The 59,796-nt window shown below is 52.3% G+C and overlaps 2 protein-coding genes and 1 long non-coding RNA gene across 10 annotated transcripts; 2 read left to right on the top strand and 1 right to left on the bottom strand.

Moving 5' to 3' along the window:
- Positions 1–31,786: 31,786 nt before the first annotated feature.
- Hmga1 (high mobility group AT-hook 1) lies at positions 31,787–39,599 on the top strand. Of its 2 annotated transcripts, none has more exons than XM_078020184.1 (6): positions 31,787–31,946; positions 32,189–32,302; positions 35,138–35,280; positions 37,433–37,516; positions 38,205–38,255; positions 39,408–39,599. In XM_078020184.1, exons 3-6 carry the CDS (start codon positions 35,179–35,181, stop codon positions 39,459–39,461), a joined length of 291 nt encoding a protein of 96 aa, XP_077876310.1. In that variant the 5' UTR covers positions 31,787–31,946; positions 32,189–32,302; positions 35,138–35,178; the 3' UTR covers positions 39,462–39,599. The 2 variants fall into 2 exon arrangements, with proteins under 2 accessions (XP_077876310.1, XP_077876309.1); XM_078020183.1 differs by having other exon boundaries at positions 35,138–35,313.
- Positions 39,600–40,924: 1,325 nt separating this feature from the next.
- Smim29 (small integral membrane protein 29) lies at positions 40,925–42,221 on the bottom strand. Of its 4 annotated transcripts, none has more exons than XM_040282493.2 (4): positions 42,098–42,221; positions 41,828–41,853; positions 41,448–41,553; positions 40,925–41,316 (listed from the first exon to the last, which is right to left on the bottom strand). In XM_040282493.2, exons 1-4 carry the CDS (start codon positions 42,146–42,148, stop codon positions 41,236–41,238), a joined length of 264 nt encoding a protein of 87 aa, XP_040138427.1. In that variant the 5' UTR covers positions 42,149–42,221; the 3' UTR covers positions 40,925–41,235. The 4 variants fall into 4 exon arrangements, with proteins under 4 accessions (XP_040138427.1, XP_040138428.1, XP_040138426.1 ...); XM_040282494.2 differs by having other exon boundaries at positions 40,925–41,301; XM_040282492.2 differs by having other exon boundaries at positions 42,038–42,168.
- LOC120889011 (uncharacterized) lies at positions 42,221–59,417 on the top strand. 4 transcript variants are annotated; one of them, XR_013425249.1, is made up of 4 exons: positions 42,221–43,022; positions 45,099–45,268; positions 51,232–56,843; positions 57,364–59,417. It is a non-coding gene; the product is annotated as an uncharacterized LOC120889011 (long non-coding RNA). The 4 variants fall into 4 exon arrangements; XR_013425248.1 differs by having other exon boundaries at positions 45,099–56,483; positions 56,702–56,843; XR_013425247.1 differs by having other exon boundaries at positions 45,099–56,843.
- The last annotated feature ends 379 nt before the right edge of the window (positions 59,418–59,796 follow it).

Below are 59,796 nucleotides of genomic sequence, written 5' to 3'. Positions count from 1 at the left end.
AGGCCCTGCTAGCACCACCTGGGTCCCTGGAAGCCCCCTGCCCCTGGTTTCCTGCTGGAAAACACATCTCCTTGCCCACCCTACCACCTGTGCCCTTGCTAGACACCTTTCCCCAGTGCCTACCACGCACAGTGGTGCCCATAACATGAGAATCAGAGCCACAAGACCCATGTCCAACAGTGTGGTCCTGGGCAAGTTACTTACCTCATGTCAAAAAGATGGACAGCATGCCAGGCACGGTGGCTCACACCTGTAATCCCAGCAGCTCAGGAGGCTGAGGCAGGAGGACTGCAAGTTCAAAGCCAGCCTCAGCAAAGGTGAGGCACTAAACAACTCGGTGAGACGCTGTCTTAAAACAAAATTAAAGGAAGCCAGGTGCAGTGGCTCACACCTGTAATCCTAGTGGCTCAGGAGGCTGAGACAGGAGGATCACAAGTTCAAAGCCAGCCTCAGCAACAGCGAGGTGCTAAGCAACTCAGTGAGACCCTGTCTCTAAATAAAATACAAAATAGGGCTGGGGATGGGGCTCAGTGTTAGAGTGCCCTGAGTTCAGTCCCAGTAACCACCCCCCAAAAAATGGACAGTGCCTGTAATCCCAGAAATTTAGGAGGCTTAGGCAGGAGGATTACAAATCCAAGGCCAGCCTCAGCAACTTAAATGAGACATTGTCTCAAAATGAAAAGGGGTGGGATGTAGCTCAATGGTAAAGCACCCCTGGGTTCAAACCCCAGTAGCAAAAACCAAAGCAAACCAAATAAAATGATGGACACCAGGAGGGAAGGAACTGGGTCCTCATGGTCCTCATGTGGAACTGACCTCCTAGTCCTGGACAGGTCCCCTCTGATCTCATCGACATGTGAGCAAAAGAAATCCTACCTTGGTTAAGCCACTGTTATTTGAAGGATTCGTTGAGATCGTATCTGCTCTTCCCAGAATGCCCTGCTCCTCCCCAACATCATCTTGAGCCTGGCTTCTCAGAGCAGCCTCGGCCTTGCCTGGGGACTGGGCAAAGCTGTGGGATCTCAGGCAGGATCCCCAGTGGCTTGTGTGCAGTTGGGGTGAAGCCTGCTCATGGCTGAGGAGATCCTGGGGCTTTTCCTGTTGCCCTGGGCCTGCTAAAGCTGCAAAACCAGGACGGCCAGGTACTAAGCACCCTTCATTCTAAAGTGGCTCCCCGGGCAACCAGGCCGGCCACCGTGACCTGCCAGCGCCCAGGAGCCCTGGGAGCGGGAGATGGAGTTACCTCAAGACCTCAAGGGCAAAGGAGAATGCTGTGGCTGCTCCCTTGGGCACCACCTGCCTTGTCACCCTGCCCCCAGGCCAAGGGCGGAGTCCCAGGGTGATCCTGGAGGGATGCCTGCAAGAAGGGGAACTTACTGGTGTCTCATTTTCCAGAGGCGCAGTCAGCAAGTGACCACCTCTAAACCACTGGAACAGCCTGTTCCTCCAAGAGGGGGACAGGAAATGCGGGAGAAGAACAAGGCTTTCCAGGGGCTGGGTATGGTTAGGGTACATCAAGGCCATCATGACCCGGGGACAGTCCTCTGTCCTCGCACACATATGAGCTTCCTTCCGGGGTGCTTCTGGGGATTCCCCCAATCCTAGAGTCTGACAAAGAGGTGCCCTTCTGTGTGACCCCTTCCAGCCCCTCAGTCCCTCGTGCTGCAGGGTCCCTTTGCCTTTGGAGGGGTCTTCAAGGCTGCTGTGTCCACCCATGGTAACACACACCTGGGTCAAAGGCAGAGGATAGGCCCCCCTCTCTGACTGCTGTCCCTTCCAATTTCTTTAACCTGTTCAAATTGAGAACCACGTAGGAAAACCAGCATCCAAACTGTAGGAATTACAAAGGAGAGAGGGTAGAGACAGAAGAGAAGATTTGATGTCGTCCATGCCATTAGAATAGCCCCAAAATGGAAATATCCCCTGTCCATCCACTGATGAGTAGATCAACAACATGGGGTCCATCTAGGGCTGGGGACGGGGCTCAGGGGTAGGGCACTCACCAAACATGTCGTGAGGCCTGGGTTCGATCCCCAGCACCGCAAAAAAAAAAAAAAAGAAAGAAAAAGAAAGAAATTGGTCCATCCACACAACAGAACATCCCCAGGTCATGAAGAAGAAGGAGGTGCTGACCCATAGCAGAGCTGAGGCTGGAGAACACAGTCACTGTGAGAGAGGCCAACCTTCTGCAGCATCCCACCTAAATGAAACATCTAGAACAGGCGCATTCATAGAAGCAGAAGGTAGATTAGCGGTTGCCCAGGACTGAGGGACGGGGGGGTACCAGCTAGGTGGTGTGGGGGTCTCTTCCCCAAGGTAATGGGAATTGTGTAATGAATGTGTAATGAATGTACAACTCCATGAATACACTAAAAGTCATCGGTTTGTACACTTTAAATGTGGCAACTGTGTGGTATGTGAATAACATCTCATTAAAGTTTAAAAAAAAAAAAACACACACACAATAACAATATTCAAGCTGAGCCAGTGTGCACACCTGAAATTTTAGCTATTTGGGAGGCTGATGCAGGAAGGTTGCAAGTTCAAGGCCAGCCTGGGCAATTTAGCAAGATCCTGTCTCAAAATAAAATAAAAAGGGCTAGGGATGTGGCTCTATGGCAAAGTGCTTGCCTACCATGAGTAAGGCCCTTGGTTCGTTCAATCTCCAGCTTTGCTGGAGTGTGGTGGCACATGCCTGTAATCCAAGGGGCTCTGGAGGCTGAGGCAAGAAGATAGCAAGTTCAAAGCCAGCCTCAGCAACTTAGCAAGATCCTGTCTCAAAAACAAAAAATATAAAAAAAAAGGTCTGGGAATCTGGCTAAGTTGGAAAGCACCCCTGGGGTTCAATCCCTGGTATCAAAAAAAAAAAAAAAAATCCACAGTATTTGAGGGTAAAAGCAATCATTTTCTAAACTAAGGAATGTAAGTTTCCAGATTTAAATGACCTTTTGGGTGCCAATACAATGAATACAAATAGAACCTCGACAAAGCCCAGAATCATGAAATTTCAGACATAGATATTCCACAGGCTTCTAAGGAGGAAAAACTAGGTCACATACAAAGGGTCAGGACCTAGGATGGCTTCCAGTTGGTCACAGGCACCCCTGAGAGCAAGTGCCACTGCTTCAACCTTCAAGAGAAAAGTGACCTTCCAGGGGCTGGGATTATGGCTCCGTGGCAGAGAGCTTGCCTGCCTGGCATGTGTGAGGCACTGGGTTCGATCCTCAGCACCACATACAAATAAATAAAAAATAAAGGTCCATCGATAACTAAAAAATATTAAAAAAAAAAAAAAAAAGAAAGAAAGAAAGAAAAGTGACCCTCTACCCAGAGTTTTATAGCCAGCCCAAGTGTCTATCAACTGCCCTGTTTTTGAAGGTTTCCCTCTCACCAGCCGTTCTCAGGAAGTCACATGGGACTGTCCATCCATAAGAAGGAGTACACAGGAAGAAAGTCACTGTGGGTGCAGGTAAAGGGACGGCCCAGGAGGATGAGGAAGGGTGAGCTCAGGGTGACAGCCAGGCATAGGGCAGAGAGGGCAGCCAGCCACACCAAGAAGACACTGGTGTCACTTAAAATAAATAAAAGAGAGTCCAAGCTGGGTGCAGAGGCACACGCCTATAATCCCAGCAACTCCGGAGGCTGAGGCAGGAGGATCACAAGTTCAAAGTCGGCCTCAGCAATTTAGCAAGGCCCTCTCCTGGGCTGGGGTTGTGGCTCAGTGGTAGAGTGCTTGTCGTGTGAAGACTGGGTTCCATCCTCAGCACCACATAAAATAAATAAATACATAAAGATATTGTGTTCAACTACAACTAAAAAAGAAATTTTTTAAAAAATTCACTTAAAAAAAAAAGACTGGGGCTGGAGATGTGGCTCAAGTGGTAGCGCGCTTGCCTAGCAGGTGCTGGGTTCGATCCTCAGCACCACATAAAAATGAAATAAAGATGTTGTGTCCACTGAAAACTGAAAAATAAATATTTTATATATATCCTCCCTCTCTAAAGAAAGAAAGAAAGAAAGACCTTATCTCTAAATAAAAAATTAAAAAGGGCTAGGGAGGTGGCTCAGTGGTTAAGCATCTCTGGGTTCAATCCCCCAACCCACCCCTTGAAAGAGTTTACATCCCCCTAAAAAAACAATATGTAATATACTCATTATGTAAAATATAACAATATACCAAAAAAAAGGGGCAGCCTGGCCCAATTCCGCCTACTCTTAACCATCTACTGATGGTGAGGTGCCCCTCACCGTGCAGTCCTGGTCACAAGGCACAGTGGAGGACCCGGAGGCCTTGAGCTTCTGCCCACAGGGCTGGTCTCCAAGAACCGAAGGAGAAATCCAGAGAGCCTGCTTCCATGCTGAGCCCCACAGGACCAGAAGTTTCAGGGAGTCCCAAGTTTTCAGGGTTCATTCCCAAACTTGCCCACTGCCTTCTAGGAAGGGGCTGTGCTCCCCTCTCAGGAACCTGAAGGCGGACTGAGCCCAGAGGTTTTGTCCAGTGGAACTTCTCTGGGGGCCTTCATCGGACACTGAGTGACAAGACAACGTGGCCCTTCTTATTCCCAGCTGGGCGCATGCGTCTACCACTTGGGGTATTTTTTAGTTTGTTTGTTGTGTTTTGTTGCAGGGCTGGGGTGGAAGCCAGGTCTTGCTTAGGCGGGTGGCGCTGTACCCCTGAGCTAAGCCTCAGCCCCCCAGTTTTTACATCCACCACTTCTTTATTCATTTATGTGAAAATCCTTCCCAACAGAAATTTTTAAGTTTTCTTTTAGTGAAGGAGAAAATAAAGAGTGGGGAGAAGCTCATGCCCCAAGGGGATGAAGCAACAGAGGTGGAGAGCGGAGGAGGAATGCGAGCTGGGCTCCTGGCTGTGAGGCAAGCTGTGGGAGGTCAAGCCCCAGCAAGGAGAGCCCCGGGGCCTTGGGGGCTGCTGTGCAGGCTGAGGGCTGGGACACTAAGCTGCAGATAAGAGATGCCCACGCCTCCTCCGGAGGGTCATCCCAGAGCGGCCCTCTCCCTACAGTGGGGACCAGAGCAGCCCTGGGCACTGCTGGGAAGGGTTCTGCCGGACCATGCGGGCCACCTGGATCACAGTGGAGGCCTCACCTGTGCGGAGGACTGACCCGGGAAGCTTATCTCAGGCCCAGGGTCGCGCTCAGGGCTCCTGGCAGGAGCTATGGCCGGAATGTGGCCGAGATCTGGCCATCTGCCCTCAGCGATCAGGAATAGGTGGAGGGAGGCTGCCTCCAGCTCATCCTGTCCCCCACCAGGGCCTCCACCTGAGCCACAGGGGCAAGTCTAGAAAGGTCGCGGGATTCCGTGGGTTGGGGTCGAGCCACAGTGTGGGTGCCGGGTGTCGTCCTGCTCCAGAGCCTGGGGGCATCCTCACTCCCGGGCCACCTGGGCCTCACCTGCCCTGGACCCGCCCAGTCCTTCCTTCCCAGCTTCCGGTGCGTCCCGGGCCACAGGAAGCGCGCGGAGAGCTGGTTTTCTCTCCAAAGCCTGGAACAGGGGTTGAAGGGCCGTTCCCTTCCCGGAGCCCCAGAGGCCCAGTTGACCCCTCCAGCCTCTGCCCTTCCGCCACAAGCAGCAGCCCCACGACTTTCCGAGGGGGCGCGACAACGCCGACCACGACCACAAGGTGGCGCCACGGCCCTGCGCTGAGAATCCCGACCCAGGCCCATCCGGGCCTCTCTCCAGGCGCGAACCCCACGGCCCCAGGGCTTGCACGTGGCCCTGTGGGTCCAAGCCTGCCCACGCTGCGGCCCCAGGGAGACCCCAGCGGGGCCGCAGGGACATCCTCGTGTTCCGGTCCAGGGCGCCAGCACTATCCTCGCATCCTGGTGATGCCAGCCCGCCATCGAATGTGGCATGCACTCTCCCTGCGGGGTCCCTCGGGGTGCACCCAGCTCCCCGTTTGTAAAAAGAGGAGGGGAGAGAATGGGACATGAAGCCTTGGGGTGTAGGTCAGTGGTGGATCGCTTGCCTAGTGACATGGAAGACATCGCCATTGACAGATCCTCGATGCCAGCGCTGGCCCAGTGCCTCCGCCAATATTCCTGGGAGGGGTGGGGGGGTGCTCCTGTTGTCTCTCTACATATGGAGACAAAGTCTGGAGGTTACCCAGCTCGGCCATATCAGCGGTGGAGCTGGCATGGATGTCCTGGACCCTAGGCTACCCATGCACACCTGGATGCTCATCCCCATGGAAGGGCAGAGGTGCGGGCCCCTTGTGCTTGGAAGGAGTCGACCCAGGCACACGACTGACCTAAAGTTCAAGCTCCTGAGCAAGCTGGGTCCTGAGGAGAGACTCCCCAGTCTGACCTCTGAACTGAGTCTCCCCTAACTACACACACAGTGCTGGGCAGCAACATGGGGTCAGGCAGGGACAGGGCTTTGGGGCTCTGGGCCACCGCTGGCTCTGCAGTGACTAGCTGCATGATCTTGAGCAAGTCCTTCAACTTTCCTCATTCCCTGGAGGGCTGTCCTAACTTAGAAACCTGGTGTGAGCAGGGTGCTTGATAAACTACCACTAAACAAGTGATCATTGTCTCCTTCTTTGTGTCAAACCATTTGGACCCCTGAGAAGATTGAAATGTGAATGACTGCTGCCCTCCAGGAATAACTGTTGGGCAAGATATGATTCAAGTTCTTCCCCAGAGACCCAGGGGAAGGAGGGAGCTGTGGTTTAACTGAACGGAACCACAAAGTCTGCAAGAGGTAGCTGTTGTTGACCTTGACTGTGGGGGCATGTTTTCTTTCCCCCTTGGTACTGGGGATTGAACCAGAGACGCTCTACCACTGAGCTACACTCCCAGCCCTTTTTATTTTTCATTTTGGGACGGGGGTCTTGCTGCCCCAGGCTGGCCTCAAAACTTGTGATCCTCCAGCCTCAGCCTTCAGAGTCACTGGGGTTACAGGAGTGCCACACCTCACCAGGCTGGTGGCAGGCTTCTTACATTTCATATTATAAATATGCCTCAGATCATAGCCATTGTCACTGACTTTATTGAGTCCATACCCTGTGGCAGCTTCTTCACATACATTCATTCAACAAACATGTTCTGAAGACCTTCTGGGTACCAAGTACTCTGCCAAGAACTGAGCACAGCCGTGAACCACAATGATTGCCCCACACAGAAAAGACAGTCTGGTGAGAAACAGGACCCAGGGATCATGATACAAGCACAATATGAACTCATAGTTGAGGTCAGAGCCTCAGAGGGAATTGTCAGGAGGCAGACCCAGGAGTATGCACCAAGGGCAGGCATGCAGCAGCCACCCCGCGCGTGCAGGCAGCGGGCGGAGATGCTGTCAGGAACAAATTTTAAAACAATAAGAACCAACTAAAAGCCAGTCTGCTCTTTATTATCACTGCACACCAGCAATCCTAAACAATGGACTCCCCCCAGATTCTTTTGATGGTTTAAGACCTCAACAATTGCTTCAGTTACTGTTGACTTTTAATAATATCTATGTAAGTTTCAAATTAACACATTTTTATTACTTACCCTTTAATAAACACTACATGCTACTTGGAAGTTAATTGGGAGAGTTCCCAGTTATGCAGCCGCTCCCAAGGAGGGGGACCCAGCTGCTGGGCTTCTCATGGACTCAGAACTCTTCTCTCTGGCCTGGGGTCCCTGTCGTCCTGCGTCATCCTGCGCTGAAGCGGTGGGGTTGGTAGAAACACTGGTAGCGTGGTTTTAGGTGACCACTTGAGTTTTATTGGCTTAAAATGCGAAGATATTTGAAAGCTGCTGCGCGATGAATCCCTAAGAAACAGACTTTGACGATACTGTGATTTCTGGAATTTATTGTGAAATGGATCTTTTTCTGATTTTCTGCCAAACTTATCCTTATGTTAAAGGCTTTCCCTAGCATTTGTGCATTTATTGCTTCATGTGAGAAAAGAGGTTTCCAAATAAAAATAAAAAATGCTGCTCAATCAATCCTGAGTGAGATAGATTAACAAATCTGCCTGTGCTCTTTCCAGATCGTGAATATGCAAAGATCGATTCTGATGAAGTCATGGTTGGATCTGCAGAAGTTCAGAGACTGTGACGTTGATGCATGATCACAAACAGGTACATCACAAACAGGTACGGATAGACATTTTTCCCTTTTGCCAATAAAATTAAACACTACAATATTAATCCATTATTTCTTTTTTATTTTTTGCACTATCATGATTGTTCTATTTTATTTTTACTATGATAATCATATACACGAAATTCAATAAAAGAAAAATTTTACTGTATTTTTGTTGGCCATTTTATTCATGAGTAATAATCATAATAAGGAAATTAATATAGAGAGGAGGGATATTTTTAAAAAAATTATCTGCTCTAAGGGGCTGGGGATAGAGCTCAGTTGGTAGAGTGCTTGCCAACCTCATGCAGAAGGCCCTGAGTTCAATCCCCAGCACCACAAAAAAAAAAAAAAAAAAAATTATCTGCTCTGGGTACTGATACTCTAGGTAGGACACTGCATGCCAGAAGTCTCCCCTGAGCAAGCAGCACCCTGGCTAAATCTTGAAGGGTGCATTGAGATGGCCAGAAAAAGCCGGTGGGGATGAGACTCCAGGCAGAGGGAAGAGCAGGTACAAAGGCCTGAGACAGGACCAGCTGGGTGTGCAGAAGAAACTGAGACCCACAGCCACACCTCACTAGCTGCTGCAGAGTGCGCAGAGCAGGACCAGCAGGGGCTTGTGATTTGGGTGGGATCTGGCTGAGCTAAGAGAACATCCAAAATAAATGACTTGAACTAGGAGTCCTTGACTGTTTCCCGTCACTAACGGTAGGTAGGGCCAGGGCCAGGGCCAGCCTGGTAGATGCTGCCGTATTACTGCACTAGCTTCTTCCTGTGGTCCAAGATGGTGGAGTGTCAATCACCAGGCTTGCATTTATCGGTAGGAGAAATAAAGGGGCAAAAGAAGCCTCACCCCACAGCCATGTAAGGACAGGATTTAGTCATGTGGCACCACCTACCTAAAAGGAAGGCTGGGAATGGAGTCTTTATTTAAATGGGCTTGTGCTCAGCTGGGTGTGGCACCTGTAATCCCAGCCACTTGAAGGGCTGAGCTAGAAGGGTCCAGAGTTTGAAGCCTGCCTGGGCGACTTAGCGAGACCCTGTCTTTTTTTTTTTTGTACTGTTGATTAAACCCCACTGAGCCATGTCCCCAGCCCTTTTTATTTATTTTTATTTTTTATTTTGAGACAAGGTCTCACTGAGTTGTGTAGGGCCTCACTAGTTGCTGAGGCTGACCTTGAATTTGTGATCCTCCTACCTCAGCCTCCTGAGTTGTTGGAATTACAGGTGTGCAGCACTGGGCCTGGTGAACTCCTGTCTTAAAAAGAGCTGGGAATGTGGCTCAGGGACAGCACTTGCCAAGCACGTGTGAGGCCCTGGGTTCATTCTTTAGTACCCCAAACAACCAAAGATTAATAAAAGAAAAATGACTTTTAAAAAATAAAAGCATGGGCCAGACACAGCGGTGCACGTCTGTAATCCCAGAGGCTCGGGAGGCGGAGGCAGGAGGATTGTGAGTTCAGAGCCAGCCTCAGCAATTATCGAGGCACTGAGCAACTCAGTGAGCCCCCGTCTCTAATAAAATACAAAATAGGGCTAAGGATGTGGCTCAGTGGTCGAGTGCCCCTGAGTTCAACCCCCGGAACCCCAAAAAAGAAAAGAATGGATAATGGGGAGGAGAGACTGTTCTGTTGTACCAAGAAGAGAATTTTGGTCTTTATACTGAAAACAATGGTGAGCCATGGAAGATTTTAAAACAAGAACACGAAGAAAATAGAAAGAAAAATACCATTTTAGGGAGGTATTTTTCGGCCAGGGCTGGGGTGTGCCTGGGGGCAGAGCACTTGCCCAGCACATCGGAGGCCCTGGATTCCAGTGCCCAGCACTAAAAAAACAGGGAAGCTGAGTGCTTCAGGCTTCAGGGAGGCAGGTGAGGCAGGACAGTGATGGCCCCGAAGCAGGGGACCACAGGGAGGGAGAGGAAGAGGAGTCTCAGATGCCCAGTCGGCCTGGCCGAGCATGGAGCCTGGCAAGAGCGGCCACAAGCACGTTTGTGGGGGGTGTGGGTGTCAGGCCTGAAAGAAGGCAGTGGACAAGGACCTGAAGCAGAGACCACCCGCTGAGCAGCCGCAGGACAGAGGAGGCTCCTGGGAGGAAGCAGAGGCAGCCTTCACTGGAGGCTGCAGGAGGCTTCCCCACCTGGATGCCCCCAACCTGTGCTGGAGCAGAGACTGGGAAAGCCGGGGAACCCCGAGACCGGGTGAGCGAACCTGGAGTGTGGAGTGTTCGCCTGTCACAAAGGAGCATAGTTCCCTCCTGGTTGAAACGCCCACCCTGCCTCTCGGGACCCCATTCTTCCTCTGTAACATGGGCACGTGGCACTAGGCATTGTCGCCTGGCCAAGGCATTTCTCCTGAATTCTTAGTAGAACCCTAGTCTATGGGGGTAACTGGCAGACATTGCAAACGCCACCCCCACCCATCCTTTCTCCCTTCTTTCTTAGAAACTAGAGTTTTAGCTTGACACACAGTGTCCCACGCCTGTAATTCCAGGAGCTGAGGAGGCTGAGGCAGGAGGATCACTAGTTCAAGGCCAACTTCAGCAAAAAGCAAGGCACTAAACAAATCGGTGAGACCCTGTCTCTAAATAAAATACAAAAAATAGGGCTGGGGATGTGGCTCAGTGGTTAAGCACCCCTGGTTTCAATCCCTGGCACAATAGAAAAGAAAGAAAAAGAAAAAAGAATTTGGAGTTTTAGCTGAGCACCCCAGTATCCAGATAAAGGCTACATTTCCCAGCCTCCACTGCGGTGAGGTGGTCTTGTGACTGCAGTGGGTTGTACCCCAGGAGAGGAACCCAGAGCTTAGGAAACCTGTACCAAGCAAACCTGCCTTTTAGCCTAAAAGAAACACCATCTTCTGAGACTGTTGGCTCTACAAACCCCCTTGAAAAGAGTCTGGAACAAAGGGCACACGGCACCCCTGCTCACACGGTGCACAGAAACACAAGAGACTCAGAGGATTCATTTGTAAAAGAGCAAATGGAGAATAAATATGGCCAGTGAGACACAAGAACAGCTGGAACTGCAGCTGAGTGGTAGGGTGCTTGCTGGAAAGTGCAAGGGCCTGGGTTTGACCTCAGGAGAGAGAGAGAGAGAGAGAGAGAGAGAGAGAGAGAGAAGGTTCTGGGAAAGTTCACTCACTGTACATTGTCATGTCTAGACATAATGATGCTTGGTAACAAGCAACCATCTTGTGACTATGAGGAAAAATTTGATATTTCAGCAGTGGTAGAGATGAAAGTTGAAAACGTCCTTGGTCCTTTCTGTTTTGTTTTGTTTTGTTTTCTACCAGGGATTGAACTCCAGGATGCTGAACCACTGAGCCACATCCCCAACCCTTTTTATTTTGATACAGGGTTTCACTAAATTGCTTAGGGCCTCACTAAATTGCTGAGGCTGGCAGTCCTCCTGCCTCAGCCTCTATTTTTTATTTTATTTTATTTTATTTTAGTTGTAGATGAACACAATATCTTTATCTTTATTTATCTCTATGTGGTGCTGAGGATCGAGCCCCCTGCCTCACACATGCAAAGCCAGCACTCTACCACTGAGCTACAAACCCAGCCCCTGCTTCAGGCTCTTGAGCTCTAGGGTTACCATGTGTGCCACCACACCTGGCACAACCTTGGTCCTTGATGGTACTGTTGAGCCACTCAGTGAGCCGGCCTCTCTGTTCACTTGTCACAAAAGAGCATAGTTGTCGTCCTGGTTGAAGCCTCCTGAGACAGGGCGTTCGCACAGGGGCACTGGGAATCTTGCTGACCAGGACACCATCCCTCCTCCCTCCTGAGGGCTACGAGGTCAGGCACACAAAGGCCCAGGTGGGAAGATTTCCCCAGAGCTGGCTTCACCCACAGGTGGCAGAAATCACCCATTCAGAGCCACAGATGAGGGCACCTGGACAGCCTCACGGCAGGCACCAGGCACCCATCTTCTTGGCGTTCCTTCAGCTCCCAGCTCTGCGGCTGTGGGACCCTCCTGTCCACCCAGCCAGCTGCTCCTACGTTCCATGGAGACTCTCCAGGGCGGCCCCTGTGCTCCTGGGAGGTACGGGGGGCGGATGGGCTGGGGGCATGTCCCCACTGCTTTGAAGGGGCACGTTCTGCTCACCTTCTCCACCGTGGGAAGTCCCCTCAGGGTGGAGGACAACCCGCCCTGGGTCCTCCTCATTCAGGAGTCTCCAAGGAGGAGCAGGCCACGGGGTCACTCCCGGGACTCTGGACTGACCATGAGGGGGTGGCTCAGGGATCTGGGTGAGAACCGTGAGGCGGACTCCAGCCTGGTGACACACCAGGCCGTTTCGCAGTGTGGCTCAGGGCTGTGGTGACAGATGGTTTGTCAGATCAGTTAATCAGGACGCAGGGCCTTTGTTACCCTCCCACGGAGCCGCTGGTGAGGCTGAGCCGGAGCTTCCACCACGCGGCTCCAGAGCTGAGCGCCACCCACCAGGGACTGCAGGTGCCCTGAGCAACCCAGGGGACACAGACAGGGATTCTGTCACCCCTTGAGCCCTCAGATTACCCTCCTCCGGATCAATTAAAGTTCTGTTGAACCACTGAACGTCCAAGTTGCAGATGGAAAGGGCCCAGCTTGCAGTCCCTGCCGGTGGCCCGTCCTGGAGCCCTGTGGCCCACTTTCCGCTCACCCCGTTCCTGCGTGACCCTCTTGCTGCAGTGCAGTGGAAGTGGCTGCCACCCCAAGCCCGGTTGTTCCCAGCTCAGCTGGCTGCCCTCCGCCCCTCTGCAGCTGTGTGGATCCCACCACCCCAGCTGCGCTCCAGCCTGTGGCCAGGCGGAAGGTACCAGAAGGAGGCCTGAGGGGCACAGTGCCCTGGGTTGGCAGGAGCGCCCCACCTGGGAGAGCCCGTGAGCAAAGGGACAGAGGAGGGGGCTGGGGGGTGGCAGTCAGGTGGAGGGACAGTGGCAAGGCAGGTGGGGCAGGGCTGGAGCGCAGGGCTGGCGACCAGGAGGCCACCAGAGAACGGAGCAGGGACAGTAACCCAGGGAGCTCTGTGTGAGCAGCTACGATGGGCAGCACCAGTCCAGCGCCGTCCATGGGCCTCCCTCCTGCTCCTCTCCACAGCCCTGGAGGATGGAGGTGGTGTCCCCGTACAGGACTGAGGCGTGACAGCCCAGTGGTCACACAGGGCTTCCCCTGGCCTGCCCGGCATGTCCTCCCCAGTGCCCACAGTGACTGGGCACTTCTGGCCAACACAGCGGCCTCAGCAGGGGCCCAGCAGGGATCACATGGGCGTGAAGGCCCGGCCTGCACCCTGACCACTGCACCACACTGCCTGTCCCTGCCTCACACGGCGCAGCTGCAGCACGGGGGGCGCAGGGGGCCCAGGCCCAGGTCAGCTCGGTCTCTTGCCCTTGCTGAGCTACGATGCCAAGGACACACCCCTCCTGGCACTGAGCCCCGCTGTCCCTCCCACATGGCGGGGGTGACACTACTGCACAACTGGCCAGGCCTGGCTCCCGTGGAGGAGCTGAAAGGCATCGGGGCATCTGCCCAGCGCTCAGTCTGGGGTCACACACTCTGGGGGACGCCGGCCACCAAGTCACCAGGATGCTCCATCAGCCTGTGGAGAGAAGCTGGGACCGAGACGGCCAGCCGACAGCCCCGGGGAGCCCCTGGCAAGGGGCCCGACAGCCCTGGTGGAGCCCCCGGCCACTGCAGGCCTGGCCAGCCTGGCTGCCCTCCCAGGAGGACCCACACGAACCCCCCAGCAGGGCCTGGACCCCAGGCCTGCTCTGCAGTGACATCACTGGCTCTGAGACAGCCTCCCTGCCACGTGACCCAGCCTCTACCACCATGTGACTGAGGGCCTTCTTACCTGAGTGCACCCTCTGCCTCAGATCCATGCAGTAGGTGGCCCCGGGAAAGTCCTCACCCTGGAACTGCCTGTCCCAGGTCGATGCCTCTGGCCACTTCCCGCCACAGCTCAGGCCCTCCTCAGCTCTTCCAGCTGCGAAACAGCCCCTCACTGACCCTCCCGCCTAGTGCAGAGCTGCAGGCGACCAACCGGTCACCCTAGGCAGAAGTGTGTTTCTGGGGCTGGGGATACAGCTCGGTTGGTGGAAGGCTCCCCTCACCTGCACAAGGCCCTGGGTTCAATCCCAGCACCAAAAAAAAAAGAAAGGAAGAAAGAAAGAAGTGCTGCTGGCATTTTTAAAATTTAATTTTACTTTTTTCTAAATTGATAAAAATTTTATATAAAATCTGAGGTTCTTTGTTGTTGTTTTTTTGTTTTTTCTGGTGCTGGGAATTGAACCCAGGACCTCATACTTGCTAGGCAAGTGCTCCTCTACCACTGAGCCACAGCCCCAGTCCTGGCTTTTTTATTCTTTTTATTGTGGGGGTACCAGGGGTTAAACTCAGGCACTCAACTACTGAACCATGTCCCCAACCCTATTTTGTATTTTATTTAGAGACAGGGTCTCACTGGGTTAATGAGTGTCTGGCTGTTGCTGAGGTTGGCTTTGAACTTATGGTCCTTCTGCCTCAGCCTCTGAGACTCTGGGATTACAGGTGTGCACCACTGCACCTGGCTAGGTTTTTTTTTAATCAGATGGTAGTCTTGACCTCCTTTGGTGTGCAGTTCTATGACTTTGACGTGTACAATGGCATATAACTGTGACCATTAAGATTCTGAACAGTTTCATCAACCAGAAAAGCTCCCCCGTGAGGTCCCCTCTAGTCGTCCCTCCCCCAACCCTAGCAACCTCTGCACTGTCCTCATGACCCTGTTTGGTATCTTCTGCTGTCACTGTGCCACTCAGTGTGCAGCCTTCCCAAGACTGGCCTCTTTCATCTTTGCTGTTCAATGTACCAATAGTTTGTTCCTTTTTATTACTGAGTAGTATTCCATGGCATGGGCGTACCACAGTTCATTTGTTCATTCACCATGTTCCAACTGCCTCCAGTTCTTAGTGATTATGAATAAAGCTGCTATAAACATTCTTGTTAAGTGTTTTGTTGGTTTTTGTTTTTTTGTACCAGGGATTGAACCCAGGGGTGCTTAACCACTGAGCCACATCTCCAGCCCTGTTTTAGTTAAAGACAGGGTCTTGCTGAGTCATTCAGAGCCTTGCTAAGTTGCTGAGGCTGGCTTTGAACTCACAATCCTCCTGCCTCAGCCTCCTTAATTCGCTGGGTTTACAGGCATGTCCCACCGCACCTAGCTCTTGTACAGATTTTTGTGTGAACATAAGTTTTTATTTCTCTGGGGTAAATATCTAGAAGTGGGAATGCTGGGACATCGTGATTTTATTCTGTATTTATACGATGCTTGAGGATCTTGAGCATTTTTCATGAACTGGTCATCTGCATTTCCTCTTTGATGAGGTGTCTCTTCAACTCGCCCACTTTTTTTTTTTCACCATAAAGAAAAAGATTTTATTTTTATAATTTTGGTTATTGTGGTTATAAAGGAAGAAAATGTGGCAAACAAAAAACTCGCCCACTTTTAATTTGCTGGCTGACTTTCTCACTATGTTGCTGGGGCTGGCTTCAAACACACCCCCCTCCTGCCTAGCCTTGAAGGTCTCTGGGTTCGAGGTCACGTGCCATCACCACCAGCCTGGAGACAGGTCTTTAGTAAAACATGTGATTTGTGAATATAGTCTCTCAGCCTATAACTTGCAATCGCATCCTTTTTACCTTGTCTTTCGCAGAGCAAAGGGTTTATAATTTTGATAAAATCCAACTTACTGTTTTTTTCTTTCACTATCAGGCTTTTAGTTTCAATGTTGAGGACTCTTGGACGACCCTGGGTGATGAAGGGAGCTTCTCCTGTCTTTCCCCAGAAGTTCTATGAATCTCGGACTCCTTTGTCTTAGCTGCGGTGCCTGAGTGAAAGGTTCTCTCTGAGTTGCTGAGGCTGGCCTTAAACTTGCCATTCTCCTGCCTCAGCCTCCTGAGCTGATGGGATTACAAGCATGTGCTACTACGCCCAGCCATTCCTGCATCTTTATTGTCTTTTTCAAAATTGTTTTAGCTATTCTAATTTCTTTGCCTTTCCCAATACATTTTATTTTTATTTATTTATTTTAAAGTTAGACAATTTAAGGATTGGTTAACTTTTTTTTTTAAAGAGAGAGTGAGAGAATTTTTTTCTTTTTTTTTTTTGAGAGAATTTTTTTTTTTTTTTTTTTTTAAGAGAGAGAATTTTTTTTTTAATATTTATTTTTTAGTTCTCGGCGGACACAACATCTTTGTTGGTATGTGGTGCTGAGGATCGAACCCAGGCCGCACGCATGCCAGGCGAGCGCGCTACCGCTTGAGCCACATCCCCAGCCCCTTGAGAGAATTTTTTAATATTTATTTTTTTTTTAGTTTTCAGCAGACACAACATCTTTGTTTGTATGTGGTGTTGAGGATCGAACCCGGGCCACACGCATGCTAGGCAAATGTGCTACCACTTGAGCCACATCCCCAGCCCCTTCCCAATATATTTTAGAACGAGGTTGCCTACATCTAAAAAAAAAATATTGCTGGCTTTTGATTACAATTGTGAATAGGTCACTGTTATGGGTTGAACTGTGTCCCCCAAAAGAAATGTTAAAGTCCTAACCCCCAATTCCTCAAGACACAACCTTAGTTAGAAATAGGGCCATTTAAGCCTAGTTCAGTGACACATACCTCTATCCCCAGAGATTTAGGAGGTCGAGACAGGAGGATCAGAAGTTTGAGGCCAGTCTCAGCATCTGAGTGACGTCCTCAGTAACTTAGCAAGACTTTCTCAAAATAAAAGGAGCGGGTGCTGGGGATGTAGCTAATGATAAAGCACCCCTGTGTTCAATCCTCAATACAAAAAGGAAGGAAGGAAGGAAGGAAGGAAGGAAGGAAGGAAGGAAGGAAGGAAGGAAGGAAGGAAGGAAGGAAGGAAGGAAGGAAGGAAGGAAGGAAGGAAGGAAGGAAGGAAGGAAGGAAGGAAGGAAGGAAGGAAGGAAGGAAGGAAGGAAGGAAGGAAGGAAGGAAGGAAGGAAGGAAGGAAGGAAGGAAGGAAGGAAGGAAGGAAGGAAGGAAGGAAGGAAGGAAGGAAGGAAGGAAGGAAGGAGGAAGGAAGGAAGGAAATATAGGGCCATCTTAGCCAGGTATGCACACCTATAATTCCAGCTACCCAGGAGGATGAGGTAGGAGGATGTCAGGTTCAAGGCCAGCTTGAGCAACTTAAGCACTGTATCAAAATGAAAAAATTAAAAGGGTTGGGGACAGCTCCGTGGTCCAGTGTTTGCCTATACCACCAGGAAGCCCTGCATGAAAAAAAAGAAAGGAAGTGAGACAGAGAGTCCCAGACTCACAGAGAGAACACCCGGTGACATTGGGGGCAGGAGCTGGAGTGCTTCAGCTGCAGCCACAGAGCATGGAGGGCTGCAGGGAAGTCCCAGAAGCTGCGTGGAAGAGGTGGCAGAGGCTCCCTGGGGCCCCAGAGCGTGCCTGCTCACAGCTGTCAGGACCTCCACCTGCAGAGCTGCGAGCCCAGTGGTTCTCATCTGGCTGTGAGGGTAGCCCTGGAAATGGATTCCCTTAGGGGAGAAGGACATCTCTACTAGGGTGAATCTTCCAGTACCCAGCAGTGATGGCCTCTCCATTTATGAAGGTCCCATTCCCCTCGTGAGCATCCTGGAGTGCACAGCCCAGCCTTCTTGTGCATACTGTTAGAACATCCTGGGTGTGGTGTGCAGGCTTGTCATGCCCACGTATTTCCTTTTTTCTTTCTTTCTTTTGCAACTATTATAAGCGGTAGAAGTTTTGCATTTCAGTTTCCACTTGTTTACTGCTAACGTGCAGAGACATGGGTGGTTTTTGTTTGTGATCTTGCATCCTGGGCTCTGCTGAATGCTCTCCTTAGCTGCAGGAGTTCTAGGAGTCTTTCTGTGGTGTTTACTCTCTCAGAAGAAGTTAGGTTAAGCTAGGTGCCATGGCCCACACCTGTAGTCCCAGCAGCTTGGAAAGCTGAAGCAGGAGGATCGCAAGTTCAAAGCTAGCCTCGGTGACTTAGCAAGTCCCTGAGCAATTTAGCAGGAACCTGTCTTAGATTTTTAAAATGACAAGGGCTGAGGATGTGGCTCAGTGGTTAAGCACCCCAGGGCTCAATCCCTGGTACCAAAAGAAAAAGTTAGGTTAATTCTTTTTTTTTATTTTAGTTGTTGATGAACCTTTATTTTATTTATTTATTTATATGTGGTGCTGAGGATGGAACACAGAGCCTCACACATGTGAAGCAAGCACGCTACCACTGAGTCACAACCCCAGCCCGAAAAGTCAGGTTAATTCTATAAAACATGTTATCATGGTTCATTATTTTTCTATTTTATTTATTTAATTTTTTGTAGTTGTGTATGGATAGAATGCTTTTATTTTATTTGTTTATTTTTCTCTGGTGCTAAGGATCAAACCCAGTACCTCACACATGCTAGGCAAGCCCTCTGCCATTGAGCGACAGCCCCAGTCCCTATCAAAGTCATTTTTTTTTGTGTGTGTGTGTGTGTGCTGGGGATTGAACCCAGGGCCCTGTGCATGTGAGGCAATCACGCTACCAACTGAGCTATATCCCCAGTCCCTTGTTCTTAATTTATTTCAACAATTCCCTCTCTTTCTGGACATTAATGTTGTTTTCTTTTATTATTATAAAATGATGGAATTAAAGCCGGGCGCAGCAATGCACACCTGTTATCCCAGCAGCTCGGGAGGCTGAGACAGGAGGATCCAGAGTTCAAAGCCAGCCTCAGCAATGGAGAGGAGCTAAGCTACTCAGTGAGACCCTGTCTCTAAATAAAATACAAAACAGGGCTGGGGATGTGGCTCAGTGGCCTAGTGCTGTTAGAACCCCGTATGTGGTGTGTAGGTCCAAAAAAAAAAAAAAAGAAAGAAATTAATTTTAGATTAATTAATTAATTGGGAAATAAATCTCTAACCCTTTTACTAAATATGTCAGAGGAGAGATTCCTAGAAATGGGATTAGGAGGTCAACACATGGCTCAGTGGCTTTCCAGAAAGGTCACCAAGCCACTGCCATCAGTGATGTGGGTGAGGACTCATGGGGCTTTAGCAGAGCCAGCACTGAGCGTGACCACTTAAAGCTCTTTGCACTCAACAGGAAAATACAGTATTTCCTGTGAATTTCAGAGTAGTCCTTTCTAAAATACCAACAGGCCCCACCCCTGCTAAAAAAAAAACCTCCCCCGGCTACCCAGTATTTTTTTTTTTTTTTATTGGCACCAGGGATTGAACCCAGGGGTGTTTAACCACTGAGTCATATCCCCAGTCCTTTTTGTATTTTATTTAGAGACGGGCTCACTGAGTTGCTTAGGGTCTCAATAAATTGCTGAGGCTGGCTTTGATCTCCCTATCCTCCTGCCTCAGCCTCCTGAGCAGCTGGGATTACAGGCATGCGCCCCTAAACCCAGCCTTTAATTTTCTATTTTGAGATAGGGTCTTGCTTAAGTTGCTTAGGGCCTCACTAAGATGCTGAGGCTGCCCCAAACTTGTGATCCTCCTGCTTCAGCCTCCTGAATCTCTGGGATTACAGGCTGCCTCACAGGTGGCTCCTTGGCTATTTCTGAAACCCACTAGGTGAGCTCTTTCCCCTCCAAGCCTTTGCCCAGGCTTCCCACTGGGCTTAGATGCAGGTGTTTACCTGGCTGACCCCTCCCCGCCCAGCCTGATTCACACCCCACAGGGGACCTTAGGAGAGAGAGAGAGAGAGTTTTTTTTAATATTTTTTAGTTATCGGCGGACACAACATCTTTGTTTGTATGTGGTGCTGAGGATGGAACCCAGGCCGCACGCATGACAGGCGAGTGCTCTACTGGGTGGCCTTGGAAAAGTTATTTAACCTCTCTGTGCCTGTTACCTCAACTGCAAAGTGGCGGTAAGAACAGTCACCCACTGAGTTATAAGGGTATGTCAGAACTCTCTGGCCCTTGAGAAGTGTGGCTATATGTTAGCTATTATTCTTGTCACTCATAGCTGTCTCCTCCCAGATCTGGCCCATTACCCATGGGAAACAGCCAGATTGCTGTCGCTGCTCTTATTCCCTCATTGCTTGTTAAATGTCTCAGCCTGTTTTTCTCATCTGAGGGAAGCTAATTCCCCATCCCTGCTTCACAGACTCATGTGAGGATTGGAAGAGTGACAGGTGTCCTTGCTGAGGCTGACCACTTCCATAATGATCATCTCTGCCCACCCCCATGCTTGGGCCAGGAGCAGGATAGGAAAGCTATGAGCTCCGATGTGTTGAGCACTTTCAAAACTCCAAGCCCTGGGCTGCCTCATTTCAGGCCCCCTGCTGTGTGGCTGTCAAGGCCTGGGCAGGAAATGCAATCCAACCCAGAGGGTTCAAGAGCTTCAGCAGAAGTTCTGGCAGGTGAAGAGGCCCAGCCATGCTGGGGAGGCACTGGGACCTCCAAGGCTGAAATGAAAACGGGAAAATCCCCTAGACACCATCAGAGGGACAAGCTGCACCCAGGCCAGGAACCAGAACCACCAGGGCCACAGAGGCACTCTGCTCCACCTGTCTCCATCTCTCCCCACTCCCACCCATCTCCTGGGTGGGCTGCTGGACAGGAATCCAGCCGCAAGGGAACCTGGGGACCAGGCCCAGAAGTCAGCAGCCCTGGTTGGAAGGCAGGGACAGAGGAACAACAGGTGGGCAAGGGAGGATAATAGGCCCCAGGGGGCAGGATAATCCTCCCATCCCTCTCTTTGTGGCTGCGTTCCTGTTTTTCTGGTTCTGGGGAGTGAACCCAGGGCCCCCTGCGTGCAGACCGGCGCTCCACCACCCAGCTACGTCCCCAGTCTTTCAAATCTCATTTTGAGACCGGGCCTCCCTCCCCAGGCCACCTTTGAACCGCCATCCTCCTGCCTCCCCCAAACAAGTGGCTGTGGCTGGGGTTCCAGGGCAGTGCCGCCATCCCAGGCCCCAATCCATTTTGCAGATGGGCTGAGACCTGCGGGGACTTGCCTGCCGTCAGGGAACTGGGAGGTGGGGCTGGAGGGGAGGCTCGCAGGCCTCCGCGGCCAGGCTTCTCGCACAGCCCACCCCTGTCCCTGAGTGGCAGGTCGGGCATGGCCCGGAGTCCTGTCCCCAAGGCCGCCCTCACCCCTGGCAGGGCTGAAGGCCTCGCTCCTTTTTCCCAGTCCCCCCTTTGGACCTCTCTTCCCGGCCTTCCGTCTGCAGTGCCCTCCCGGCCTCTCCCCGCGGCGGCTCCCTCCCGCTCGCCATCCTCCCGCTCCGCTCTGCAGCTCCGCAGCCTCGACCCGGCGCCCCTCGGCCCCACCCCTGGCCCCGCGGACCGCCCACGCCCGGCCACCCCGGGCCACCCCCGGCCCAGGCTCCCGTCCCCCCCGCGGCGCCCCCCGCGGCCCGGGCCCTCGCGTCCCCGCGGCGGCGGGCTGGGTGGCGGGCGCGGGGCGGGAGCAGGGCTGGCGCGGCGCCGGCCTGAGTCACACGCATGAGGCAGCGTGAGTCAGGCGCGGAGGGAAGTCCCTGCGGAAGGGGCTTTCGGAGCCGCAGTGGAGTCGCAGGAAAGAGAAAGTGTCCGAAATGCTCCTTTGACACAGTGACCTTGGGTGAGCCCGAGCCCGACACACCCCTCGCCCACGGCCTCCCCGCAAACCACCGCACGCACGCCCCGCGCCGCCGAGGCCGAGGCCGCCCGCCGCTCCCAGGTACGCGTTCCGCGTCCCGCAGGGCCAGGCGGGGCCCGTGCTGCCTCCGGGATGGCCGGAGAGGAACCCTGGAGGGTCCCAGCCGCCCTGTGTCCCGCAGCCCCAAAGCTCGGTCTTGCTCCCTCCCAGCTTCTCAAAGGTGCAGTGAGTGCCCCCCAGCCGGCATGGTCCCCTGCGACCAGACCGCAAGCCCGTGATGAGTGTCAAAGACCCCTTGGGGTCTTCCCTGACACCCAATGGGGCCTTGTGGGGTGTGCCAGGAAGCTGACAACTTGCGGTCCCACAGAGTCCGGAGGACCAAGTTTGAAGCTCTGCCACTTCGGACTCTTCCAGCCCTCTTAGGTTGTCCTGGAACCCATCAGTTTGATTCAATTACAGAAATATTTACCTACTAAGTGCCAGGCTCTTAAAAACCTGCGGTATAGCTGGGTGCAGTGGCCCTGTAAATCCCAGTGACTGGAGGCTGAGGCAGGAGAATTGCAAGTTGGAGGCCAGCCTCAGAATGTAGCCAGGCCCCATCTCAAAAAAGAAAAACAACAAGGGATGTAGCTAAGTGGTAAAGCACCCCTGGGTTCAATTCCAGTATCAAAGCAAAAAAAAAAAAAAAAAACTGAACAAAAATGAAAACGAGAAAGTGAATAAAATATGTTATAATACCTGCCTTCCAAAGAGTAGGCCTTCTATCTGGGTGGGTGAGGGAGACAATGATCAATAATAAATAAGCAAATTAGGTTTGGGGGTGTAGCTCAGTGGTGGAGCACTTTAGCATGCAGAGGCCCTGGGTTTCATCACCAGTACTTAATAAATAATAAGCAAATTATCTAGACCAGGGCTCTCCAAAATATAGAATGGGAGCCATGATGTAATGTTAAGTGTTCTAGTAGGCACTTTAAAATGTAGAAGAAACACATGAAATAAATTTTAATAACAGATTTTATTTAATCCAATATATCCAAATATTACCATTTTGTTCTTATTATTTATTTATTCATATTCTTTGTTACTGGGAATTAAATTAAATCCTGGGGTGTTGTATCCCCAGTCCTTTTCATTTTGGGGGGAAGGTACCTGGGATTGAACTCAGGGGCACTTGGCCACTAAGCCACATCTCCAGCACTATTTTTTTGTATTTTATTTACAGACAGGGTCTCACTGAATTGCTTAGTACCTCACTTTTGCTGAGGCTGACTTTGAACTCATGATCCTCCTGTCTCAGCCTCCCGAGCTGCTGGGATTACAGGCCTGTACCACTACTTCCGGCTTCCAAGGCTCCCAATCCTTTTGAACCAGGGTCTCACTAAATTGCCAGGGCTGGCCTTGAACTTGGGCTCCTTCTGCCTCAGCTTCCAGAGTTGCTGGCATTGCAGGTGTGCAGCACAGAGCCTAGCTTTCCCTTTTTTTTTTTTTTTTTTTTTTTTGGTACTAAGCCTTCGAAATCCAGTGAGTACTTACACTTCCAGCAAATTGCAGTTCAGACTCACGATTTCAAGTGCTTAGGCAGTGGTGACTCTGGGAAAGGGCTGTGGAATATAAAGAAGGAATAGCAGGTAAGCGAGTAGGAGAGTTCTGTGGGGTGGTGGGACCTGGCATACTGATTGGGGTAGGCAGGACAGTAGTCAGTGAAGGAATGGGAGCTGCAGATACCTGGAGCCAGGCTCCACCACTGGCTACAGCAAGCCCTTGACCTTGCTGAGCCCCTGAGGACTGAGGAGGGGCAGATGCAATGTCATTACATCCCACCTACCTACCTACCCAGCTGGTTAAAGTTGCAGGCAGGACACAGACTCCTAATCTCAGAGTCATGTCCCACCTCAAGTCTTGATGGTCACCAAAGGCAGCCCTTGCCCAGGCCCTTCATTTTTATCCATTTCTAGTCAGGGCTACGGTGATAGATTGATAGATAGATAATTTTTTTCTTTTTTTATGCCAGAGATTGAACCCAAGGCCACTTAACCACTGAGCCACATCCTCAGCCCTTTTTTAATTTTCTGTTTTGAGATAGGGTCTTGCTGAGTTTTGTTCAGGGTCTCAATATGTTGCTGAGACTGATCTCAAACTTGCAATCCTCCTGCCTTAGCCTCCCTGGTTGCTGGGATTATGGGCATGCGCCACCACACCCGGTTTCCAATGAGATGTTTAACTAGTATTTTGAACTTTTTTTTCCAGTACTGGGAATTGAACCCAGGGCCTTGCACATGCCATCCTCAGCTCATATTTTGATCTTAAAAACATTGTAGATTTCCAGGGGACCAAGCCATCCACTTAAGATGGACCCAGGACAATGCCAAAGTGGGTGGGAACATCAGATACCAACCTTACCACATCTCTTTGGGAACTGGGAGAAAGATTAGCCCTGGTTTTCTGCCCAGATATCATCCTGCTCCCAAAGCCCCGCCCCACCCCCCCCACACACACTAAGGCAAACTGCTGGAAAGGGTCACCTCTGAACTGTGGACAGATCCCAGGAAGCGGTGGTGGAAGAGAGGGCCCCAAGCCAAGAAGTTATTGTGGAGGGGCTTTGGATCTCTTTTATGCTCCCCATCTCTGCAAACCTAAGGGATTTATGGTATCAATAACCAGCCTCTTCCTGGGGGACAGGTGCTTAGGACTAAGGCTGCTGAGAGGCTGGAGATGAGGGCAGGAGCACTCCAGAAAATCCAAGAGGCAGCAAGGCCTGGCCCTGGAATGTAGACCTGCCCTTGTTCCTCACCCAAGACTTGGGAACTGGCAGGGTACCGTGGATGGTGACCCAGAAACCTGGCTGTCAGCCGCTCCTGCCTGGCACTGCTCACAGCAACGGGAGTCCCTGGCAGCTGTCAGTGGAGCAGGCCCCTGGACTCTCTCACCCTAGCCCCGTCTCTCCAGGGCACCCAGATCCAGACCTGAGATGTCAGGCAGGGTTAGAGGATCTCCCAGCAAGGCTTAGCTCCCAGATTCACATGCCCAGCCCAGGCACTCAGGTCCCAGAGGGCCGTAGACTGCTCATCCTAGAAAATAAGAAAACAAAGAGGCTGCCCACCTAATTTGCAGTGAAGACTGGGTTTTGGAGGACTTACTGCACCCCAGGATTTATGGAGTGAGGGTAGGGACTGGGTGCGCAGGGAGCAGACAAGGAAATTGAAGCCAGATTGGTGGGGAAGGGAATGCTGGTGGGCCCACCCTGCCGGCCCCACTGCCATCTCCAAGACAGATTCCAGACCAGTGGGGCCTGCCCAGCCCCCTCCTCCGCTCTCCCGCCAGTGGCTTCCTCTCCTCCCCTCCCCCACTCCCCTCTCCCCCTCCACCCAGCTACCCACTTCCTCCGCCCCTTCTCCAGCCCCTTTTGCTCCCATTCATCCATCCATTCACCAAACTTTTGCTGAGTGCCAAGGCCCCCTTGGGCCCTAAGGAGCAAGGCTTGCGGGTGTGGAAAGGAACCAAACAAAGCCCCAGAGAATTCTCACAAATCTCTGGCATGGAGTTGACCCCTTCCATACCTCTCTCCCCAGCTGCCAGGGGCCTGCACCTCCATCCACCCAGCTCTCAGTTCCATCGTCAGGCTTCAGCTTAGAGGAAGTGTGCAGGGCCCCAGGTGATCCGTGGACTTCTGGGACGTCCTCCCAGGTTGGAGACCTCAGAAGCACACTCTCAGACCTAAGAAAGTCATGAGGTGAGAATCCAGGGTGGCCTGGACTCCTGGACCCAGGTCACATCTCAGTCTGATCGATCGGCAGCTCAGTAGGGGCTTTCAGCTTCCAGAGGTAGAAGGGACCAGGCCAGGACCTGGGCTTGCCGGGCTGAGGGGCCATCCCATTACTGGTGATGGAGAACCGGCAGGCCTGAGGCACAGAGCAGCCAGCCTTTCCTGTGGGCATCACAGGACCCACTCCCACTGGGCTTGGAGAGCAGGCAAGAAACTCAGACGAGAAGATCAGAGGCCATAGAGAACCCCGTTTAAGTTGTGGAGAATTGAGCACATAGATAGATGGCTTTGAGGAATCCCCTGCTCCCAGATGTTCCACGGGTGGGAGTAGGTAGCTAAGTTTCACACTCTAAAGCTGGCTCAGGAGCTGCCATGGACTTCTGGCCCTGGGTCAGGACCTAGGAAGGCCAACCCAGCCCAGGGCCTCTCTCGGGACTCCAGAAAACGACCCCGCACCCACTAGACCACAGAGTCACCGCATGCTGTCCCGCAGTCCCGTTCTAACATACTGTGTGTTGGTCGGTGTAACCGATGTCAGACTCTCGCTTTCACGGGCTCCAAGGCTTTCAAGCTTGACTATTCCCAGTCACCCCCTCCCCATAGGAGGGAGCAATGTTTTGGGGGCATTTGACCTGCAGGGCCTGGCACACCAAGTGGGTTCCTGGACACTGTCAATCAGTTAGGCTCCCTAGTGAGCTGCCACCAGTACTCAGCACCACAGCGAACTGCCAATCCCTTAAGCCTAAGGGACAAGGTATTTGACAAGCGGCTACCAGCTCCTCAGGATAAACCCGGGACAAAGGGGAAAAACAATAACAGTTTTCTACAACTGGTGACAAACTAGAACACCTACAAGCAGAAGAGCACATGAAGACCATGCTGAACCTCAGGATGCAAAAACTAAGGTCTCCACAGGGGACACGATAATGATTAAATAATTATATAGTATGTTAGAAATTGATATGTTCTGGGAAAAGAAATAAAACATGTAAAGCCGATGTGATCCTGTAGAGAGAGACATTCAATTTTAAATAGTGAAGACAAATAATATTGAACAGAGACCTGATGGCCGTGAGACAGCAAGCCCTGGAGATGACTGGGAGAGCATACCAGGCATAGGCAGCATAGGCAGAGGGAACCACAGGTGCAAAGGCCCTGAGGTAATCTCAAGCCTGGTAGGTCTGGGGAAGCCCAAGGCCAAAGCAGACAGAGCATGGGCAGGAGAAAGATGGCAGAGCCTTGTTGGCCTTTGTTTTGGGTCTCTAAGATGGGAGCCCCTGGAGGGTTTTGAGCACAGCAGGAAACTACTTTACATTTCAGGTAGGGAGATTTAGTATTGGGAATTAGACGCTTACAAAACTGTTGGAAGAACTGGAGGAGCCGGCTCCAAGCCTGACCTCCTGGAACAACAGGACTGAGCTCCGGCCTCTGCCCCAGTGATGGGGTAGGGTGTCAGGAAGCCCCACAGTAGGGCTGAGTTGTGATCTAGGAACAGGAGGCCTTTCTTTCAGCCCTGACCAAAGACCAAAACTAGTGACTGGATGATGCTGAATGTGCTGTTGAATCTCCACAGCCCACATGACAATATTTCCAAACTACCACGACAGTCACACCTCCATGCCCAAACCCGGCCAGACACTGCTGTTCCTACCTGCCTGCTTCTTGGGCCTCCTGCAATATGCCCTGGGTCCCTGCCCTATGCTTCCCCAGACCCCCTTACAGTTACATTGCACTAGTGAAATTGTCCATGTTCTTGTCTACCCCCACCCCAGAGGAAACCCCTTGAGGACAGGAATGTAGCTACTCCATTCAAAGCCACACACCAGATCAATCTGGTCAGGCTGGGAGAAGGCAACAAACCACCCAGCCTGGGAGTAGAGGGACAGGAAGAGGCAGAATCATAAGCTACTTAACTACCCAAGACTCAGCTGTCCCTTTTGTTTGCATCCTGGCTCTGCTACCCAGGGTCTTGCACATGCCAGACAAGCACTCTACCACTGAGCCACATTCTCAACCTTGAGATTGTTTTCTTTTTATACCAGGGAGTGAGCTCAGGAGCACTCTGCTGAGCCACATCCCTAGCCCGACTTTGTATTTTATTTAGGGACAAGGTCTCATTGAGTTGCTCAGCACCTTGCTGTTGCTGAGGCTGGCTTTGAATTCATCCTCCTGAGCCGCTGGGATTACATGTGTGTGCCACCGTGCCCAGCTAGCCCTTGAGTTTTAACACCCGTAAAACAGGCACTAGCATTCCTGATGGTAAGGGTGTTGAGGGATCTGGGAGAATGTTATGCTTTTGCAAACTCCACCTTCAGTTTTTTTTTTCCCCCCTGAGGTTGGATAAAAACTGTGTTTCCCTGGAGATCCAGCCCTGAAGAGGAAAAGTGATAAAACCCACGGTGACCTGGGCAGTGCAGGGTGGGTGGCCAGCTCACATCAGGGAAGCAGAAAGGTGCCTGCTTCGGGCCCTCCTTTACTTGAGAGTTTTTCCCTCGAAAGTTGGAACCCGAAGAGGCCCTCCTCCCACTCCAGGCCTGCCAGGCTTCCTGGCAGCAGAGCTTGTGGTCAGCAGGGCCTGGAGGCCTGATCCTGCCAGATGACCAGATGCACTAGTAGCTGGGTGGCTCTCCAGAAGAGTGGTCAAACACTGTGTGCCAGGGTGACCCTACCTCTTGGCTTGCTTGGGTCAGTCCCAGTTGCTATGGGCCAGATCAAGTTTATGCCCGTTGTCTGCTCCTAACTATTAATAGTGCTCCTTTCACTCTGAAGTGTCTTGCTTGTCTACTAAAGCTGAGCATGCATATCCTGTGATCCAGTAACTCCTCTCCTAGGCATGTACCCAACAGAAATTTGCACATCTACTCACCAGGAATATTCTAGAACACTCATTGCAGCACTATTTCCAATAGCCTCAAACTAGAAATTATCCAAATGCCCTTCAACAGAATACATACATAAGTTGTGGAACATTCACACTATGTAACTATGCAGTCATGAGGATGTGCATTATGAAGCCACATGCGATGGATTGGATGAATTTCACAGATGCAATGCTGAACAAAGGAAACTGAGGAAAGTACACAGTGCCTGGCTCCATCCCCATGGGGACATACACACGGCTGTGAGAATGGTAACATGCAGGGGCCACAGACCTATTTCTTGATCTGGGTGCTAGTGACACAAAAGGGTTCACTTTGTAAAACTACATCAAGTTCAACACTTATGACTGTTTTCTGCTTGTATAGATTTTACCAGTAAAAGTTTTACTTTTTACTTTACTGATTTGGACAACAGGTTAGATGGATACCTAACTCTCCCCTCCCCCACCCTTCCCATCTACTTCCCGTTGGCCTGGACCCCTAGAACACCAACACACCTTACCACCTAGCCACACTATTAAACAGAACCTCTACACCTGCCCTCCCATGTAGTCTAAAAAAATGAGCTGCCTCAGCTATCCTGAAATAAAGCTGACCTGAACTCCCTTCCCATTCCCCACACATTCTTGTTGGTTCGCCAGGCTGTCCTTGAGGGTAATGTGTAAGTCAACTCCGATCACTGGAAAATGTTTCCTGGGAGAAGAATGGTTCTGATGGCAACTCCTCTGGGACCCCTCAGGCCTTGGCCAACCAGCTGATGTCCCAGGCCTGGAACAGCTCCCTCTCCCCGTGTGTCCTTCCCACCCGAGCCATCCAAATACTAGGAAGGCCTGCTCAAGCCCATCTTTTTCTACCTTTTGGAGCTCCAACCCTCTTTCTTTAAGCATCTGCCTCCCCCACTTTTCAAGTTTCAAAAATAGAGAGGACTTTGCTTTATTCATTGGCTGTACCCCAAGAGTTGGGACTAGCTCCTGGTTACACAGTAGTCACTCAATGTTTTCAGCCTCATGGCAGTTCCTGGGTTGTTATGCAGCTTTCTCTTGGTGTATTCCTGGTCCTGATTCCTCTACTCAGAAATTCGGGAAATCTGCTGGGACTCATTCATCTTTTTACCCCCACCACTCACCCTTCTGTTCAAGAGGAAAGCAAGGAAACGAAGTGAATCCGGGGCATTTGCATCCAGAAAGCCTGAAGGTGGGGGTCAGTGGGTAGAGTTATTTGGATTTCAAGGGTGTGGGTAATCCTGGAGAGGAACAAGCTACTATATTTATTTGCCTACGAATTTATTTATACCTGCGCCTCCTTCCAGAGAGGGTTTGAGGTAGCTTACAAAAATACACACAATGCAAGGTAGAAAACAAGTCGATGAGCAAAATCAGGACGAGGGGAAAACAAGACTGGGAAAAACAGGACCACGTCGGCTGGCTAGAAGCGGGCCCAGAAGTTGGCCAAGCTTTCCCACATCCCACTCGGGGCGGAGGATCCTTCCTCCTGCCCAAGCTCCTCCTGGGGAGGGCCACACGTCTCGCCGGGATAGGAGGCTGCCCCGCGGTCAGCAGCATCTGCAGAAAGGGGCTGAGGAAACCCAGGCGGCCGCCAGCCCCAGAGCCCCGGCCTAGGAGCCTGCGCGGCCTCAGGGAGGGCTCTGTCGAAGGGCGCCTGGCGCTGGGGCACATGCTCAGGGCTGCACCTGGGCGCCGGGGTTGCTGCCTAGGGCCTGCGACCTGGGACAGGGTGTGGCAGGGGCGGAAGGTTCGCTTTTCCACTCAATCCTGCAAAGGTGCCGCGGCTCGCAACTTGAGAGCCCTCCAGCTAACTCCGCTCGCGGCCTACTAAGCGCGCGCTCGGCGCGCGGGGCACAAAGATGGAAGGAGCAGCACGCTTCCACCCCGCCCCACCCCCAGCGCTCCAGACAAAGGGGCAGCCGCCCCTCCCCCACCGCCCTCCTCTCCCCTCCTCGCAGGCCGCCCTTCGGTGACTTCCTCTCCCTCCAGGGCCGGCCCCAGGTCTCCTCAGGAACTGCCTTTCACCTGGGCGTGGGGCGGGAGCAGCGCGCGGAGGCCGGCCGCCCCAGGCCCGCGCCCTCCCCTTTGAACCCACTCTGGGCCTCCAGCGCCTTCCCGCCCGGGCGCCCGCGCCCCGCCCCCACCGGCCGAGCACGTGCTGCCCCGAGCCCAGAGCGCCATCCCGCCGGCCCGGTGGGGGCTGGGCCCGGCTGCCCGCCCCGCTCCCCACCCCCACCGGAAACATTCCTGAGGCATTCCTGAAACTTGGAGGCCCGGCCCCTCGAGTTCCCCACCCCGCCTCCACGCCGGGCGCTGGGTTTGCCTGGCGTCCCCCCTCCACCGGCTCGCCCCTGAGGAGGGGGCTGGACCAGGGCCTCGGCTGACCGGGGAGGAAGAAGGGGAGCCCTGAAAAACATGAGTCACAGCCCTGTGTCACTGGGCCGCATTGCTATTCCCTGCATCACAGGAGGTGTGGAAGGCCGCCTCGGGGACCAGGCGCAGGGAGGTGCACCGGGAGGGCCCGGGCCGGCCTGCAGGGCGCGCCTCTCCGGCTGCGCCTTCTTCCCCCACCGCCCTCCCCGCCATCTTCCCACTTTGGCTTCCTCCTCGCTCCGTGCAACAAGTCTTTGTTGAACCAGGCGCCAAGCGGGCCAGGCCCGGCGGATATGGTGTGCGTCAACTCAGCCCCTGCCCTCAAAGCGCTTCCAGGCGGCCTCTGACCCGCCCTTCACTTTTTAAAGAAGTCGCCGTGGAGGAGATCCGGGTCCGAAGTGGGACCGCGTGTCTCCAGAACCCCATCCAGGTCACCTAGAAGGGTAACTCCTCCCTCTGGGCTACCTGCTCAAGGGCCAATCGTTTGTTTCGCTTGAAGGCTGCACCTTGATTACGGCTCACTTGCGGCCGTTAATAAATTTAAACACTTAGCATTTCCCAAGTTTCACGTCGGAATTTCACAAGACTTGTATTTCACCCGCCAACCACACGCCGGTTGACGCCGAAACGCACATGCTGACACCTGTCCGCCCAAGGGAAATCTACGAGCCGTCGATCTGGGCGAAAGGGGCGGCGAGTAGGCCGCGGAATTCTCCAACTGGCGCGCTTATCTCCACCCGCTCCGCCCGCGTGGACCCCCGCAGGCGCGAGTGCCCGCCCACCCCCACGCGCCCTGCGGGGGTCGGGCCCACACGCCCGGAAGGACCCCAGAGGTGACTGACCCGGGACCCCATTCCAGGCAGGAAGCACGCCCCCGTGAACCCCCACCCACGAGAAAAGCTTCTTCGAGACTCCTCGGCGCCCGCTCCCGTATTTCCTCGCCCGGGACTGTGGGAGTGGGCCGTGGACTCGGGCTGCCGTGACAGGCCTCCCGCACAGGCCGGCCCACGGACTTCACCCACCCGTGCGCGGCGGCGGCTGGCGGGCGGCCGCCCTTTTAAATCCCCGGGCTCATTTGCATGGCCCCGCCCACCCCAGTGACACGGCTGGCGCGGGCGGGCCCGTCCCCCCTGCCCCTGGGTCGCTCTTTTTTAAGCTCCCCTGAGCCGGGGCTGCGCTCCTCTAATTGGGACTCCGAGCCGGGGCTATTTCTGGCGCTGGCGCGGCTCCAAGAAGGCGTGAGTTCGCGGCCGCTCCGGTGGCTTCTTTTTTTTATATCTATAATTTAATTAAATTATTTATTTATTGAGGCCGCGCACGGGCCGTGCCCAGCTTCCTGCCCCTCGCCATCCTCTGGGGGAGGGGGGATATTTTTGTCCCCCCGCCTGGATGTGACATATAAATACCCCGCGGGGGCCTTGGCGGCGAGCACGCGGCGGCGGCGGTCTCTGAGCGCCTCTGCCCTCTCTCCCGGTTTCAGATCCGCATTTGCTAGCAGCGGCGGCGGCGGCGGAGCCAGGCCGGTCCTCAGCGCCCAGCACCGTCGCTCCCGGCAGCCCGGAGCGCGCACCGCAGGCCGGCAGCCGAGCTCGCGGTGAGTCGTCCCCGGGGCCCGCGGCGGCGGCGGCCGAGGGGGGCGCCCGCGCCCCCGCCCGCACGCCGCCCCTCCTGCGAGCCGCCCGGGGCTGCAGCGCGCGCCGCCGGCTTTATTCCCAGGCCCGGGCGGCGCGATCCGCCGGCGGGGAGGGCCGCGCGGCGCGGGGGCGGGCGGTGGGGCCCGGCGGCGCGGGGAGAACGCCCGCACCGGGTCCCCAGCGCCTCGGGCGCCCTGCGGGGGGCGGGGACCCGGGAAAGGCGCGCGGTGGGGGAGGGGGGCGCGCGGCTGCAGCGGGCGCGAGTTGTGCACCCAGCGGAGCCCGGTGCACCTCGCGCGGCCGCCGCTCCCGCCCGAGCCCGGGCCGGGTGGGGGGCGGGGAGAGGCACGGGCTGCGGCGCAGTGGGCGAGCGGGGGGTCGAGCGCCCCCCGCAGCCTGGGGAAGTTCTCGAAGTGAGGGGGAGGGGCGGGAGCCCCGAGATTCGGCTCTGCCCTCTCTCGGCCTTTCTCCCCCGGGCCGCTCCGCAGATGAGGCCGGATCGCGGGCCTGGGCTTGGGGCTTCACCCCGACCCCACCTCTGGCCCGGCCCGCGCCTCTTCAGCCCCCAGGGCCCTCCGCCCCCACAAACTGGTTTCTCTGCTTTGCTGGGCTCTGTTGGAACTAGTCCCTTTGACTCCCCGTTTCTGTTTTTTTTTTCTGGGGTTTTATTTTTCGGGAAAGGTAGGGAGGGAGGGGGTTTTCTTCCTCTAGCGCGCGCCAGGTTTCCTGCCCCAAGGCGGGCTTGGGTGCCCCCTCTGGCAGGAAGTGGGGCCGGGTGCACCCGCGTGGCGGTGCATGCGGTCGGGGTGCGCCGGTTTCCCGCGCCTGCAGGAACGGCCTGCGCCCCTCCCCCCGCGCGCCCTAGCTCCTGGTCCGGCTGGCCGGCGGTTGTAGGCCGGCTGCAGACACTAGCAGAGTCACCCAGGGTCGGTCTGGAGCTGGGGGCGATCGAGTTTTAACTAGCTCCTAGGCCTTATGCAAAGTGGCGGACTGGAAGAGCCACTGAGAACCTACTCCATCCTTCTCACCAACTTGCTGTGTGACCTTGGGCCACTCATCGGGCTTCTCTGGGCCCCTTTTTTTTTCCTGGAAAATAATGGGGCTTCCAGAATTTTTCTGAATTATTTTTGCAGAATTCTAAAGCATTTAAGGGCCACACACACTGCACGGTGTATGGAGGAGATAGGTTTAAGGCTCAGAAGGGCTTACCACAAACAGGGATTGGTATTGGGCCCGAAATGTGGCTTCTCCAAGCCAGGCCTCCCTGATGTTCAGAGACAGGTGGAAAAGACGAGCCTTCCTTGGCCTCATTAGACAGAGCCTGCCTCCTTCATTCAGTGGGGACCTAACTGAAAAGTGGGAGTGGGTGAATTAAGGGGTCCCTTATAGTCAGAGGTGGGTGGAGAAACCAGACAGCATGAGAGCTTCCAGAGAGACTGGTTCCCCACCTGAACCCCCTCTGAGAGGGCCTGAGGCAGACCTCATGTGAGGTCAGCACTCATTTAGCTGATTAATTTTGATGTTTAGTTTCAGGGGGGACCTGTGGTGTAATGTGAGATCCTAATCACTGCCTGTAATTACAGAGCAGAGCAAGCCACTAATGATGGAGCAGGATAAATCAAACCACCCTGTTTAAAAGGGTCTCCAAGTCTGAAATATTATAAAATAAAACGATTACCAAAGTCCTGCTATCTGGAGGGTCTCTTGAGAATGGGGGTTGGAGCCCTTCAAAAATCAAGTTTCCAAAAATGTTTTCTTGTCATTGGGTTAAAATTGGAAATTGCCTCAAAATCTGAAAAGAGGAAAGAAACATCTTCAAATAGTTTAGTTCTCACTGTGATGAGTGAAGATGTCTTTTCATCCAAGTCTCTTTAAATACTGCCTGGTTCAACCTCAATAGTCTGGAAAGATCTGGGGGGTAGGGTGTTGAGGCGGTGCTGCCTTGTCCCCATCTTACAGATGGGCAGACTTTCATTAGTGGGGCCATTTGTGCCCACCCCTAATAGGTTGGTAGAGCCATAGGTCTCCCAGGAAGGGTCCGTTCTGGAGTCCCACCCTTCCTGTAAGTGAGCCCCATCTGTCTCCAGGTGGGCCAGGTTGGGGGGAGAGGACATCCCCAGCTCCTTTCCCTCACCCTCTGAACATTCAGCCATTTCCTCTCTCCCTCAGTTGTATCCATCTCTGAATCCTTTAGAGTTTGCCCTGGGAGAGAGCAGAGAGAACTGGCTGGTGGACATCCCCACACTCTGATTGGCCCTTCTTAGCATCTGGTCCTCAGGCTTGGGACCTTGCCAGATAGGCAGTGTCAGTGCAGGGGCAGGGGGATGACATTCATGGCTGCAGATACCAGGGTTTCTTTTTTTCCACTTGACTTTGACTCCCCTCAGAACTGCCTAGGCATGGTTTTCACAAGAGAGTAGCAGCTGCTGACAAGAGGGAGGGGTCCTTGGCAGTTTGTGGGATCCCATTTTCCCCTCACCTTTGTCCTTGGGCTGCCTTACCAGGTCTGGGCTGGCAGAACCTCATGGCACCACCTCTGTGGCTGCAGGACAACAAAGAACCCTTCTAAAAAGAGATAAGGAGCTGATTAGAACCAACGGCACTGCTCCACCCCTCCACTCCTTGGTAGCATGTATGGGGTGGGCAGCACCTTCTGTCTAGGATAGGGTCGGAGTCCTGGGGTCCTCTGGAAGCAGGCAGTTCCTGCAGTGTGCCCCAGGGTGGTGGGGGTGGTGAGAGGTAGAAGATGCCTGAAGCGTGATGTTTTGTTTAAGATTTACTTTTTCTGTCTCCAGCATCCCAGCCTTGCTCTTCACCTGCTCCATAGAGAGGGAAGATGAGTGAGTCAAGCTCAAAGTCCAGCCAGCCCTTGGCCTCCAAGCAGGAAAAGGATGGTACTGAGAAGCGAGGCCGGGGCAGGCCGCGCAAGCAGCCTCCGGTGAGTCCCGGGACAGCGCTGGTAGGGAGCCAGGTGGGTGTCCAAAACTTTGCCTCGATTTACCCTTTGGGGCTAGGGAGATGCTTGGTGGCTCTGTAAGTGTGGACATGGCATGGAAGGGTCCAGAATCATGCCTGCATGTCTCTGTGTCATCCCCACACCCACGTGTGCTCATAACTTGTATGACAACTGTATAATCAGATCCTTCAGACATCCTAGGAGAGTGTCCTGGGGCCTGAGGAACTCAAGGTAAGGTGGGTTTTAAAGCCAGTGCCAGAAACAACCCAGTGGTCTACACAGAGGTCAGTGATTTATCTCCCAGGGTTTTAATCCTAAGATTCAGTGCATGTAAGATTACTCCTTGTCAATTTGCTGTACAAGTTTCTATACACTGTCAATTTTTAACTATCTCAGGCCCATAATGAATTCCTGGGCCAGCACCTATTTGCAGGCCACACTTTAAGTAGTCCTCAGGTGGGCTTTGTCCCTGGCTCTGTAAACATTAATGAGGCCCAAGAAGTTGAAGGTGTTGGGTAATTAGTGGCAGTAACCCTATAATGTCCCATAGTGGGGTGGGGTGATTGCTAGGCAGTGTTAGGCACCCTAGGGAATGTGGCCACCTGTTAATGTGGCAGAGATCTTGTCACAGGAAGGAAGCTGTCTCCCAAGCAAGGGATGGTTGTTGAAGCCTAGTTACTTCCTGTTCCTGAGGATCAGAAGAATTGAAGTTGGCCTTGTCTCTTCAGCACGAGGCAGGTTGTTACACCTGCAGGTCTTCCCAGCTATAGCCAGGGAGTCTCAGGAGACTATGAATTAAGAAAGAGTCTGCTGGGTGCAGTGGCATACCTATAGTCCCAGTGGGTCGGGAGGCTGAGACGGGAGGATCGAGAGTTCAAAACCAGCCTTAGCAACAAGGAGGTACTGAGCAACTCAGTGAGACCCTGTCTCTAAGTAAAATACAAAATAGGGCTGGGGATGTGGCTCAGTGGCAGAGTGCCCCTGAGTTCAATCCCTGGTACCCAAAGAGACAAAGAGTCTTGATTGTGTGGTGGAATTCAGCACCTTCAGGACGGGGTGCTGGACTCATCCTCTTAGCCCAGCCCCCTTTGCCTCTCTTATTCCACCTTTTGGCAGAGGTCAGGGTTACAGGGCCATGCTTATAAAGGGCCCCTGGAGCTGCCCCTAACAGTGTCCTTCCATTTTTTTTTAAGAGAGAGAGAGAGAATTTCAATATTTATTTTTTAGTCTTTGGCGGACACAACATCTTTGTCTGTATGTGGTGCTGAGGATCAAACCTGGGCCGCACACATACCAGGCAAGCACGCTACCGCTTGAGCCACATCCCCAGCCCAAGAGTGTCCTATTTTTTTTTTTTTTTAAGATAGAGAGGGGAGAGAGATAGATAGGTAGAGAGAGAATTTCAATCTTTATTTTTCAGAGAGAATTTCAATCTTTATTTTTCAGTTTTCAGCGGACACAACATCTTTGTTTTGTATGTGGTGCTGAGGATCGAACCCAGGCCACATGCATGCCAGGCGAGCGCTACCGCTTGAGCCACATCCCCAGCTCCCTTCTATGTGTTATGGAGAAGCTTTTTATTTTGTCTTGGGCTTTTAAAATTCAGCAACAGTGGTAGGGATCTCTGGAGTCTAGGTATAATTTCTCTTCTCTAGGAGTCCCCCCAGTTTTCAGCATGTCTCACGGGAGAAAGGTGATAATGATCAAGGCTAGTGCCAAATATTTGCCTCATATTGATTTGGGTGTAGGGTGGAGGCTGAGGCTCCAACATTAAGTGTTTTGCCCAAGATCAGGGACAGGACCATCTAAGAGTTTCTTCCTGCCCATGACATCTTTTCCAGAGGTCTTCTGGCTTCTTGTCATTTCATTGTCCCAGAAACCTCCAGGGAAGAAAGTGGTGGGGGGGGGTGGAGGGCTTTGAAAAATGGTCACATTGCGGCCCTGAATCCTGAAGGGCTGGCCTCCCGTCTGGCCTCCTGCTAGCCTCCTGCCAGCCTCCTGCCTTGGTTCTGTTTGGGTCAGGAATTTTCTTGCTGACTTAACCCTGCTGGGTGGGGCACAGGGCTGTCTTCTGAAGGGGCTTGGACAGACAGGTGGTGGCTGTGACCCTGACTGCCTCCTTCTATCTCTGCAGAAGGAACCCAGTGAAGTGCCAACACCCAAGAGACCTCGGGGCCGACCAAAGGGGAGCAAAAACAAGGGCGCTGCCAAGACCCGGGTGAGGCTTGAGGGGAAATGGCCCCACCTGGGCCACTGGAGAGAGGCCCCTCTGGTTTTTCATGGGCACATCTGTAGGGAGGCTGGGAAGAGACTGCTTGTCCTGATTCTTCACCCCACCCCATCCTGGTACATGGTGGGTGGTGGGTCTTTGCTAAGCATGGGAAGCAGGGTCATGACTGAGGTCTCTTCTGTGGCCTTGGACCCATCATTGATGGTGGGGAAATCAAGTCAGAAGTTTGGGCGGCTTTCCAGTCTGGAGAAAGGTGGCGATATGGGGAGAGTAAAGGGCTTCTCCCAGCCCTAGGCCGAGAATGTCTCCTTCACCCTTGGGGTCCCTGGAGCCCAAAGAGGTGGGGACAAGCAGGGAAGGCCAGATTCCCAGTGGCATGAGCCTTTCAGAAGGGTTGTTTTGTGTTTTATTTTTTCTGAGACACGACTCATATCCTCTGAGTCACAGGTGGAGGAGGGGGCAGGGGGCGTGTGTGTATGTTGGGTGGGGGGCAAGTGTGGCTGGCCAGTCATCAGCAGTTGGACTTGGGTGGGCCTTTGGGGTGAGTCCTGGGTTGCCCTGAGCACAGTGGGTAGTTCTGTACCTGCCTTTCCTCTCCTCACTAATGGGCACTGGGCACTGAGTGGGGGCTTCCTAGCATTTTTTTACTTACGGGCTATTTTCTCTGACCCTCCAGAAAACCACCACAGCTCCAGGGAGGAAACCCAGGGGCAGACCTAAGAAACTGGTAGGTGTTCTTGCTTCTGTGGCTCATTTTGGGGTGGGGGTTAAGAATTCAGTGTCTAGTTCTGTGCACAGACTCTTGTCCCTGACCTGCAGCAACAGGAATGCCAGGACATGACACATGTCCACATGGGTCCAGAGAAGGGAAGGGGTTTGCCAGGGTTTTCATAGGACTGTGCCCATGAGGAGTGGTCGCCCACACATTCTGCAGCCCCTCTGTTCCTAGCAAGGACTTTGGGAGTCATCTAGTTGATGCTGAAGGAAAGCCTTGATGGGGGGGTAGGGCAATGTTTGCCCTTACTAGGATCTTCTTGGAAAGAGCAAAAATGGCAAAGCAGCTCAGCTCAGCTCAGCCCTGCTAGTTCCAGGCTGGTTGGGAATTACACTGTGACCCACCTCCCCTCATGGGGAGGCGCCATTCATTTCTGGGCTCCCAGGTAGCTGGTGGCAGGCTGTCCTGAGGAGTGCACAGTCTCCTCTGCTCCTCGCCCTTTCCTACCCTTCACCTGCCCCCTCCACTCCCAAGGCACTCATTGCTAGAGCTGGGCCATGGGGTGGGGGAGGCTTAGGGGGTACTCTGGCCAAGCCCCAGGAGTGAGTAACAGGAAACAAGTTGTTTTGGAGTCTGTGCCTGGCACAGGGGCTGCGGGCCCTGTGGTGTCCCAGCATTCCCGCCCAGTGAGTGAGCCCAGGCAGCGTGCGCTTCCCCTTCCTCCCCACCCTGGGCTGGGGTCAGCCTTTGGCCACTCAGGACTCAGGCCCAGCTCCACAGTTCAGAGCCTGCCCTGTGGGCCAAGGCCGTCTTGTTTCTCTTGTTTCTCTGCGCCCACCCCAGGGCTTGCCCTCTGCTGCCCCTTCCTGATTCCTCTCCCTCCTGGAGAGAGCCAGTCACTTCCTCTGCAGAGCCCTGCCCTCCCCTGGGCCGAGGGGCCTGGCTTTGGCTGTGTGTGAGCAGCATGTGTGTGTGTTTTTTTTCCCCCTTTTAAATTCTTCATTTTTATGAATGAAACCCAGGGCTGGAGGTTGCTGAGTCACCCACACACTCAGCCCTGACTCATCCCCCTTCTGGAGAGCCTGGGAGTGCAGGGAGGGGTGGGGACGGCCTCTGGGATAGAGGAGGGGGCCAGACCCAGAGCTGCTCTGCCCACCTCTGCAGGAGAAGGAGGAAGAGGAGGGCATCTCGCAGGAGTCCTCTGAAGAGGAACAGTGACCGCCCGTGCCGCCTGCTCCCTCCCCAAGGAGCAGCAGCTTTCTTCTGGGACTGGACAGCTTCACTCCGCTCCCACCGCCCTCCCCTTCCCCCAGGCCCACTGACACCTCTGGCCCGCCACCCCTGCGCCCTCCCCACCGCACACTACACAGCACACCAGCCGCTGCAGGGCCCCTGTGGTCCCATGGGAAGCAATTTTCCTCTAGCCTCAGTCCCCAGCGACCCTTCCTACCCTGCCCCCACGCGCACACACTTGCCCTCCTGGACAAGGCTAACTTCCCACTTAGCCGCACCCTGCGCCTGCTAGTCCTTACCCACTTGGTGGGGACATTGCTATCTGGGCTCTTGGTTTGAGGGCCCTTTCTCTGCTCCACTGTTCCTTCTGGCTTCCCATAGAGGGGCCTGGGAGGGCTCCCCTGGCCTTAAGGGGTCCAAACCCCATCTCATTCTGACATGCCCCCCTGCTGGACCTGTACTAGTAGGTGTAGCCAATGGGGAAGGGGTGCTGAGCCCCCAGGGAGCCCCCAGCCAAACTTATCAGGTGGAACTCCCCACTCTCTTCCCCACCTGAGCCCTGCACTAGGTTGGACAGCCCCTCTGGGGTATGGGAAAGGGGGCAGGAGTTGGAGCCCCTGTCCCCTATCACAGGCCCTACCACCTTGTTCTCCCCCTGGGATCTGAGTATATAGTGCAGGGGTGGAGATAGGTCATCTACTGCCCAGGTTCCCTGTGGCAGCCACCCAAGGCACGCCAGGGGCTACTTGCCCATCCTCTGCTTCCACTCTCAGCTGTTGACCTTCCTATGAGGGGGCGCTATCAACAAGGAGCCTGCCCTGCCCACGCTGCCTCCCCCTCCTTCCCAACCCCCATGGTTCTGGTTCCATCTTTTCCTCTGTTCACAAACTACCTCTGGACAGTTGTGTTGGTTTTTGTTCAATGTTTCATTCTTAGACATCAGTCACCTGCTGCTACCAGCGCCAGACGCTCATCCCCATGCCCTCTCCTCTGTTCCGACCATATTCCCCTCCCCAAGGTGTTCCTCAGGGGGAAGGGGCACTGGGGTGCAGCAGGCTGGGTTACCTACTACCGCAGTCCCAGGGAAGGTGGGGTCCTGCCCCTAGGATGCTGCAGCAGAGTGAGGAGGGGGGGGTCTGTGTTGACCGTGAAGGGTGTAGGGGCCACCTTCTCCCCTTGTTCTGTTGGGGAGAGGTTGGCCATTATTTGTCCCAGCCTGGGGCTCCCCTCTGGTTTCCTATTTGCAGTTACTTGAATAAAAAAATATCCTTTTCTGGACTACAGTCATTCTGTAATGTGTGCCCCTTAGCCAAGGTAGAGGGGCGAGAAGCAAAGTTGGTACTTGGAAGGGCTCTCTGCCCTTAGGCCATTTCTGGGAGAGGAAATGGCAATGAAAGGAGCTGCAGAGGTAATTTAAACCCTTCTTGAAGTCAAGTCAACCACACCCCTAGCCACAAAACATTTTATTTACAAAATATATATACTGAATTCTATACATGTGGGTCCTGTAACCATGGAAACAATTCCAAATCCCTCCTGGGGTTTTGTGCCAAGGCCCAGTTCAGGCAGGTTAGAGAAAGCAAAGCTGTTCCCAGCCACTGTACCCCCAAAATGAGATCTGTCAGTGCCTGGGGGTGGGTGGGGGTCAGCCCACAAAGGGCTGAGGGTCTAAAGGGAGCAAGATGATGGAACAGTGGGGTGGGGTGAAGACAGGAGCCTGCAGGACCCTCAAGGCTGGAGGTCAGGGCCTGGAACCAGGTCATGTCTTGACATCAAGCAAGGGCATCCGCTTGTGCTGGTAGCCACTCTGCCAGCCATGCACAACCTGTGGGGGGAGACACTGAGGGCTGTCACTTGGAGGAGGTGCCCCACTGGGGAGGCCTAGGGCAAGATGGGGCCTGGTTTCAGGAGTATGAGGGAGAAGATTGCTCCCTCATCTCCACCTGATTTCCCCTACCCAAGAGTGCTCACCTTGGGGTCTCCCACGTCAGAGAGGAGCTCCTGCTCAGCCTCGTGCAGCTCCTCAGCAGGGTCGTAGCTGTACATGGGTAGCAGGTGATGGCGGAGCCGGTCCACCCTGGAGAACAGGGCAGGGGCTCAGCCCAAGCCCCACCTTCACCCCCATCAAATACCTGACTGCCTGGGGCCACTCCCCCTCCCCCAGCCAGGGCACTTAAATGCGTGTCCTGGACACAATGTGGCTGCAAAGGGGCCTCTCCCGGGTGAGTTGTATGAGGCAAGGAGAACAGACTTTCAGGCTTGGTTCAGGCTGGCCAAGGGCGTTTTTATCACTCACACAGACAACTCAGATCCTATGGGAAGAAATACCAGACTGGGGTGGGGACACTCACCGCTTTTTCTTCTGCACATACATTACCTGTAACAGAGACACAGCACTGTGGAGGCTGCTGAGCCCAGGAAGGCCCACAGTGAGGAGGCCCAACTCCACACCCTTCACTCCCTCAGAAGGACAGCTAAGATGCTGTGTGCACCTGACCAGGCCCACCCAGCCCCTACTTGGGCACAGGTGTGTCTATGTGTGCATGTGGGGGGCTCCTTACCACAGCCACCACCACCCCGACCAGGGTGATGAGGAAGAAAGGCCCCAACACATAGCCCACCATGGAGTCACTGTTGGCCTGGGGAGCATTGGGCACTGTGGTGTTACTCATGACATCAGCAGCAGGAGGGCTGGGTGGTCAGCATGGGCAGTGGTGCCTCGGGAGGGTGCCTCCACAGGGCTCCCTGGGGAGGAGGAAGGGAGGTTATCAATTGCTCCTACAGTGACATCCAAATTCCCAGCCCCTCCCCCAGAGCCCAAGATCTGCAAAAAACGCCCCAGGTCAAACCCTGGGATGAGGCATCCTCTACAAAAACACACTGTGTGTGTAATCCTCCAATGACTCTTGGCCAATCCTGGGTGGAAAGGGCACCAAAGGAAGGTCCAGATCCAGGATCTGTTTCCTGTCCAGCTCCTATCCCTAAGTCAGGGTGGGGCCCAGCTCAGATGCTGGATGAACATTTGGGAGTCTCAATTGTTGGGGAAAGGGTAGGTGTAGGTTTCCAGGTCCTGTCACAAGAGCTGGACATTGGGCTGTTAGCACCCATCCAGTGGAGCAAAATGGAGATCAGGTAAACAGGAGGGGTGGACTGCACCTAGGGATGAGATGGGAGCATCTGAAGGGGCCTGCCTCAGTTCTGGTTCAGTCCCCACACTTCAGGCTACAGGCTCCATGCGTAGGCTCTATGTCCTTCTTACCCCTGGTGTCACAAGAACCCGGACACCCCTTATCACCCCACTCAGTCTCATGTACCAGTGTGTGCACAGTGGATAGGGCTGGACCTTATCTTCGAGATGATGTCATCTCACTCCGTTCCCCACCCGGGACTCCGCCCAGGTCCCTCCCCTCCTGGCCAGGGTTGACAGGCGAAGTGGAGAGGGTCAGTCCCCATAGACAGAAGCGAGAAGGTCGTCCTGCAGCAGCTGCACCAAGATTGTCCAAGGTCCCTGACCCATGTTTGCCTGGGTCTCTATCAGAGGGCAAGGTAGAGCTCCCTGCCCCGTATCCGTGGGGTATCAGGCTTGCCCATACCTAACGACAGGCTCCGCCGTCCCAGACCGAGGAGGCAAGCCAGGATGCGGAGCGCATCAGGCCGCTCCTAGAATGCTGGCCAGCAGCGGCGGGCGGAAGGTAGTTCCCACCGTGCTGGGAGGCTCAGGCCGGGGGCGTGGAGTGTTGGGGGAGCGTGGAGGGGCCGCCCCGCGCCTCGGCATCTTGGAATCCGGGCACCCTGACGTGTGGACCCGTGCCTGCGCTCGGCAGCCCATCCAACCCTGCCATGCCTTACCTCCCGCCGCTGCAGCCCCGACAGGAACACCCAGGGTTGGCTGCCGGGTCCCGGAAGGGCCGGCGGGCGCGTGATCAAAGGACCCGGGGAGGTGGGCGGGGCCTCACCCCGGGGCGCAGCCAATCCGGTGGCGGAAGGTGAACGGCCCGAGCCTTCCGGAGCAGCCAATCCGGAGGCGGGGGTGGGCAGCGAGAAGGCGGGGACAGCGGGGCGTGCAGGGTCCACCCCGCGGCGGCAGGGGGCAGCCGAGGGCTGCGCAGCTCGGGGAGGAGATCACGGGGCTGCAGGCGGCGCGGGTGGTTTCCCCGCTTTCCGCGGGCGGGCCCGGGTTGGGCGCCTCGGTGCCCGAGAGTTGGAGTCGGAACTTGGGGGCGACGCTGGGCGTCCGTCGCCCTCACCCTTCTGGTTGGAGCCCAGGCCACGTGCTAGCCCAGACCCTTCACGACAGGACCCTGCGCCCGGCCCACAAGGCCTCCGTCGGTGTTTGTTGACAGGCTCTTGGGCTGTGCTCAGCGGGTAGAGGCGGGGGCGTGGGTTACTTCCTACCCAGCAGCGGGACCCAGGTCCACCCACCCACCCACCCTTTCTGTGTCCAGTCTTAGTGTCTGTGAAACAGGCTGTCGTGACGATTAAACGATGATGCAGAAAAGGAGCCTAGTTCATAGGCCGTGTCCTGAATGTTACATTCCTCTTGCTCTCCTCTTTCCTTCCTGTGTCTTAGGGGACACAGGCAGCTCAGGAATCTTGGGTTAAAGTTTTCACCGTCTGATGGTACACACTGGAGAAACCTGAGTAAGACTGGTGAAGTGTACCAATGTCAATATCCCAGCAACTCAGAAGGCTGAGGCAGGAGGATGGCAAGTTCAAAGCCAGCCTCAGCAACTTATCGAGGCCCTAAGCAATCTATCGAGACCCTAACTATTAAATAGAAAAAAAGGGGAGTATGGCTCGGTGGTGAAGTACCCATGGGTTCAATCCCAAACACCTGAGTCTACATTTACCTCAAATGTGTGTATATATACCTGTACATACCTATAACTAATTTATATATGCATTCAGTTTTGAACCAGAGCCTCCTCTTCCACCCCAAATCAGAAGTGATCAGATTATTCTAGGCTTGATGTTGGGGGAGACACCAAAGAATATCAAATTTGTGGCATCTAAACCAGACTGAAGCCCTCTTGGGTCATCAGGTGGTAATGAGGATAAGGGATGGCCCATGTCACCCTATTCTTGCCAGGGGAACCCTTAGGAGTGGGTGTGAAGTGCTGGGAACCACTCACCACTGGCTACCTGGCAGTGGACATGGTGAGTGACTTGGTCTGAGCTGTCCTAGGTTTATTCAAGCCCCAGACAAGGCTGAGTGAGGACAAGTCTTTGAGAGAGGCAGACCCACTGGGAACCACAGGGCAGATGGGCACTTTGACCTCTAGCCTGCCTGCAGACACCACTGTCCGACTCTGGCAGGGAATTGGGTAGAGGGAAAGAATGAAACAAACCCAGGAGCCTAGAATCTCCTGCTGCTCTCAGGCTTTTGAGTCTGGAAAGAAGGAGGACCACCCACCCAGGGCTTTGTCTTGCAGGGACTTGGGAGCAAGTGATGAATTTGAGAACCCAGGCCCTCTTGTCTACCCATATACCCAGGTTTGTGCTTGGGACTTCCAGCCACATTTCCTGAGAGTCCTCTGTGAGTCAGTCCAGTGCTCATGTTGTATGTGGAAATGGCCCAGCTTCCATGTCAGACTCAACATGTTTTACTTCCCTCTCTTCTAGGACAGGACACCTGTGCAAGCTACCCAGGGCAGCTTAAGCAACTCCAGTTAGAACTGAGCAAGCTGACATCCTGAGAAGTGTGATGACATGGTCTGATCATCCAGGAAATGGTGGGATGGGGTGTCAGGTGACAGACACTCTTCCTGGCAGCTGTTCCTCCCACGCTGCAGGTGAGGCCCATTTTCTCCTGAACTGAGGCTTTGTATCCCATGAGCAACCAGAGAGCAGTCCAATTCCACAAGTCTTCTTCTTGCAGCCGCCTCTTCAAAAAGGGATAGGGATAGGATGGGATGAGGTCCCCAACGCTCCCCTGACTAACTGTGCTGCTTCAGTCATTGCCTGGACTCGTGCATCCCCTTCTTTAACACCTCTCTCATCCTTGGGTTCTCCTGCTCCAGACCCCATGAAAACATCATAAAAACACTACCTGAAAAGACCAACCTGTTTTCAAGTGACTTAACTAAATTCCAGAACAAAGCTCAAACAAGATGTATAGGAATGCAAAAAATATTCAGTTCTAAGAAGTAAATTCATCATATCTGGCATCCATTAAAAATATTCAGAGGTGTGCTGGGGTTGCGGCTTGGTAGTAGGTTGCTTGCTTAGCATGTGAAACACTGGGTTCAACCCTCAGCTCCACATAAAAATAAAACAATAAACTGGGTTTGGTGATGCATGCCTGTAATCCTAGCAGCTCAGGAAGCTGAGGCAGGAGGATCATGAGTTCAAAGCCAACCTCAGCAATGTCGAGGCGCTAAGCAACTCAGTGAGAACCTGTCTCTAAACAAAATACAAAATAGGACTGGGGATGTGGCTCAGTGGTTGACTGCCCTGAGTTCTTTCCCCAGTAACAAAATAAATAAATAAATAAAGCAAAGGTATTATATCCATTACTTAAAAAACAAAAAATCCAGTAATATTGTAGAGGATCAGGAAAACACAACCAACTCCTATTGAAAATAATAAAAATAAAAACCCATTCAACTGAAACGAACCAAGAACAGATAATACAGATGTTAGGCCTAGCAGAAGATATTAAACATTATCATAACTGCATTCCATAGATACCAAGAGTTAAGTATGAAGTCACAGAATATATTTTAAAAATCCAAACTGAACTGGAGATGAAATCCACAGAGTCAACTGAAAGTGTCTACTGAGTGGGATTCCTGGTAGATAAAATATTATAGAAAAAAAGAAAATGAACTTGGACACATAACAAGAATAAATCCAAATATAAATACAACAGAGAAAAAATTGCAGAAACAAAGAAAAGGAAGGGAAGGGATGGAAGAAGAAAGAAAAAATATGAAAAGGGCACCAGTGAGCTGCGGAACAACTTTAAGGAGCTGTACTCTGGGGAGAGAGCTGGGCATGGGGCGCACACCCGGGATCCCAGCTACTTGGGAGGCTGAGGCAGGAGTCACAAAATAAAGACTACAGGGGACATTTTATATTGATAAAAGGGTCAGTTCATCAAGAAGTTGCAGAAATTGCAAACATACATGCTGAAAAACAGGGTCCAAAAATATATAAAACAGATATTGACAGAAGTTAAGGGAGAAATTATTATTATTATTATTTATTTTTTAGATGTTAATAAACCTTTATTTTTAAAAATTCATTTATTTGTATGTGGTGCTGAGAATCAAACTCCGTGCTTACACACGCTAGGCAAGTGCTCTACCACTGAGCCACAGCCACAGCCTGAGAAATTGCTCTATATTCTTGGAAATCTGTTGGGAATTTTTTATAAAAATGAACCTATCTAAAAACAAACAAACAAAAAAATACATGAACCTATCTAATGATAAATAAGCAGTTTCACTCCCAGAAAAAAAAATGAAAATGTTTGTCCTCAATATATACATATGTGAATATGTTCATAGGAGCATTATTTATTTACTTATTTTTCATTTTTTTTTTTTTTCGGTACTGAAGATCAAACTCAGGGTATCATGCAAGGTAGGCAATTGCTCTACCATTGAGTGACACCCTAGCCCTTAATTTTTTTTTTTTTTGTAATAATTATGATTTTGCTGTGCTGGGGCTGGGGATACAGGTTAGTTGGGAGAGTGCTTGCCTCAAATGCACAAGGCCCTGGGTTCAATCCCCAGCATCACCCCCCCCCCAAAAAAAAAAAAAAAAGATTTTGCTGTACTGGAGTTAGAACCCAGGGACAATAAACTATATCCCCAGCCCATTTTGGGGGATGGAGGTTACCAGGGATTGAACTCAGGGGGCACTTTTCCACAGAGCCACATCCCCAGCCCTGTTTTGTATTTATTAGAGACAGGGTCTCATTGACTTGCTTAGCACCTTGCTTTTGCTGAGGCTGGCTTTGAACTTCCCATCCTCCTGTCTCAGCCTCCCAGCTGCTGGGGTTATGGGGTGTGCCACTGCACTCAGCCCTTTAATTTAATTAATTAATTTATTTATTTATTTTTGGTACCAGGGACTGAACTCGGGGCACTTGCACACTGAGCCCCATCCCCAGCCCTATTTTGTATTTTATTTAGAGACAGGTCTCACTGAGTTGCTTAGTGCCTCGCTATTGCTGAGGCTGGCTTTGAACTTGTGATCCTCCTGTCTCAGCCTCCTGAGCCAGGAGGATTACAGGTGTGAGCCACGGCACCCGGCTTCTTTTAATTTTGTTTTGAGACAAGGTCTCACTGAGTTGCTAAGTCTAGCCTCAAATTTGCCATCCTTTTGCCTCAGCTCCCGAGTGACTGCATCTCAGGCCTGTGCTGTTGCATCTGGCTTCAGTGTTTTGTGTTGGTTTCTTTTCAGTGTCAGATTGGACTGAGGACCTTATGCATTCTAAGTATGTACTCTACCACTGGGTTACACCTCTGTATTTAAGGTTTTTGGTTGTTGTTGAATTAGAATCCTACATAATTATAGGGTACAAAACAATGTTACATATATATAGTGTGGAAGGACTGAATCAAGCTAGTAACATATCCATCACCTTAAATACTTACCACTTACTCCTCCTGTCTGACTGCGACTTTATACCCTTTGACCAACATCTCCCCATCCCCCACATCCCAGCCTCTTATAACCACTGTACTATACTCTGCTTCTTGGTTTGATGTTTTTAGATTTCACATACAAGTGAGAACATATTTAGAAACAATTCCACAATTACAGTTTTGGAGACTTCAGTACCCCATTTTCAATAATGGTTAGGAGATCCAGATGGATAAATAAGGAAATAGAGGACTTCAAAAACACTACACCAACTGGATCCAACGGTCACAAATAGAAGGTTCCACCCAACAACAGCAGAGCATGGGTTCTTCTTGAGAGCACATGGAACATTCTCCAGACATATGTTCTCCAGAACATGTCAGTCAGGCCACATACACAAAAATCTTTTTTTTTTAAATTTTTTTTAGAGGAGGAAAAGTTTATATCAGGGCTCAGGGTTTCAGAGGTCTTAGTCCACAGAAGGCGGCCCCAGTCCTCCAGGCATAAAGGGAAGCAGACCTCATGGCCGAAGAATGTGGCAGAGGGAAGCAGCTCCTGTGGTGATGGGGCTGCAGAGCCAGAATCTGCTCACCAGGTACAAATATATACCCAAAGCCACACCCCAGTTCCCACTGCCTCCAGCCACACCCTACCACTTCAGTTACCCTTCAGTTAATCCCAGTCAGGGGATGAATTCACTGACTAGGTTAAGGCCATAACCCAATCATTTCTCCTCTGAACCTTCTTTTTATTTTTTTTTATTTTTTATTTTTTTTTAAGAAATGCAATCTTTTTTTTTTTTTTTTAAAGAGAGAGAGAGAGAGAGAATTTTTAATATTTATTTTTTAGTTCTCGGCGGACACAACATCTTTGTTGGTATGTGGTGCCGAGGATCGAACCTGGGCCGCACGCATGCCAGGCGAGCGCGCTACCGCTTGAGCCACATCCCCAGCCCTGAACCTTCTTTTTAAAAAAATTTTTTTAAAATTTGTTGTAATTAGTTGTACATGACAATAGAATGCATTTTGACACACTGTACACAGATGGCACACAGCTTCTCCTTCCTATGGCTGCACATGGTGCAGTCACTCCAGTGGTGTAAGCATACATGCGTAGAGGGTAACAACGTCTGTCACTCCACCTTCCTTGCCATCCCCACAGCCCCACATCTCCCTTCACTCCCCTAAAAAATCTTAATACTAAAAAAATTTCCAACAGCCAGGGACCTGGACACATGCCTGTAATCCCAGTAACTAGGGAGGATGAGACAGGAGGATCACAAGTTCAAGGCCAGTCTCAGCAATTTATAATGAGGCCCTGTATCAAAGTAAAAAATAATAGGCCTGGGGGTGTTGCCCAGTGTAGAGCTCCGGGTTCATCCCCAGCACTGCAACAAAACAACCAAAGCAAAAAAAAAAAAAAATCTTCCAACAGTCTTCTTCACTGGTGAATTCTACCAAATATCTAAAGGAGAATTAACATTAGTTTTTCTCAGAAATTCTGAGAGGAGGGAATCCTTCCTAACTTTTTCTAACTCAGTATTGCCCTGATATGAAAGCCAAAGAAACATTCAACAAAAGAACCCTCTGGGCACAGTGGCACATTCCTGTCATTCCAGCTCCACCAGAGGCTGAGGCAGGATGATCACAAGTTTAAAAGCCAGACTCTGCAATTTAGTGAGACCCTGTTTCAAAATAAAAAGGGCTGGAAATATGACTCAGGGGTAGAGGCCTCTGTGTTCAATCCCCATCCCCCCACCCCAGAAAACAAACAAACAAAATTAAAGGTCGCTATTCCTTGTTAACATAGGCGTTAGCCCACAAAAGCATTCTCAGGGCTGGGGTTGTAGTTCAGTGGTAGAGCGCTTGCCTAGCATGTGTGAGGCCCTTGGCTTGTTTTTCAGCATCGCATATAAATAAATGAATAAAATAAAGGTCCATCAACAACTACAAAAAAATTTTTTTTTAAAGAGAGAGTGAGAGAAGAGAGAGAGAGAGAGAGAGAGAGAGAGAGAGAGAGAGAGAGAGAGAGAATTTTTTTTAATATTTATTTTTTAGTTCTTGGTGGACACAACATCTTTGTTGGTATGTGGTGCTGAGGATCAAACCCGGGCCGCACGCATGCCAGGCGAGCGCGCTACCGCCTGAGCCACATTCCCAGCCCCCAAAAAAATTTTTAAAAAACATTCTCAATAAATTTTCACAATGATTGAAATTTATACAAAGTATCTTCTCTGATTATAATGAAATGAAACCAGAAGCCAATAGCAGAAGGAAAACTGGAAATTCTGCAAATCTGTAGAAAATAAACACACTCTCAACAACAAATGGGTCAAAGAAGAAGCCACTAGGAAAATTATAAAATACTGTAAGACCAATTTAAAACATCCCCAAACTTAAGGGATATTGTAAAAGCAGTACTCAAAGGGAAATTCATATCTGTTAAAGCATAATGATCTCAAATCAACATTACTATTTAAGAAACTAAAAAAAGTAGATCAGGGCTGAGGCTGTAGCTCAGTGGTAGAGCACTGGGTTCAATTCTCAGCACCAGATAAAAAGAAATAAAATAAAGACATGCTGTCCATCTACAACTACAAAAAAAAAAAAAAAAAAAATCAAACTGAATTTAAGTCCTGCAGGAAAAAGGAAATAATGGAGCAGGGAACTGGGTATGGTGGCACATACCTATAATTGCAACTACTCTGGAGGCTGAGACAGAGGATCACAAGTTGGAGGCCAGCCTGGGAACTTCGTGAGATTGTGTCTCAAGATACAAAAAAAAAAGGGGCTAAGGATGTAGCTCAGTGGTAGAGCACCCTTGAGTTCAAAGTTTAGTCCTTAGTACAAAGGAAGGAAATAAAGAAAAAGAAAATATGGACCAATATTCTCAATGAATATAGACATAAAAATACTCAACAAAATACTAGCAAAATGAATCTAATAGCACATTAGAAAAATTATACACTATATTCAAAGGAGATTTAACACAGGGATGACAGCATGGGAAGTCAATGTCATACACCCTACTAATTGGACAATAGGAGAATAACATATCCCATGTATGTTTTTTCTTTTAATCTACTAATAATCTCCCTCCCCAGTCCCTGGCCGCTCTCCTTCTCCCTTTCTCCCTCCCTCTTTCTTTTTTTCTTTTGCAGTGCTGGGGATTGAACCCAGTGAATCGGGCATGCTAGGCAAATACTCTACCGCCTTTTTATTATTTTTGTTTTGAGAACTTGAACTTGCGATCCTCCTGCCTCACCTTCCAAGGAGCTGGAATTGCAGGTGTGTGCCATCTTGCTGGTCTCAAATTGGACATTTTAAATATATGTAGCCTCTTGTATGTTAATTTGATTCGATTAAACTTTTAAAAATGTGGTGGATGAAGATTGCTTTAAAAAAAAATGGAGGGCTGGGGTTGTGGCTCAGTGGTAGAGCACTTGCCTAGAATGTGTGAGGCATTGGGTTCGAGTCTCAGCACCACATACAAATAAATAAATAAAATTTAAAAATTCATCAATAACTAATAAAAATTTTTTTTTTTTTTAAAATGGAGCACCCAGTGGGCAATCAGTACATAAGTTACCTTAGAAATGAATGAATGGAATCAATGACTGGTTAGTCCACTGCGGCTGGGATGGGGACACACACTAGAAAGAGGGTCCCGGACTGCAGCAGCGCACCGTCCACTGTTTCATCACCAGGCTTCGCTTTGCGGGGTGCCCAGTATGCCTGGCCCCACAGGTGTTTCCCTTGGGGTTCTGCCCCCACCCACCCACTGTTCCCATGGGAAATCCCCTGGTGTTCCCTGGGCAGTGGTTCCCCACCTCTCTCCAGCTCTTCTCCACCTCTGCAGTTGGAAGCACATGGGTCTTCTGAGGAAGGCCAGAGCCAGGTCAGCCTGGGGCCCACCCCGTTCTGGCATGAGGGGTCAGTGGGGTTGAGGCTGAGAGGGACTCCACAGTCCCAGCCCCTCTACTGGTGGCCTGAGCAAGCGGGCCATGGAGCTGCTGAGACTAGGCCATCAACTTCATTTGGGACTTTCTACTTCATGGTCATCACAGGTGCTTGTGAGTATGGGTTTCCAGGAGCTGAGCCACCCGCCACAGGCCCCTGTCTCTGCTTAGCCCTGAGCTCGCTGTGACTTTGCCCAGCATCCTCCATGCTGGTCCTCCAAGTAGAAAGGGTTTCCATCCAAGCTGGTCACTTCTCAATATCAGGACAGTCCATACTCCTTTCAAAGCTGAGCAGTGTCAGGGCTGGGATAGGGGACCCAGGTGTTCCTTGCTGGGGATGCTGGGATAGTGCGGAGGGACTGAGTGAGTCCTGCAGGAGTCAGTGGGAAGCCCTGATGGCGGCCCCTGGCAGCACCCGAGGCCTGACTTGCAGCCTCCCCAGCTCTCCTCCTCTGGAGCTGGTTCTCCACGGACCCAGCTCCCTTCTGCCCTCAGGCTCCTCGGGCTCTGGCTCCCTCCAGGAGAACCAAGTCGGGATGGAGGTGCCTGCCCTGGGAGAGATGTGAAAGTCCGGGGTCCTGCGCAGGAGCTCTCGGAACTGACAGGGGGGGAGGTTCTGGAGACTAACCGGGAAGCACTGAAAACAGTGTCAGCTGTGAGGGTGGCCCTTCGACTTCCTCAGGAAGTGACCAGCCTCTTGTCGCCTCCTGCCCTAGGAATGGGGAAATTCACAGGATCCTGGCTGAGTTAGAGGGAGCAGCAGGAATTAGGGGTCTCCTCTCCTTGAAAAAGCACCTCCCCCATGTCCCCCAGACTAAAGGCAGGAAGAGAAAGATGGAGAAGGGCTTCAAGGGGAGGCTGGACTCGATGATTGGTCAGGTTGCTGCAGTGGATGGGCAGCGCCATGCCCCAGGGGAGGAGCCTCCCACCTCCCCTGCTCCACACTCCTGCCCCAGGTCCCTCAGGGCACCTGGTCTTTGCTCTAGGGTTTGGGGAAATGCACGGTGGGGGTGTGGGGTGCAGCGGGAAAGGACTGAGAGAGCAGGATGCCACCGCACACACATTCCTTGTGCTGTGGACACTTTCAAAATGCCAGTTGGCTTTTTGTCTCCTCCAACCAAATTTCCTGGGTACCAGCTCTACATCAGTCAGAGACCAAGACTGGTGAGAGCCTCCCTGTGTGCCTTCAAAGGGCACCTGCAGCCTGGGGGTGGGACTGAGGGGACAAGGACCAGTATAGGGAGAAGGATGTCAGGAGATCTTTCCCCCTAAAGGGCACAGACCCTGTGGGTTTGAACAGTGTGGTGGAGTATGATGCATCTGCAGAAAGTTCTGGGACACAGAGTGGCAGTAAAGTGGTCTGACAAGGTGGGCGGGGCCGACTGGCTAAAGGGCTGCTGAGCCAAGGGGTGGAACTTCCCCTGAAAACTACAGTAGGAAAGAACCGGAAGTGTGGCCAAGGACAGGGGGAGGGGGAGCTCAGGAGCTGGGTTCAGAACAGGTGAGTAGCCTTGGACTTGCTAATGCAGCAGTCACTGGCCAATGATGGGCAGCACCAGAGGTTGAATGGAGGGCAAGCATGAGCCTGTGGTGTCCCCTCAAGATACTGTTCTCTGAGCAGGATCAGCTCTTCCCAGGAGGGGAGAGGAATGGATGGATTAATTCAGGGTGATGGACGTGGGGTCTGGGCTCCACACTGGATGGATAGTTTGTTGGCCAGAGTAAGACAACCATTTAAAAATGCTTTCCATGACGACAAAGAGCAGCTAGCCATTTTTTTTCTTCCTTCCTTCCTTCTTTCCTTTGCAGTATTAGGGATTGAACCTGGGGTCTACCACTGAGCCACGTCCCCAGCCCTTTTTTATACTTTTATTTAGAGACAGGGTCTCACTGGGTTGCTTGGGGCCTTGCTAAGTTGCTGAGACTGACTTCAAACCTGCAATTCTTCTGCATCAGTCTTCCAAGTAGCAGGGGTCACAGGCGTGCCCCACTGCACCTGGCGGCTGCTAGCTACTTATGGAACTTAGGGTTTCAGTCCAGAATACTGGTGAAAAGTCCCTTCCTGCTGTGCTGTTTCTAGAACTGTAAAACAGAGGATTGGACTAGACTATCCCTAAAACGATTCTAACTCTGTCAAGCGATGATTCGCTGCAACCATCTTATTTATAGCCTCTTCTACTAAGTGCTGTGACCACACATTCACCCACGGGTGCCTCACAGACGCCTGTCACTGCACCGGTACATCGTCAGTGCCTGCTGCAGATTTTGATCTGGACTATTCCCTAAGGACTCCTGTGTTAAAGGCCTGGTCCCCACTGTGAGAGGCGGTGGAAGCCTTAGGAGGTGGGTCTTAGCGGGAGGTCTTCAGGTCATTGGGGACATACCCTTGGTGGGGACAGTGGGATCCCAGCTCCTTCCTCTATTTTTTTTTCCCCTCATTTGCTTCCTGGCCACAAGGCAAGTGACTCTGCTTTCCCACAGGCTCCTGCCAGGTTGTGCGGCCTCACCCCAAGCTGGCAGCAGTGTGCCAACCATCAGGAACAGAAACCTCCAAACCGCAGGTCAAAACAGACCTTTTCTTTTCTTTTTAATATTTATTTATTTATTTATTGGCGGACACAACATCTTTGTTTGTATGTGGTGCTGAGGATCGAACCCAAGTCGCATGCATGCCAGGCGAGCGCACTACCGCTTGAGCCACATCCCCAGCCCCCAAAACAGACCTTTTCTCTAACTTGGTTATCTCAGGCTGTCAGTGCCATGGTGGGCGGCGAGTGCGGTGACCAACCTGTTGACTGAGTGATACCCAGGAAGCCCCTCCCTCGGCCTCCCTAGCCATCTTCATATGAGGTGTTTGGGGACAAGATGCCAACCCCATTCTCATTCACCACCTCCCTACTGTCCTGGCCCATCCTGCAGTCTAAGGTGACCATGACCGAGAGAGTACTGTCCATCGCAAAGAGGGTGGGTCCTATGGGGACCCCTCAGCTTGGAGCTCAGTTGTCATCTTGGATGTTACTTCTAAGTTTTCTCCTAAGGGTTTTATAATTCATTTTTTCACATTTGTGAACTCATTGTCCTGGATAGTGTGAGGCTGGGATTGGACCTTATTTATTTTTCCCATTTGGTTGGTCCGAGGCCCAAACACTGAGGAGCACGTGTGCTTCCTCTGGCTCCGGCCACGCTCCTGTCACGCAGGGTCTGTTCCTTGGCACCCTGCTGCGTTCTGTTCGACTTCCTAACTTACCTCTGCTGAGTGATCTTCTTTCAGGGCACCCAGTTACCTTTGTGTGTGCTGATAGGACCCAGGATTTCTCTTGCAGTCCAGTTTTTCCAAATTGTCTTAGTTATCCTGGGTATTTTATTCTTGTGATTCCAGAATGAACTTGTCTAGTTGTTTTAAAGTGGTTAGCTCCTCTAAGCCTCCATTTCCTTTCCCATGACCTACACTTCCTACGATGACCAAGACTCCGTGAACGCAAGGCCTGGGCCTAAGCCTAAGCCCTGGAGCAGTGTGAGCACTCCGTAGAGAGTGGTATCATTGTCCCCAAATGCCCGAGCCAGTGCAGTCACCGCTGCTTTTAAAGCCTCGTTGGCTTCCCAGTCATGCGGAGTAAAGTTCAAACGCGGCCAGCCAAGCCACTGACCCCAGCCTACCTTTCCCATGGCATCGCCTGGCCCTCTCTCCTCCCTGCCCACTATGACCATCAAGTTCCAGATACCTGCCCTTCCCCCGGGGTCCCTTCAGCTGGGGATCCCCTCATCCATCCCAAATCCTCTCAGATGATGCCTCTTCTTTTGGGAAGGGGGAAGGGGTCGGTAACCCCCTCGATCTTCTTTTCTTGCATGTGACTGTGTCGCTGTGACTCTATTTATATAGTAAACTCAGCACAGCCCTGGGCATTTCCCAAGCAGGTGCAGCACATAGTGATCACACCCCAACTTTGGTGCCATATACTCCTTCACTTATTATTAAACACAGCAGTCATGGATGGCAACATGTCAAGATCACGGAGCCTGTCAGCAGCGGAGCTGGGACCCGCACGTGGCTGAACTCCAGCGCCCACACCTGTCACACCAGGCAGCCTTCCCATGAATGTGTCCCTCCCCCTTTTCTGATCTGCTCTCTGTCCCATTCCTCCATTATCCTCTCAACAGGGCTCTGCAACATCAGCACCCCCCACCTCCTGCAGCTTATTCTAGCCAGCCTGTCACCTCTCCCGTTTCACGCCATCTGTCACCCAAGCAGGTGCCTCTGCGAGGACTGTGTGTTCTGGTTTTAGCACATTGCTGGTATTCAGGACACAGAACATGGGGCCTCATGGCTTCACCTGCGGATGCTGAGATGTTAGCTGGGTGTCACAAGACCAAGGAGAGAAAACAAGCCCTTCACACCCTAAATCTGTCTGAAACCAGGAAGCAACCAAGGCCATGGCTTCCATCGAAGGCTTCAGGTCTGTGCGGAGGGGAGTCAGCCTGAGTGGAGGATGGGCGGGAGTTCTGCCAAATCTGAGCCGGCCTGGGTGGTCAGAGCACCAGCACGACAGCGAAGGCCGCAGGAGTGCATAGCCTGTCCCTGTGGTCAGAGCTGCACTGGGGTCCTTCAAGACCATTTCCTCTCCTCACTCTTGCCCCAAGTTTTTTGGGGCCACTTTTATGTTTTTCTCTTTAGCCACAAAGTCCTGCAGGCCACAGAAAGAGGACTCCACACTCTGCCTTTCCCCTGAGAATGGAATGAAAATCAGTTGACATGCGGTAGATGTGACGTTGATGAGCCACACACCTGTACAGCGGTCCACAAGAATGTGACATGGGTAAGTGGGGTGTTTCCAGAACACCCCATCTGATTGGAAGTGGCCCTGTGAGCACCTACGGGCTTTGTCCCATGCACACGGACTCGGGCACAGGAAGACTCCTTTAACTAGAGCAGGGGGGGTGATCATCGTGACATGGACAAAGGCAGCCTGCACAGTCAGGATTTAGGGGGAGGTGCTCTGATGGGCAGAGGCCATCTGTCCCATGTGGAATGAAGTGGAATCAAGTTCACCAACTTTCTGTTTTTGGCTATTCACAGCCATTCAACTGGGTTTGACATTTATCACCACAGAGACACGCTGACTTCATCTGGGCCCATACATGAGCCTCTAGGTTAAGTTTGTGTGGCTCTTGTCCTGGATGTGGCCCCCTTCCATTGACCACTCAGCTTTCTTGGCTTATGAACGCTGGCCAGTGGTGACCCCAGTTTTGCCTTGAGAAGCCAGCCCGTGCCCGAGGGCGCGCAGTGACCTGATGGTGATGAGCTGTTGATTCTTTTCCTCCCCCTCTTCTCCCCAGGTCCCCTGTTTCAGACTGCACCACCTCTTGCATGGCAGGTCACAGTGGCTTCCAGAAGGCCTCTCAAAACCCTCCTCCTCCCTCAGGGAGCAGGCCAAGGCTGTGTGACTGCCTTGTTCAGGAATATGTCATGTGCATGAGGTCAAATTTATCCCTGGTTTGTATGGTGTGATGATCTATCAGTCATTTGGGGGTAGCGCTGAGGCTTGAACCCAGGGCCTTGTACACTAAGAGCAAGAGCTGTACCACTGAGCTACAGCCCCAACTCTTTTTTTTTAAAGATATTTTTTAGTTGTTAATGGATCTTTTATTTTATTTATTTGTGGTGCTGAGGATCAAACCCAGGGCCTCACACATGCCAGTCAAGTGCTCTATCCCTGAGCCACAGCTCCAGCCCCCCAATTCTTATTAAAAATTTTCTTTTGCTTTAAATGTATTTTATTTGTACGTGGACACAATGCCTTTATTTTCATGTGGGGCTGAAGATTGAACCCAGGGCCTCACATGTGCCAGGCAAGTGCTCTACCACTGAGCCACACTGCCCCCCCCTTAAAAATATTTTTAAGTTGTAGATGGACACAATATCTTTTATTTATTTTTATGTGGTGCTGAGGATGGAACCCAGTGCCTCACATGTGAAAAACAAGGCTCTACCACTGAGCCCCAGCCCCAGCCCCAGCCCCAATCCCAACCCCTCTTATTGAGACAGGGTTTTGCTAAGATGCTGAGGTTGGCCTCAAACTTGGCCTCAGCCTCCTGAGTGGCGGGGATTACAGGCATATGCCACTGTGCCCATCTGGTTTTCCATAATTTGACCCCATTGTACTATTTTTCATTATACTTCAAAGTGTTTTTCTTCCTGTCTGGGGCTCAGAGGGACAGCTTACTTACTGCTACTTGCTCACAATATATGTCTACCTGTTGTCCTCTGCCTACAAGCCTTACCTGCTGTGTATCTTCAAAAAGTGGTACTTGTTAGCCAGGTGCAGTGGTACATGCCTGTAATCCCATCAGTTTGGGAGGCTGAGACAGGAGGATCACAAGTTCAAAGCCAGCCTCAGCAACTTAGGCCCTAAGCAACTCAGTGAGACCCTGTCTCTAAATGAAATGTAAAAAAGGGCTGGGGATGTGGCTCAGTGGCAAAGCACCCGGGGTTCAATCCCCACTAACAAAAGGGGGGCACTTGTCCTTGACTCCACCCCCACACAGGAAAGCTGCTTCTTGCTGCCTCCCTCATCCGGGATGAAGCCCAGCTCTTTCCGCTCCCTGCTGACAGGCCTGCCTCCACCCCAGGCAGCAGTGCTGGCTTGTTCACTGTGTTCTTCAGTTTTCCAAATGCTAAATCTTCCACAGCTACCCTTGACCTCTAGGGCAATTTGCAGGAACCCCAGAGAAGCAGGGGGTGACATTTAAAGACTGATATGAAGGACTCATGGTAAACCCTTGAGAGAAGAGGCCAGATGCTAACAGAGTGTGAAATACTGGCTTTTATTGGTTGGCACAGGATTACAGCCCATGTCCCATGTCCGCCCTCCCCCATGGCTCACATGGAAGGAACCAGTGGACACAGGGAAAGGCGGCACTCACAGGCTCCAGCGTTTGTTTTTACAAAAAGGAGTGGGATTCGGAGTGGAGGGTGCCGGGAGTACCAGAGCTCTCCCTAGACTTCAGGGGAGGCTTGGTCCCTGTTGCAGGCGCCACATAGGGAGGTGTGTTAGTGAAGCAGGGGAGGGCCACACACGGCTGGCCCGCTATGGGGGAGGGGGATGGCATCTGCCACGCACCGGGTCCGGCCAGCATCCCTTTCTTCTCTGCTCCCCTCTCCTCTCCTCCACAGTGACAGCGCTGCTGGCTGCACTGTGGGGAGGAGACAGGAGGAAAGCCCTGAGGGAAGTGAACAGGAAACTTCACCTTCTCCAGGCCAGTTTCCAATCCCCCAGAGAGCACTGCTGTCCTCTGAGCGCTGGGCAGACACTGTGGAGGGGGCCAGGCCTGTGGTGGCCATGCGCAGGCGGGAAAGTGCTCTCCATGCAGTGCCAAGCAAGGTTGTTTGGGGGACAGGAAGGAGGAAAAAAAAGAAAAAAACCCACAGGCCGGGCAGCTCATCAGTCCCAAAATGCATCTGGATCAGGGCAAGGGCAGCAGCACCCCAAACCCCCATTTCATCTCCCACATCAGGTGCCGAGGTTCAGTGGCCACACTACCCTGTCTTTCCCCGTACAGGCTGCTCCTTGGACTCCCCAGTCCTGTCCCCATCCTCTGGGGTCGTTCCTGCCCCCAGGACTCAGCCTGCTGGTCGTTCCACTTTCTACAACCACAAAACAGCCCGAGCAGGTGGCCCCTGGCGCTGCGTCTCAGTCCCAGAGACACGGGTGACCTTGGCCGTTTATACCTCAACCAAAATGCCTGAGCACCAGGGAAAGGGACAAGACA

This window comes from Ictidomys tridecemlineatus, chromosome 8 (assembly GCF_052094955.1).
Source record: "Ictidomys tridecemlineatus isolate mIctTri1 chromosome 8, mIctTri1.hap1, whole genome shotgun sequence".
In the NCBI taxonomy this organism is placed as follows: Eukaryota; Metazoa; Chordata; class Mammalia; order Rodentia; family Sciuridae; genus Ictidomys; species Ictidomys tridecemlineatus.
Note: the sequence above shows the minus strand (reverse complement) of the source record. Positions and strands in the feature narration are given on the sequence as shown.

Bases quoted from the DNA above. Each gene is read 5' to 3' on its own strand.
- Hmga1 (XM_078020183.1), top strand. From the start codon at position 35,179: ATGAGTGAGTCAAGCTCAAAGTCCAGCCAGCCCTTGGCCTCCAAGCAG. The intron at 37,517-38,204 runs GTGAGGCTTGAG...CTGACCCTCCAG, and splicing joins AGGGCGCTGCCAAGACCCGG to AAAACCACCACAGCTCCAGG. The intron at 38,256-39,407 runs GTAGGTGTTCTT...CCACCTCTGCAG, and splicing joins GGGGCAGACCTAAGAAACTG to GAGAAGGAGGAAGAGGAGGG.
- Smim29 (XM_040282492.2), bottom strand. From the start codon at position 42,148: ATGAGTAACACCACAGTGCCCAATGCTCCCCAGGCCAACAGTGACTCC. The intron at 41,854-42,037 runs GTAAGGAGCCCC...TCTCTGTTACAG, and splicing joins TCGGGGTGGTGGTGGCTGTG to GTAATGTATGTGCAGAAGAA. The intron at 41,317-41,447 runs GTGAGCACTCTT...GACAGCCCTCAG, and splicing joins CTGACGTGGGAGACCCCAAG to TGTCTCCCCCCACAGGTTGT.